This window comes from Carassius gibelio, chromosome B7 (genome assembly GCF_023724105.1).
Source record: "Carassius gibelio isolate Cgi1373 ecotype wild population from Czech Republic chromosome B7, carGib1.2-hapl.c, whole genome shotgun sequence".
NCBI lineage: Eukaryota > Metazoa > Chordata > Actinopteri > Cypriniformes > Cyprinidae > Carassius > Carassius gibelio.
In genome coordinates this window covers 37,222,900-37,294,988 of record NC_068402.1, presented here as the reverse complement: position 1 = coordinate 37,294,988, position 72,089 = coordinate 37,222,900, and the positions used below count along the sequence as shown (strand labels likewise).

Sequence of the window (72,089 nt, the reverse complement as noted above, 5' to 3'; positions counted from 1 at the left end):
GGTGTTTTTCTCAATTTTTTTATTTATTTTTTTGCTCCCTCAGATTCCAGATTTTCAAATAGTTGTATCTCCGTCAAATATTGTCTTATCATATCAACCCACACATCAATGGAGAGATGATTTATTCAGATTTCAGATGATGTATAAATCTCAACTTCAGGAAGTTGACTCTTAAGACTGGTTTTGTGGTCCAGGGTCACAGATGAGTAATGTTGCACTGTGCTTGATTTCTATGTTGTGACAGAATTTGAAGTTATTGTAATATTTTCTGGTAGGGACTGAAACCGATGGATTCGAACGGTCTGGCAGATCCTTACGTCAAGCTTCATCTGTTACCGGGTGCAAGCAAGGTGAGATCATGAGCTGTTTCCTTCACCAATAATAACTCTGAATAATGTCTGTAATGTTTACTGTAGCAATAGTTCAACACTTTTGTAACGGACCCTTTCGACAGACACTATGGTTATGTGAAAATAACCATATGAGCCATTTTCCCAGGACGCGTCCTTGCCAGGATTTCTATATTGCCTATAACATCCAAAATAGTTTGACCAATAACATGCAGGTATGGTACATAATCAGCCAATTGTGGCGTGCAATGCAAATACACGTACATGTTAGGTGCTCCGCTCTCTATAGCTCTTATGAAATTCATACAATGATCGATCTGCACAGCACTAACAGCCAAAATCTGGATATTTTAGGCAATATAAAAATCCTAGCAAGGACGCATATGGTCACCCTAAATATGGACAATCTAGTGATCAACATCCACAAACCTGTAATGCATTACCCATCAGTGATTATACTTGGACAATTAATTGTAAACTTTACAGTGGCATGGATTTTGCATTTTGTATTGAATTGCTGTATGATATACAATGCCTGATATAAACTCACTGCTGTGTGTTACAAAGTCAGAATGGGGAGCTATAAACTTATTATATAAGAAAACATCAGAATTATGAGATGACTTTCCCCCTAATTGTAATTAAATATCTCACAATTCGGAGAAAAGAAGTCACAGGATATAAACACAAATTGCAAATTGCAAAAAAAAAAAGTCAGAAGTGTGAGATAAGAGTATTTTTTTTATCCCATGTTGGGAAAAACGTCTGTAGTTTATTCTATTCTACTCAAGTAATGAAGGTTAAACAAAGCATGTTTGCTGTCAATGCAGTCAAATAAACTACGCACCAAGACGCTGCGCAACACTCGCAACCCTTGCTGGAACGAGACGCTGGTGTACCACGGGCTGACAGACGAGGACATGCAGCGCAAGACCCTCAGGTTTCACATGCTTCTTCTCTTACGCTACAAACTGATGCTTGCTCATTTTAATATGGGATTACAACATCTGTGATAATGAACTGAATCGAATGATTTGGTTCAGTGTGGGGGGGAAACATTTAGTTATATAGATATCTTCTCAAAAGGGGATAATGAAGAGAAACGTCTTGTAGACTCAGCTGTAAGTGGAAAGGAATAAAGGCATTATGGTCAAATTAATTTAATGCTCTGGGAGTGATAACTGTGTGTATGTTTACCCGTTTTATTACAGGAAATATTAGTAAAATCAGTCTGAAATTGAATTATTTCCAATACTGTATGCTTGAGATGGACCGAATTATATTGACTATCATCAGAGAATGCTTTCCACATCTGAAATAAAACAACTTAATATGGATGAAGCTGATAATATAACATTAGTGAAACATTATGCATATGTTTCTGAGTTAACATGCGCAGTTTAGTATTATTTAGATAACATCATTTGTAAATATTTCGATTTATCAGTTTGTTTGTTTTTCAAATATTCAGTGTTTTATTATTATTTTGGTTTTAGTTTTACATTTAGTGTTACATTTATTAACCTTTCGAGGGGTTTTATTTGTGCAGAATATCTGTCTGTGATGAAGACAAGTTTGGGCACAATGAGTTCATCGGAGAAACCAGAGTCGCGCTGAAAAAGCTCAAGATCAATCAGAAGAAGAACTTTAACGTGTGTCTCGAGAGGGTTGTGCCGGTCAGTGTTGTCTACACATAATATATACGTACAAAATATATACATCTTTCAAATATGTAAGGGAAAACATTGCCTCTCTCTTTCCCTTTAGACAAAAAGATCATCGACTGCAGGCGGTGCTCGAGGAATCACCCTCTACGAGGATGAGGTGAATGCTTAAGATCTTATTTATAAGGGTATACCAAAATATTAACATCACCTAACACTATATTTGCATTAAGATTAAGATTAAGGTCGCATTGGCTTTACAGATTAGGACCTGTCTGCCTTGGATGCATTGTGATTTACATTATTCTAGTTCTGTGTAACTATACAGAATAATTATATACCCTAGTGAAAAAGACGTACACTGAAGTACTTAAGTACTTTTTAAAAGAATGCCAACTACAGAAATAATATGCTTAAGTTTGAGCTGAATGTAATGTTTTTTGCAATTAATGTATGGTAGTTTCAATTTATATTAAATGCACCTCGCTTAACTTTAGTGTGTGTTTTCGAGCCACTTAAGTACATTTTATATGTAATTTCATAATTACTTCTATTGTCATTGAAATATGGTTGAAGTACTTCTGAATGTACTGACAAGTGTTTATGGTAAACTAAAATATACTTTCATGTTATTTATATTAAAACTGGTGATGCATTTATTTAAATATATTTGTATTTAAATGTATTTTATTTAGTACATTCAAATTTATTAACTTTAAGGGCCCTATTTTAACGATCTGAAACGCAAGTGTCAAAGCGCGAAGCGCAAGTAACTTTGTGGGCGGGTCTCGGCGCTGTTGCTATTTTCCCGGCGGGATAAATGGCTCTTGCGCCCGGCGCAAATCTAAAGTGGGTTGGTCTGAAGTAGCTTCATTATTCATAGGTGTGGTTTGGGCGTAACGTGAAATAAACCAATCAGAGCGTCATCCAACATTCCCTTTAAAAGCAGGTGCGCAAGTTCCATTATGGATTGCTATTATTATGGCGTATTTACCAGGCGCACGCCAGGAGCGGTTCACAGCCGAGGAGACTGATGTTCTTGTAAGAGCAGTGAAAGACAGAGAAGTTGTGTTGTATGGGGATGGGAGAAACCCACCCAAAATACACCACAATGATTTCCGTCATCTCATGTGTTAATATTTATGATTTGCAAAAATAACTGTTGCATCTGTGTAGATTACATGAGCAAAGTGTATGCGTGTTGTGCACGCTATACATTATGGTCAAGAATGCGCCCTTAAAATAGCATAATGAACAACGCGCAACGCGCCAATGACTTTAGACTAGTTTTTTTCTGGTCAGTGGCGCAATTGTTTAATGGAACAGCAAAATAGCACCAGGGATTGTTTGCGCCGGAACACGCCTCCTTTTTTTGTGCTGAACCGCCCAGGGAGCGCAAGTTCATTCACTAGTTTAGCGACGTGCTTCTGTGGAGGGAAAAGCGCGCTTTGCGCGGGTGCAAAATAGGAATGACATATGCGTCGGTGTACAAAATCAATTGCGCTGGGTGCAAGATAGGGCCCTAAATGTTATATCAAACAACGCACTTGTCACACACCTGGACTCATTTAGTGTTTTTGCCCCAGTGACCCAGTTTCTGTCTTCCGTGTTTAGTTTGATTAGTTCCCAGGTGTGTCTATTATCTTCCTCATGTGTTCCATGTCCCTGTTAATTTAGTTATTCCATCCACCTGTGTTTCCCCATTATCCTTTGTACTTAAACCTTGTCCTTTCAGTTCTGTTTTGTCGAGTCAACTTGTCATCAACTGGTTACTTGTTACCAACTTGATACTTGCTCACTACTTGATACTCACGAGCTGTGCCTTCCTCTGTGATCCATGTTTGGATAACTCCTATGTTGGAAAATAAAACCTTATTTCGTTTATCCTCGGCTCCGTGTTCCTTCCGGCAGCGAAAACCGTGACAGAAGACCCGACCAAAAAGAAAGTAGAAAACTGCGTGTTTTTCCCTCCGTTTTGTTTTTGTGTTTTCACAGTCTTTTTGTTTCGTAGTGTTTATGGATCCCCTCTCTAGCCCCGGATTCCTCCTCCTCATGCTGGAGCAGGAAGGACGCTCTCTCGAGGACCACACCAGACGGTTCCTTCTGTTAGCTAATGCCACCAGCTACCCGGACGACGCGCTCTGCGCTTTCTACAACGCCAGCCTGAACTCCAAGTGCAGAGCGTTGTCGTCCGAAGATGGTCCTCGGGAGGATTTCGCCGCATTCGTGGAGTGGACTCTGGCGAGAAATGGCTCATCTTTCACTGTCTGCCCCATAGAGGACCTCGCCAGCCCCACTCCCGACCCAGAGACCAGCCAGCCACCATCATGCCGCACGGAGCCCACCGCAGCCGCAGAGCCCGAGCCATCCACTGACGGGCAACAGGATCTCGAGAGCGCGACTGACCAGGTGTGTGAGCCGGCAACACCATGCATTGTGGGAGTCCTAGTGGAGATCGAGGGCGTGGAGGAAAGCCCTGCCCACACTCCTGCGACTGAGGGTGAGCTGTATACAGTCTCTTAAGATCATATGGAGCAAGTTCTGGATCTGATGGACTGGTCTATGGAGGTAATCCCTAATTTTCCTGTTTCCCCGCTGGTTCCGTCCAGCCCTGATTCCCCTGTATACCCTCTCAGTCTCCCACTCCTACCTCCTCCAGTCATTTCCTCTACTCCATTTCCGCGGGTTCCATCCAGACATGAATCTTCTGTCTCTCCGCTGGTTCCGCCCAGCCCTGAGTTTTCTGTTTCTCCGCTGGTTCCGCCCAGCCCTGAGTTTTCTGTATCTCCGCTGGTTCCGCCCAGCTCTGAATATTCTGTGTCTCCGCTGGTTCCGCCCAGCCCTGAACCTTCTGTGTCTCCGCTGGTTCCCCCAGCCCTGAACCTTCTGTGTCTCCTGTATTCCCTCCCAGCCTCCCTCTCCCACCTCCTCCCAAACCTGCTGGTCCCTCTACTCCACTTTCGCTGGTTCCGTCCAGCCCTGATCCTCCTGTCCTTCATCCCATCCTTCCTCTCTGTCCTCCTCCTAGACCAGCCAGTTCCTCGCCATCCCTGCTGGTGCCAGTCAGTCCCGCAGCTCACCCTCAGTCCGCGCCTTCGGGGTGCGATGGTTCGCCACTGGACTGCCAGTCTCCAGCTCTGCCTTGGCGCGTTAAGGCCCTGTCTCCGCCTCCGAGCCCTGGACTCCTCCTCGGTCCTTCAACCCAGCGGCTCCGCCTTGGCTCTTAGCTCCCTCGTCTCCACCGTGGCCTGTCATCCCACCTGCTCCACCGGGCTCCCTCGTCCCTCCGGCTCCACCTTGGTCAGTCGTCGACCATCCGCCACCTCAGGACTCCTCTCCTCTGGTTCCACCTCGTCACTCCATCCCTCCGGCTTTGTCAGGCTCCTCCTTCCCTCCGGTTCCACCTCCATCCTCGGTCGCTCCGGCTCCACAGCGGTCTGCCAGGACCCTGCCTCCGCCTTGGTCGCCTGAGCCTTCTGCTCCACCTAGACCCTCTGGATCCTCGACGTCCCCCTGGCTCTGCGGCTGTGCTGCTCCATCTTGGGCTCCTCACCCACCGGTGCAGTCTCCGCCTGTCGGCCCCCTGGTGTCGTCGACCCCCTCCTTCACCATGGCTCCTCCCGCCGTCGACTCCACCTTGGATCTCCGTCCTGGCTGGTCTCTGGTGGACCATCTGGCTCCTCCTGCTCGTGTCTCCTCCCTGGCTCCTCCCTCCGTCGTCTCCTCCCTGGCTCCTTCCTCCGTGGTCCCTGTCTACTGGCCCCCTCCTGGGAGTCCGTCCTCCACCGGAACCTCCTCCCTAGTTACCACACACGCCTTCCTTGGTTGTTTTCTACGGTGCGAGGACGCACCTACTGGGAGGGGGGAGTACTGTCACACACCTGGACTCATTTAGTGTTTTTGCCCCAGTGACCCAGTTTCTGTCTTCCGTGTTTAGTTTGATTAGTTCCCAGGTGTGTCTATTATCTTCCTCATGTGTTCCATGTCCCTGTTAATTTAGTTATTCCATCCACCTGTTTCCCCATTATCCTTTGTACTTAAACCTTGTCCTTTCAGTTCTGTTTTGTCGGGACAATTTGTCATCAACTGGTTACTTGTTACCAACTTGATACTTGCTCACTACTTGATACTCACGAGCTGTGCCTTCCTCTGTGATCCATGTTTGTATAACTCCAATGTTGGAAAATAAAACCTTATTTCGTTTATCCTCGGCTCCGTGTTCCTTCCGGCAGCGTAAGCCATGACCGCACTATAGTTAAAATTAAAAGTACTTTAGATGTGCTTAAGTATGTTAGTCAGCAAATCGAAATAAGTGTACTTTTTTTAAGCACGACAAAAGATCATTAAAACATTTAAAATGTACTTTAAAACCTTTAATTTGACATTATTATAAAGTGCACTTTTTAAAAGTGTAAAGTTGGGTATATTTGTAGCAATACCCAAAAATACATTGTATGTGTCAATTAGAAAATTTTCTTTTATGCCCAAAATCATTAGGATATTAAGTATATGTTCCATGGAGATATTTTGTAAATTTCCTACTGTAAATATATTAAAACTTCATTTTTTATCAGTAATATGCATTGCTAAGAATTCATTTGGACAACTTTAAAGGTGATTTTCTCAATATTTAGATTTTTTTGCACCCCTCAGATTCCAGATTTTTGTATCAATGGAAAGCTTATTTTTATTATTCATTTTTCAGATTATGAATAAATCTCAGTTTTGTGCTCCAGGGTCACAATTAAGTGCACTTCTTTTTCACAAGGGTATCATTAACAGAGATTTACAGATGAGACCTTTTCACACTAGAGCTTTTTAATGCACTGATTCCATTATTTTGTGCGTCCTGTGTATGTTGGACATCAGCTGCATATACTAATAGCAAAATAATTAATAACCATGTGCATTTATAGAATAAGGTGCTTCTATAATAAGTAAGTGTGCAACACTCATTATCACATTGTTTGTGTACATGTGTAGACTGGGAAGGACGGCTCTGAGCTGGAAGAGAGAGGACGGATCCTGATATCCCTCATGTACAACACTCAGCTGGGTCGCCTCATCGTAGGCGTTATACGCTGTGTTCACTTAGCAGCAATGGACGCCAATGGGTATTCTGATCCTTTTGTCAAAATGTGAGTTTCTCTCTGTCAAACTCAATATTTATATACATTACATTTTCTATAGGTTTAGGAAACACTCGTATAATTGAAAAAAAAAAACTAAATCTAAACTAAAATTTGCTGAAAAGTGCCTCACCCTCCGGTCATCCAAGATTATGATGAGTTTGATTCTTCATCAGATTTGGAGAAATCTAGCACTGCATCAGTGTGTCGTCAGTGGATACTCTGCAGTGAATGGGTGCCGTCAGAATGAGAGTCCAAACAGCTGATAGAAAAACCACAATAATCCACAAACAATCCACTCCAGTCCATCAGTTTTGGAGAAGCAATAATATTAATGATAAAATCCTAACTTCAAGAATGGCTAAAATACGGAAAAATGGAAACATACTTGCAAACATCTTGGATGGCCTGAGGGCGAACAAGTTTTCTGCAAATTGTGATTTTTTTTTTATAAACAAAAATCAACATCTCTGAGTTATTAGAAAAAAAAATTGTGCTATCCAATGATTAATCACGATTAATTGCATCCAAAAGAAAAGTTTTTGTCTACATAATACAGGTGCTGGTCAAATATCAGTTTATACTGTGTATATTTATTATCTATATATAAATACACACACATGCATGTTTATATTTAAGTTTTTATATTTGTATATAAAATGCATTTTTACAAAATATAAATTATATACAAATAAATAAATACATGCAAATATTTTCACAATATGTTATGTATGAGTGAGTATTTATATATACATAATATATACACAGTACACACACATATACTGTATTACATTATTATTTTTTTTGGATTAATCGTTTGACAGTGCAAATTTGTTTTTAAATATTATATAATTCTTAATGAATCTGTAATAGGATTGTTTATTTCTGTACTTTTGTAAAAGTGCTTGAAAACTATGGTATATTTCTGTGAACGGATATAGATGCCTGAAACCTGATATGGGGAAGAAAGCAAAGAACAAAACGCAGACCAAGAAGAAAACACTCAACCCTGAGTTTAATGAGGTATGCTGTCCACCTGAAAGGATGACACATACATGTAAAAACAGTGTCACCTGGTTATTCGTACACAACTACTAATTATTTCAGTTCAGGAGCAGGAGCCATTTTTATCTTAAGGTTACGACACGACTCACTTTAATAATTCATCTCTTTCCACATTTGATTCAAATCTGAGATGACGGTGTGTTCTTGTGTTCAGAGGAATCAATACTCAAAACCATGAACAGCAATGCGGCAAATAGCCAATAATATTAAAACTAGCAAACAGTCATCAAAAACGTGAATGCATTTTGACAAGAAAATACGTATAAACAGTGTCAAATTTCACCACTTTTAAAATATTTGAATCTACTGACAGCACTAGCAAATATATTAATGTCTAATAATGTGGTCCAACACTGCAGCAGTGTGAAGCTTTGTTTATTGTTTATTATGATGTGTCTCTGTCTTGTCATGCAGGAGTTCAGCTATGAAATTAAGCATGGAGAGCTGGCCAAAAAGACCCTTGACATCTCTGTATGGGACTATGACATTGGCAAAAGCAATGACTATATAGGTATTTACTTTTTTTGCAGCAACAATATTATTGATCAAACGTATTTAACAATGTAATTTAAACCCATTAAAATGCAGTTGTAAATCACTTTTTAAAACTCGTTCCATTATTACCCCAAAGCAGATTGAGCCTCATTTAGCAATGTCCACTTGTTATCCTTAGAAGATGTTGATATATGTGTCTAGATTTGTCATTATGCTTCAATCTGACCATATATTGCCATAATTTCATTACTGACTTTCATTTCATATTCAGAATGCAATTGAATGTCATATTTGTAAATGTTTTAGTAGCTTGTGACCCTGGACCACAAAACCAGATTTGTGCATTCAAATAAATACGCTTTCCACTGATGCATGGCTTGTTAGGATCAGACAATATTCATTTGAGACTCAAGACTGCTGTTGTGCTCCAGGATCACGATTATTAAACGTGTATTTTTATTACACACTGAACGTGTTAACACAGCTAATATTTCTCGATCAGGAGGCTGTCAGCTGGGTATCACTGCCAAAGGTGAGCGTCTGAAGCACTGGTACGAATGCCTCAAGAACAAAGACAAGAAGATCGAGCGCTGGCATACTCTGCTCAACGAGAATCACGTCTCCAGTGATTAGGCTCTTAAAGCGTTCTGCATGCCTTTAAGTTCTACTCGGCCCGTTTTACAACTCCATTGCCCTCCACTAACTGCATATCCTGAGCTATAGCGATCTCGCTCTTGTCTGGCTGACACGAGAAACAAACCGTGATGTCTGGAGCTCTTCTGTTCACTGTGACCCACACAGACGTCTGTAGGTTAGCACTGAAGTGTTAAAGAACTGCACAAAGACCTTCACTAATCCGGCCACAGTAGCATTGTGATTTTAACTCTAGTTGAAGAACAACTGTAGAAACTCCAAATAATTATCTTGTTGTGGGAATGCGTTAGTGTAATATCAAGTCTCTTAGCAATCTCTCTGAATATAAAGCACTTGGAAAGTATTTCTCCTTAAAAAAAAACTAAAAAACTAAAAGAGGCCGATACAGAATGTAAAAGCCCTATTTAAACCAGTCTCAGATTGTTTACAGGCCATGCAGAATGTCAGGTAAAATTATTAATTATATTATTAATTAAATACCTTCAACATCAGATTTACGCGAGGCAATGTTATTTTCGTTTCACTGATACGCTATAGTTGTTTTGTTTTTTGTTAGATTTTATTTTTATATTTTGAAAAACTATCATTTTTAGATTTCACTTTCATTTTAGTTCAAGTTTTAATAATTTGGCTTTTAGTTTTTGCCATTTTTTAAAAGTCTATATATATTTTTTTATACATTTTTGTGTATTAGTTAAAAAAAATTATAGTGTTTTACTACTAGAAGTTGAACAAACAAAATAAAAATGTCAAGTGACAGATTTAAGGTTTTAATTTTAGTTAGCTATCTGAGGTCAAAAGAAGCAGCTAGTTGTTTCAGACAAGCAACATGTAGAGATGTTTACACAGCACAGATACGACTAAACCTAAAGAATGTCCAAACTACAACATTATCTGTTTGCCAATGATACGTTTAGACTTCGCTTCGAGTCTAATGAATGTGATTTTGTAACACATTGCCTGTTACGTCTGGTTTACAACTACATTATTACTGTATGTAAGCACACTCTTCAAACATGCATCCTATTTATGGTCTATAATGTGCTGAAAATACAATTGCCTTGTGTGAAGAAAACCATGAATCCATGAATAAATGAAATAGGAAAGACTAAAAATAGTCCACTGCATCATGTGGCTGTGACACAAGCCAAGAAAAAATGTGAACACTGAAAGGAAAGCACAGTTACAATGGAGTGACCTCCACATTTCTATTCTTTGCTGTTATTATAACCAGCTCTTATGCATGAGAGTGTCTTAGATCATAGTGAGTACCGTTCATTTGCTTTGTATAATTTAATCCCAGTAGAAATGAAATTACCGTTTACCAATAAACACTTGGCGGCGACACTTCCGGGTTTCTCAGGAACCCCAAAACAGAGATGCTTTACATTATATTACTTACACCTGAGCTGGAAGAGACTGAAGAGTGACTTGTGTGCACTTGAGACGCCACATTTACAAAACAAAAATACGCAAATTATTATAATTCACCAAAATGATCTGCTCTAATGCAGAGTTTCAGGTCTTAACTCGCTCTTTTATTTATTTTTTAATCACAAATTAGGATTTGAAAAGGTATTAAAATGGAGCAAATGGATATTCTTCAAAGTGAATGCATAGAATTGTGGCATTAAATGCTGAATACAAAAAAATTCCATTTCCAATGCAGATATCTTCCATATATCGAGATGGATTTAATACAGATGCAAATTAAACAGATGAAGTCTTGTTTTCTGAGAAATTGAATGAAATAAAGTCAGTTAATGCTAAAAACCAGAACAAATATCTTCCAACGGAGGGATGTTTGGCACATACTTGTTCTCGTTTTAATCATAAACTTACTTCATGTTGATCAATTCCTCATAAAACAAATGTAGCTTGATTTAAAATTCTTCAGACATTTGCGTCAAAACCATTGATTAAAAATATTATTTTTATATTTATGCATTTGGAGACCACATTTATGTATCATGTTCCGTTTAATTTATTCCTTAAGTTTTCTTTACTTGGTCTTCAAAGTTATTAAAAAGCCTTTAATTGATTTTCATTAAACCTGCAGAAATGCTGTATTATGACCCAGTTTGCCCACAGCTGCTGGCTTCATGCAAAGTATAGCAAAATCTGATGATTGCGGTGTCAATATATTTTTATATTTCATATTCTACATGGCATCTGGTCCTAACACCAAATAACCATCAATGACTGTGAAAGGATATTTGAAGGAAAACGTTTCAAAGCTGAAAAAAAGAGTATTTTGAATGCTGCATGTAATTTTACAGTGTTATCAAGTCAATATCAAATATAATTATTTACAGTATATGGTCAAATGTATATTCAAGCAATAAAGATGCATTGCTTATCTGATTTGACCTTTTAACTAAGATATATATATATCTATCATATCTCAGGCTTTAGAGGTATGTGAGGATGTGCATTTACTGTCTTGTTGCACGTTCGACAAATAAATGACTAAAGCTATCTATAAATCTGAGAATAAAGAATACAGTGAAGGGAGAAACCGGAAGTGTGGTCACCCATTGTTTGACATTACAACAGATTTTAAAGGGTTCATGCCACGAGGAATCACATTTCCTCTGTATTTTCATATATAAGAGATCACTGTATTATAAAAACACTAAGTCCGAGAACATAACACATCTTCCAAAAATAGCTTTTATTGTTACTTCTATGAAAAAAACTAAACAGAACAACAACAAAAAACCCTGGAAATGATGAGTTATTCTGAATAATTTTGAAAGTCTCAAGACGGCAATCATTTTGGTTAAGACTGGTGCAAAATGCTCACATATTAATGCATTTAGACCATCTTTGAACAAACAACTTCGCAAGTAAATGAACCTTAAGGAATATCAGAATAAAAAAATAAAAAAATGCATGACACGACCCCTAGACTATTTTGTAGTCCAGATTAGTCATTTAGGTTTTTAAAAATAATGAATGTGATCTTGCTGTATTTTTTCACGAAACCTTGTTCACATGCAGATCTATCTATGATATCTGTCATCTGCAAAAAACTAAACATAGCACACCAGTCTGATACTTTAAGACCATATTTGCCAGTTTAGTTTGTGAATGTTTATTGGTATGAATTTGTTCTTGTTCATTAACGATGCAGTTGTATATATATATATATATAGTGCATGTACGTGCACAGCAGGGAAGTGTTTACTGTATGTCTGAAGTCTGCATGTAAAGATTTTACTTGGAGTTCAAAACACAGAGGCCAATAAAAGTCGATATAACTGCAGTTATTTGTCAACTTCATTTATATGCACATTACATAATACTTTAAAGATTTCTTTTTTTTTTTTCAAGTAAAGCTTTGCTTCATTTATCAAGAAAAGTTGATACACTGAATTACGAATAAATGAATGAAAATGTCAAATGATTGGAATTTTCTATCATCTGGAGTGGCATAAGTTTGTGAAAATACAATCATTTCAATTTTACTCATTTTAGATTTTTGGAAATTATAGACAAACACAATCTGATGAAACTAAGTTACTTTTCACATGCAATTTCTTGTAGAGCCTTAACAGAGAAATATCCACTAAACATTTTCTGTAGCTCTCATGACATTTTTGAACGATTTCTCTGTTTCAGTTTATCAGACCTAAGTCAGGTTGAGTTTCATTTTATTGAACATTTATTGAATTTAACATGTTTGAAAATATTGCTGAGGTATAGATCTACAGTCTTTACAATGACACACACTGTATAAAGGTCACAAGGTTCAAATATGTTTTAGTAATTTGCCTACTTCAAGTGTTTTTTCTTTGCTGTTTAGTTCATCTGAACAGTATGTTGTTAAACATTATTGAATGCTGTACTTCTGTCCCTGTTTTAATTCCTGTCGATGGTGAAATATGTCGTCTTGATAGCGCAGCTCTCTTTAAGTCATTTCACAACATCTGAATTGGCTTAAGGCCTCACAAAATCCTTCTGTCGTGTTTCTTGCGATTCATTTAGGAGTTTTCAAATATTTGCTAAAGAAAAGGCTGCATAAATATTGACATACTGACGTATAATTGCGTTGGCAAATATTTTAGGGCACATGCCAGACAATTAGTCCTAGACATGCTAGACATGAGTCCACCCATTCTCTAAAACACAAATACAGAAATAGACCTCAATTTGCAATCAAATTTTCATTTGGAAATTTAGAGAATTGAATTCATTTAAATTTCTATTATTAATAATTATTCTGCTAATCTTTGTGTTTATGTATTTAAACTATCATTAATTAGTTTTATTCAGTGCAAAGCACAATAACATTCAAAATACAGGCTAATATTACACAGCTAATAAAATCCACAACCTTATCTATTTATAGGCACAAAGTATTTTTTCTTGAGGTTTTATGAAGATGAACTTGAGATTTTAAGAGCAAGTAAAGAAAATTTAAGGATCAAATTGAGAGGAATACAATATATCAATATGTTCAATAAATCAGTCAATAAATGTCTACAGAGCACAAAATGAGTTGTAGCAAGACTTCAAGTTTAAGTTTCAAGTTGTTTAAAAATTCAACTTCCAACAGATCTACATTACTTTAAAAACATTTTGCAGAAAAGAAAGCAAAAAGTGCTGTTCCTCCTGTGTTTTTTGTCTTGTTTTCAAGCACAGATATCCAAAGATTCTTAAATTAAGATTCATGGAGAAGCAAAATGACTTGTTTCAGAGAAACTTATCTAAATTAACTCAGTTTCTGATAAAAACAAAACAAAATCAAATGTCTGACTAATGGTCTCAGAAACGCCCTGACAGATATTTGCTCTTGTTTTAAGCAAACCTTAATTTTGATCTATATTGTAGAAACCAATACTTTAACTATCTTCATTTTTCATCTCAAATAAATGTTTTTAAGGAAATGTAGATATTTGTATAGGAAAACATGACAAAAACACAGAGGCAGTCCATGCAACATTTAATGCCATGACTATGAATTTAAGACTTTGTTCTTCAAACTTTATAAGACCTTAATTTATGGAAGGGCACCTTAAAGACTTTTTAAGACCTGCAGAAACCTTAAAAACTGCACTGAACAAAAAGAATATGCATATTTGTGAGCTAATATAATAGGACCAAGTCTACTAAATTCAGTCAGGCAACTTTTATTGGATCAACCAGTGGCACCCTTCATCTTATGTGTTTCAGTTTTAATCCGTTTTTAATACATTTACATTACATCAAGATTTAGTAATTTACCAGATGCTTTTATCCAAAGTTACTTACAAATGAGGACAATGGAAGCAATAAAATAAATAAATAATAAAAAAATAGCAATGATATGTAAGTTCTATAACATCAATGCCTTTAATTTATGCGAGCAGCTAATGGTAACCAGAGTAAACTGATAAACAGAGGTGTGACGTGTATTCTTTTTGGCTCATTAAAAAATAATCTTGCTGCCACATTCTGGATTAATTGAAAAGGTTTGATAGAATAGGCTGGAAGACCTGCCAAGAAAGCATTGCAATAGTCCAGCTTGGACAGAACAAGAGCTTGAACAAGGAGTTGTGCAGCATGTTCTGAAAGAAAGGGCTTGATCTTCTTGATGTTGAATAAAGCACATCTGCAGGATCGGACAGTTTAAGCAATGTGGTCTGAGAAAGTCAGCTGATCATCAATCATAACTCCAAGGCTTCTAGCTGTTTTTGAAGGAGTTATGGTTGATGTGCCTAACTTGATGGTGAAATTGTGATGAAACGATGGGTTTGCTGGAATCACAAACAGTTCTGTCTTGGCAAGAATCAAAAATGAAAAAGGAACAATTACAAAATCTCTCAATTACAAAAGTAAATAAGCCTTTATTATTATGGCTTGGTCACATTAACCTTCTAAAAAACTCCAACGCGTTTCGGCTACATGCCTTCTTCTGGGAGTTAAACAGATCTCAAACAAACAATGTTTCTTATGAACTAACAGTCCATCAGTCAGAAGTCTCCATCTGTCAACTGTGGTGCTAAGGTTACAATTGTTAGTACACACAAGAGACAGCAGATGTCATCATTTCCACTTCTTAACAAATCAATTAAGTACATACAAAAACTAACTTCATGAAAGGACCATATCTGTACCCAACACGGTGACCCATAAAAGTAAAATACAAGCATAGTATATAAATTTCAAACCACCATAGGACAACAGAACATCAAAGATATACAATAAGGTCAAGTTCCTCATTCAAGCCTGGATATTTAGTAGCCTGTAGGCAAGGTTGAGTTGAAGGTGATGGTCCATCATCCAGGAAGAAATGTCTGTTAGACAAGTTGAGATGTGAATAGTTAACGTCGGATCATCAGGATGGAATGAGAGGTAGAGTTGAGTGTCATCAGCATAGCAGTGGTATGAAAAGCCATGTTTCTGAATGACAGAACCTAATGATGCCATGTAGACAGAGAAGAGAAGTGGTCCAAGAACTGAGCCCTGAGGCACCCCAGTAGTTAGATGTTGTGACTTGGACACCTCACCTCTCCAAGATACTTTGAAGGACCTATCTGATAGGTAAGACTCAAACCACTGAAGTGTGGTTCCTGAAATGCCCTTTGTCAGTAGGGTTGATAGGAGGATCTGGTGGTTAACCGTGTCAAAAGCAGCGGACAGATTGAGCAAGTATTTAAGATTTGGATTCTGCTCTTGCCAGTCTTAGAGCTTCAACAACTGAGAGAATGGCTGTCTCAGTTGAATGTCCACTTCTGAAGCCAGATTGGTTGCTGTCAAGGAGGTTGTTCTGTGTGAGAAGACAGAAACTTGGTTGAAAACAGCTCGTTCAAGTGTTTTTGTGATGAAAGGAAGAAGGGAAACTGCTCTGTAGTTCTCTAAAATAGATGGGTTGAGGTTGGGTTTCTTAAGTAGTGGAGTTATACGTGCCTGTCTAAATGATGAGCGAAAAACACCAGTGTGGAGGGATGTGTTGATGATGTGAGTGAGTGCAGGTACAACTTCAGAGAACTTCAGGAGAAATGGCTTGAAGGAGATGAGATGGAAGAGGATCAAGCGGGCAAGTAGTAGGATGATTAGAAAGGATGAGTTTTGAGACTTCTGCCTCAGAGAGAGAAGAGAAGGATGTAAATGAGTGTAAGTTTGCTGGTGATATGAGCTTGACTGATTGTGGTGTGGAAAATTGTGCACTAATGTGTTTAATTTTATTAATGAAAAAAGTGGCAAAGTCGTCAGCTATTAGAGGTGAAGCCGGAGGGAGAGGAGGAGGACAAAGGAGTGAGGAAAATGTTTTTAAAAGCATGCGAGAGTTAGAAAAATTGTTAATTTTGTTATTGTAGTATGTCATTTTAGCAGTGGAGACATTAGCAGAGAAGGAAGAGAGGAGTGACAACAAGATGTATGAGTGGAGCAGAAAGTATCAGTAGCAATATTAGAGTTGAATGTGTGTGTCATTTTTATTGTAATTTAACTTATTTATTGATGTAAACAGGTGATGTTTAATAAGGAAAAGAATAGACAATATAAGCAAAAGTGTAAAGTCAAAGACCATTATTGGCAATCAGTCTTTTTGGCTGGTAAACACATGCAGAGATTTGCAGGAATGTCCTGCCAGTTAAAATGAGGGAAATATGTCAAGTTAACAAATATCGTAAAAAAGCTTAATTATCAAGAATAATTTTTGTGCTTTCTTTTAAGTATGATCTTATATTTTTAACTTCCATAAATCAAAAAACAAACAAACAGATAAATGTCATTTTGCTTATATTAGTTAGTACCTCAAATTTTTTGACATTTGTAAAAAAAATTCACAAGAACAAGTATATAATATTCTACTCTCTTATCCAGCGGGGAAAAATGGTGCAGAAAAAAAAGTAAAAACTTAAGAGTAAATTTCACAAATAATTACATAAAAAGGGGACATCCTGTAATATACTGGATTAAATGTAGAATAAAAATCACTGAATCATTCCTTTACATAAAATAAAAAGCTATATACCAACCTTATAAATCTACTGTGCGATTAAAACTATTTTATTTCACTTTATTAAAATATGCACTTTAGCAGAATTTGGAATGTTTTCTTTAAAATGCTATATTGTTAATCATTTCACACATTCTTTTTGATCAGAGTGTTAGTGACATTTTGACGCACAGCCTCGCTCGGCTCCTCCTAGGTCTTGACACAAAAGCAGGTGGTATAAAATGAAAAACACGAGCGCTTTCCATCCTCAAACACCTGGAGGATCCACAAATCCACAGGACAAGCATGGGGAGATGCACCAGAATGGTCATATGGATGCTTGACTGGAGGTAAAACACTTTGGAATAAGCACCAAACAGACAGGTAGTTCTTTCTTTCATGAATGTAATTCTGTAATGTGATTCTGTAATGTGAACTTGATTGTTTGATCAGAACAGTTCAATTTTCCAGTTTTACACCTTCTATTGTGACCATGAGCCAGAGATTGAGTTCGTGGTTAAGCAATCCTTAAGAAAGGCATTAGGATTTCCATTAAATATAATAAGAAGGCATTGTGTTGATAATCTCAGTTTGACATTGATCATTGATGGTGGCCTGACATCGTTCACAATAAGTACAGTCTCAAGATAATCCATTATATTATTATTCCTTATTTAATTACAATTACATAAATGTTGTATTTCTTTATAGGTTATTTGTCCGGGGGATAAAAATAAACAAAATATGTATCATACAGTGTCACGTGTAGAAATTTTGATACACACAAAAAATTATACACTTTATACACAAATTTGGTGTAAACAATTTTCACTTAGAAATTGCTAGTAAATTTCGCAAATAGGTGCAACACATCAATTAATAGACTGAAAAGAATAGCATTTTCTTGAATAAAAAAAAATCAAATATTTTTATGCTGGAAAAATATCCATCAAAAAAATTAAATGACAGTAAAAGAGTGTAAAATGCTACAGTCAAAACCTGGCAAGTTCCCATTATATATAAAAACTGTAATATATCTAATGGGACATTTAATGTATTTTATAGTAAAATACTGTTAAATACAGTGGAAGTGACAAAGTAAAGAAGTAAAAAGTAAAGAACAAGTAAAAAATGACATTGCCAGAATGCTCTGTTGCACTTCACAATTGATGTTTGTAGCATTTGAGGAGAATGACTTACAGTCATAAAAACAACTGTAATTGTTCATCTAGGTGTCAGCTATAATGCACACATTTTACATTTTTAATATTTATTAATATACACTGTATATCATATGTAAATTATGCTACTTTTTCACATTGGCTCAAAAGCAAATTTGAAGCTCAATAGCATTTGAGGAGAAAGACTTACTGTCATAAATCAATTGTAATGTGTTCATTTAGGTGTCGGCTACAATGCACATTTTTAATATTTCTTAAAATAAATTGTAAATCGTTTAGTTTAGTTTTTTTTTTTCATATTTGAGAAAGGGTGGCACAAAAATACAATCCAGCTTAGGACACCCATTTGTCCAGCAGCGGTCCTGTCCACAACACTGATAACAAACACACTCACTACTGCTCCTGGATGGCACTGTCATTGGAGAGACTGGACAGGCTGTGAAATGCAATGTGAAGTATGGGCTGATTTGCTTAAACAAAAACCAAGGACATGAACAGCAGTGCTTTGACTATGACATTAGAGTATTATGTTGTGTTGGAAAAAAAATAGCATCAACACAACACACTGTCCAACCACCATTATAGTTTCAGCAGCTACCATGTCTGTATCACCAACTACAGAACGGCTGGACTTTGGGGGTCCAACAACAGGTCCTAAAGATTTCAGACAGAAATGAAATAAACTGTATTGTGCTGTGCTATCTCAAAATTATTTAAAGACTTTACCCTTCCTTTGATCTGTTTGTGTATAATAAATATAAAGAAACACTATATGGCCAAAAGTTGACACTCTTCTGTAATAAACATTCCACCGTAAAATCTTAATAGCACACAACATTCTAGAGGGTTTGTTAAGAAATCTATAAAATAATATAAATGAATATTATAATAAAATATTTGTAAAATCATAGGCTAATGTTATATCTCATGTCATTGCTTAATCAGTGTTTTCAACCATGGAAAGAAATCAATAAAACAGCTTGTAAACAATTTGTCAAGTGATGTTGCATTCACATCATCTTAGCTCTGACAAATCAGTGCATTTGTATGACGAAAGTAAGGTGTGTAGACATTTTATTTCATCTGTTTTGTCTTCACTATATGTTTCCAGAAACCCTCGGCTCTCAGAAACTTGGGACAGCGATGTGAAGTTTGCAGTTCCTCTGATTTCAGAAACACACCTGCACAAGAAAGAGCACTGTTTCAGATTAAAAAGATGACAGGGATTGCACTGAATGTTACTTTAAATATGAAATGTTTATTTCTTAAATGTTTAATTAATTGAAATGTATGTAATCAATAAAAATTATGCTATGTTAAATTAAACAAAATGCCAGGATAAAATGACCCACTTCTGTCACGAGTCCATCCGCTGGCCACCAGAGGTCAACCTCCTGTTATACTGACTCTCACGTTACACAGACTGGCTGTATCCGGAAACTGACAAGAGCTGCCTTTGGAGGACGCACTCCAAGGTAGGAAGGCATCAAGGCACATCCGAATTCAGTGTTAGCTTCAGATGTCTCCTGAGATGTCCTCCTCTGGCTGATTTCTGAAGGCAGCATAGATGTGTCCTTCGCTGCCTTTAATATCCCACAATCATGTTTTATTCTGTGACAGTTAAGCTGAAAACTAAAGATGGCATCTGAAAGTTGCGGTCGGTGGTCATTTTATGTGTACGTTTTTTATCAACCTTTTCCCCTTTTGATGTCATTCCTAGTGAGAAATTAATATTGCAGTAATAAGATATTCACTTTACTATCACCAAAAATCTCAATATTTTGCTGTAAATCATTTAACTGTTACTCTGCCTTAAGAAATCCAAAATCAGTTTTATGAGGTTCCTTCATGCAAAAACACTGCCTGCAAAGTCATTGCCTCATACGGTAGCGAGGCAGCTGCCTAAGTTTTCGGTTGCATGTCACTCTGGAGGAGTACATTTCCCATCTTCCATTGCACTGATTGCACACAGCTGTAACCAATCGCACACACACTATATTGCACCCTCTCAGCTCCATCTCAAACTGCCGAGGATTGTAAGCATAGATTCCTCTCCAAGCGTTAGTTACTCATTGGAGCCTTTTCTAGTTTTATATCTAGTCATAGTCCTGCCCTGCCTGTTTTTTTCTCATGCCTGTTTTTCGGATTACCCTCTTGTCTGTTTGGACTCTGTTTGCACCTCGCCTGGACTATTGCTCACGTTTCAGGATTACCCCCTTGTCAAGCTCTCTGGATACTCTTTGTCTTGCCTGTGTTGTTGTCCGACCCTTGTTTGTTTCATGACCACTTTTAAATAAAAGTCCTTCATATGGATCCACATGTCTCTCGTTTGTCAGTCCCGTTACAGCTTCTGGGTCTGTCCAAACCTGACCCTGCAAAACAACTCAAATTACTCTTCAGTCTTTATTTATCTATTTATTTATGCATTCTTTTTATTATTAATTAATAAACTAAATAGTTTGTGCTCAGTAAATTTAACACTGAAGGACCAGATTTAACAGTGTGTGCAAGAGCAAACCCTCTTTTCCACTGAGGTCGTATGAACAGTAAAACAGTAATAAAAAAATAAATAATAAAATCTTGAAAAAAGAGTCACTGACATCTTGGATGCCCTGAGGGTCAGTGAAATAACAGCAAATGTCTTAATTGTGTGAACTATCCCTTTAAAGTGCCCCAGTTGTCAAACATTAAATTTTTAATACAATGTTTTTAATCTGTAGTGTGCAAAAACATTTTTACATTTTTCTTTAATGAACTTTAAAAAGACTAAACAAGTTAAACAAATGTTTGCAAACAAACATTTACAAATTTTACTACTGTAGTCAGGAAAAAAAAGAACCAGGTGTTACAGTTCAGCTGAACTGAGTCAAGTAAACTCCAGTCACTGTATTTATACAGCGCTTTTTACTACACAGATTGTGTCAAAGAAGCTTTACAATATTAAACAGAAAAATCATGTGTTGAAGGAACCAAAACTCCATTGTTCTCCTCTGACCAGACGAAACCAGTAGTTCAATTCCAGGCTGCAGCAAAGTCAGATTGTGCAGAAGAATCATCTGTTTCCTGTGGTCTTGTCCTGGTGCTCCTCTGAGACAAGGTCTTTACAGGGGATCTGTATCTGGGGCTCTAGTTGTCCTGGTCTCCGCTGTCTTTCAGGGATGTAGAGGTCCTTTCTAGGAGCTGATCCACCATCTGATCTGGATACGTACTGGATCTGGTGGCTACGGAGCTCGGAATAAGAGAAAAACACACTAATATTAGCGTAGATGCCACTGAGAACAATAAAGCACATTTAAAAAAAAATTGTAGTAGTAAAAAACTCTAAACATTTACACATATTACCTTAAGTTTTAGTGTTGAAAGACACACACACTGTGTAGTTTCAGGGGAGCGGTCAGTGTTTGGAGATTTGGAAGGACTGAAAACTTGCAACAATGTCAAAGCACCAATAAAACCTTTGGTCACACCCCGAAGGAGAAAGAAACAACCTTAATCTGAAGTTAAACCTGCCCCCCAGTAGGTTTAATATAAGCATCCATTTAGTCCTGAAGTAGCTCTAGTCTTCCTCAAGAAAATCAGCCTAAGAAATTATGAACTAGACTGAGTCTAAGACTATTTAAAACCATGACAGAGAAAGCAGATTTGAGTGTAAAGGATAGAATTATCATACACACGTTTATATACATTACTGAGCAAGATATCAGTCAGGTCACTATAAAATTAGGTCATGGGTGAAGTTGATACCTTTATTCTTAAATTGATCAAAAACTACAGTAAATATTAGAGCTGTCTGTCCTTATTTAGACCCTCCTCTCTTCCCATCACAATGTTGCTTTGAAGTCGTAATGAGCATTTTTCCCAAGACAGCAACACAGATTTGAAACAGAATTGTTACCAGTCAAAGACAATGTAAAACTGCTGCTTCACAACATTGTTGTGTAACATTAAAAACCCAGATTGAGGAATTCTTGTGTCTGTGACTTTACGTTGAAAACAACATAGCACACACCAGTAAAAATGATATAATAAATATCTTTAATATATTTTTATTGAGGTTTTTTTTCATTGAGGAACACAACACAGTTTGCTTTCTTAAAGTTTCTCTCTCTCTCCTGTTAGATCCAGTTGACTTTCTTCCTTCAACAAATTAGTGCATGAAATAGTCTTTATTTCTCAAAAGAACAACAGAGTTTCTAGAGAAACATGATTCTGCCATTTCCTACTCTTCCAATCAGCACAACCACGGCCAAATGTGTACAAAGTAAATATTAAAACCATGATTTATTAAGTATTATGTAACATAAGGTTAGAGTAAAGAGTAATGGATCCTGAAAATAGGGTTTTGGCATCAAGTAAAACATTTTATTTACATTTGGAAATATTTTTCAACTACTCGTTTAACTCGTTTTTGTAAATTCTACATTCACATGAATAGAAACATCTGTGTCTAGTGTCTTAATGTTTTTTTAAGATTGAAACAGTAATGTGTGTTTTATTTTAATACACTTACAGAGGAAGATAAGATACTCTTATGGTTTGGTTCCAACAAGTTCTGTCAAGCGATTAATCGCATCCAAAATAAAAGCTTTGTTCACATTATATATGTGTCTGTACTGTGCATATATATTATGTATATATAATAAATACACACACATACATTATATATTTTGAAAATATTTACGTTTATACATTTACATATTCTATATTTTATATTATATAAACATATATTTAATATATAAACATATTTTTCTAATATATATATATATATATATATATATATATATATATATATAAATGCATGTGTTTATATATAGATAATACATATACACAGTTCATACACGTGTATTATGTAAACAAGACCTTTTATTTTGGATGTGATTAATCACGATTAAACGTTGACACTAGTTCAAACCTTAAATTCTGATTTAATTTTAATAAATAAAAAATACTTGTACGAACATTGATAAAAAATAAAAGATTATTTCTTATAAAGACCAATATATAATTTCTTTAGACATAGATCAAAAGTTAATCTATATAAGTATAGAAACCAATTTAACTATATATATAGACAGTTTAACCTTAAAATATATTTAATGTTTTTATGATGTATTTTAAAATAATCACTTGATCATATTTTGTTCTGCAAAAAAAAAGAGAGAAAAGAAACACATACAAACACACACACACACACATGTTTGTTTTTGTGAAAAGTGTGTTCATCCCATAGGTGTAATGGTTTTTATTCTGTACAAACTGTATATTCTATCGCCCTTCACCAACCCTAACCCTAACCCTCACAGAAAACTTTGTGCATTTTTACTTTCTCAAAAAAAACTCATTCTGTATGATTTATAAGTGTTTTGAAAAATGGGGACATGGGTTATGTCCTCATAAGTCACCCTCTCCTTGTAATACCTGTGTCATACCCATGTCATTATACAGAGTTGAGTCCTGATATGTCACAAAAACAAGAGCACACACACACACACACACACTGTACATTGTATAAAACTCATAATTTCTTCAGCCAGTAAAGCAACCTATATATTTATTTTTTGCACATCAAAAACTGTAAAATACTATTTGTACAAAAGTTCTTTCTTTTATTTTTTTTCTTTGAGGAGTGTGATTTGATGAAGACCATCACATCCAATTTTTCATGAGAACCAATCTGGATGTCTGTTTCATGGGCTTTAATAATTAATAATGGTTACCAAGCCATATCTAAATCATATAGCTTTCAGTGAAGGTGTAGGAATTATTTGCTTTACTCTACTAAAGAGTGTTCTTTGAACTCGCTGAATGCTTCTTTGGTATGCTTGAGTTATTCTGATATACTAAAAGAACATAACGTGTGTGTGTGTGTGTGTGTGTTTGCAACCAAGTGTGAGACTAGAACCCTAGCTTCCTTGAAGATGATTTGCATGAAATAGAGACTAAGAAACACATATAGGAGACATAGTTATATATATTTAAATGGACATGATTGGACGAGATAGAAGCATCCTGATTTAATTTGGGTATTTAATGCTGTATTTCCTCTTTGTTGCATGACTGTAGATGTTGTCTTGTTTAATATTATCTTGGAAAAGGAAAATTGCCACGACAGAAGGTAAATGTTTTTGTCTGTTTTTTTCTCCCTCAAGTATATTTATTCAATATTACGAAAGTAACCTTTACATAAAGGCTTTAACCCGCCTCTGTTTAATCTTCAGTTGCATATACCATGCCATAGCAGACATTAATCATGACAACGTGTGTTTGAATTACGCCGCTGAGACACCGAGCTAATTTCTGAATCCTGAATCCAGTTTATGCCAAAGACCATATTAAGCTCCATCTGTTTGCTTTGTGCTTGTGAGATAATGCAGCATACTGCAGAGTATGACGAAGAGCGTGAGAAAACAGTTTCGGCAAACAGCTCGGTGGCCATGGACACATCCTCTAACATGACATAAACCCCAGGTTAGGGTACTCTAGACCATTCTGGGGATTAGATCACCGTATTTGAAGAATAATAATAATAATAATTATCATAGTAAAATAATAATCAAATAAAACAACATTAAATGTTTCTGCTATGGATTCAACAGATAAATCGTGAATATGATGTCTTACAACAGTCTTAATTAATATGGTTTGGCAAACAAAACAAAAAAAAGTATAAATAATTTTTATGAACGAGATATATGAATTAGTTTTGTTTACATTCTGGTGTTCTTTTAATCAGGATGCAGATCCTGGAAAAATGTTATGACTCACCCTATGGGTCACAATCAATAATTGCTATTATGCAAAAACATTTCCTCGCACTAAAAGTAACACAGGGCCTAAAGTTTTGTTAAGGTGTTCACGGTGTTGCGTCACTTTTGAGGATTACATCCACTAAGGACTCAATATTTAGACATCATTAGTTCAAAAGAGCTCCCCACCCCGTGCATTGTTACAGTCCTTTCTCCTGCGTTACAGAAAAAGGCACACCACAAACCACAAACATTTACACATATAATCACATTTCCAGCTTTTGCTTGATTTCTAGTATTTCTGTTATTTTTCTAGCAGGTTTTCCGCATTTGGACTCACGGATGTCATGTCTAGTGAAGTTCAAGATAAACGAAACAGTGTTTCATAAAAAATGTCCCAGAAACACGTCAGTAACTAAACTAAAATGAGCTCAAACTTAATCGAGTTTACTTTTACATGCTGTTGTTTTATAGAGATGGTATAGCGCAAATGTAGTTTCTAATTATTGTCACAATAATAAGACAAAGTATAATAATAATAAAAATAATAACAGACTTTTAATTAAGTTTGTTTCCTAGAACCAAATTGTATGTACATTTTACTAAATAAATAAATAAAATAAAATTCAATCTGTTACTCTTCTTTTCTTTGTGAAATTAGATTCTGCACCCATTTTTTGAATTGTTTAATTATAAAGATTGATTAAAGATGTCATTAACAAAGGGTTGAAAGATCAGCATCAGTATCATTGATTGAATATTTATTGACGTGGCTTCAAATTCAAATTTCAGCTGACCTTTAGTATTATTACTATTACTATTACTATAATTATTAATATTACATTAAATCAATTTAGTTTCTAAAATGATCCTCATTTATGCATGGGATCTAAATACAGCTATGGAAATCTGTCATCGAAATGTTACATTATGCCGTCACACAAAATAAACATGTGGCCCCACCTTGAGCCCGATCTGACGTCCCTTCTGAGGGAGCAGAGCTATAAAACTCTGAGTTTAGGACTGTGTCTTTCTCATTGAACCGGTGGAGAGCTCGAAGCTCCTCACACATCATGGACAGGATAAAGATCATGTCTATAGGAGCGCTGATATGGACACTGTCTATTGGACTTGCTGCGACACAAACCAGTAAGACTCATTTAAAACAACTGTTTTTAAATACTGAATACAAGCATTTTAGTACCTTTTACACTGAATGCAAAATGAGTTACATTTTTGTCACACTTTACAAAAAGTGTCCATTTGTTAACAGTAATTAACTAACTACAGTACTTGTAATACATTTATTCATTTAAAAAAAAAAAAAAAAAATATATATATATATATATATATATATATATATATATATATATATATATATATATATATATATATAAGAATAATGTTTCTATAAATAGTGTAATGTAGTAAAACAGTTTCATGCAACTACATGTAATTATAGGATGTCAATAATATTTTCCAAGAATTTGTTTTTAATGTATTTTAATGCAGAAATTAAAATCGGTTGGTAACTTGCAAAAACCTTTGCGATCTAATATGTTTAATTTATATTTTGTTTAGTGGAACTGAAAAATGTACGTTTGATTCAGACAATCCTTTCTTATATTAATGCTGAATATTTCTCGAAATCCTTCAGTTTTCACAACAACGAACATGATTCCAACTGCCACGATAGACATGGTTTTAGGTAAAAAAAATCTATGCATCATTCAAAAATTCAAATGTTTCTTCATTAGCAACTTCAGAATAAACTAAAAGCGACTGATGTTTTCTGAGCAGGAGTGAGTTCACAACACAATGAGCAGGTTTGCAGTGTCTGGGGGAACTATCATTACAAGACCTTCGACGGGAACTACTTCCAGCTTCCAGCTTCATGCAACTACATCTTGACGTCGCACTGTTCGTCCAGCTATGAGGACTTTAACATCCAGCTGAGACATCAGGTGGAGAACGATGAACCCACCATCAGCAAAATCACCATGAGGCTTCAGGGGACGATCATAGAGCTGACCAAAGGCTCGCTCAGTGTCAACGGGCAAATGTGAGTGGTTCTGATGATCAGGATATCTTCAGGCTAACTGTGTTGACGTTTGATGTCATTGCTGTCAGTTTTCACTTTGCTTTTAGGGAGTTATTAATGCAACCATGATGTCTTTGACTGATCTGTATTGTATTAGGTGACTTGACTTGATTTATTCTCTCTCTGTAGAGTCACACTTCCATTTAGCAGCTCTGAAGTTTTCATCGAGAAGAGGACATCTTATATTTCAGTCAAGGCTATATTGGGGCTAATGGCAATGTGGAATGGAGATGATTCGTTCATGGTGAGGATATTTTCTTCATTCAACAAACATTTCTTACCAATACTGTCTCCAATAACTACAAACAAGGAGGGAACCATGCAATTTAATACATATTTGATTGGTTTTCAGGTCAAGTTGGATGAAAAATACAGAAATCAAACGTGTGGACTTTGTGGAGACTACAACGGAATCGAGGTTTACAATGAATTCATCAGTGACGGTACTTTTTATAGTTTATTTAAGTATATAGGAATATGTCTGAAACCTTGAACGTTTTACATTTATTATACACGGACAAAAAAGAGAGAATAATGTATCTCCTGTTCCAGGAAATACGCTGTCCGTGTCTGATTATGGGAACCTCTGGAAGCTGGACGGTCCAACAGAAGTCTGCAAGGAAGACACCGTACCTCTTGAAGAAAACTGTGGAGATGAGGTAAGAAATGACCCTAACCCTAACCCTAACCCTAACCCTAACCCATAATCTGCGTCTAATATTGACGCTAGAGGGTGCCATGTGCGTAGGATGTTGATGAAATGTCAAAAGTGTCAGTATATCAAGTATTTGAGCTAAAAATCACATGGCTTTGGGTAAAATGTCAATTATGGGTGACAAAAGAAATTGGGTCTGGGTGGTAAGATCAAGTTTTAGCACATTAATTGTGGTAGTTTTTAATAAAATTATGAGCATAAGCACAAAAGTAGTCATTTAGCGGATACTTGAATGTGTAAAATGGTGTTGGTTCATGTTTCTTGTCCACTGTCCCTTTTGTCCCAAACTATCCATTTTACCCATCATTTTTAAAATGTAATATAATAACAGCAAAAAAGTAATAAAAAAATATTTTAACATAATGTGGCAACATAATATAATGGTGTGGAAGGTAATAAATAATAATAATAATAATAATAATAATAATAATAATAATAATAATAATAATAAACCAATAAATAAATAGGAAGACTATTTAAAAAATATTTTAACATAATGTGGCAACATACTATAATGGTGTGAAAGGTACTTTACTGGCTTATAATAATAATAATAAACCAATAAATAAAGAAGAAGACTAAATATAATAAGGATACACATTTAAATTTAGCTGATGCATTTATTTAAAGTGACTTTAGAAATGAGAAACAAATTAATTTCCAAAACATTTTGTCATTTATTTTGGCATTTTCTTAGGCCAGTTAAAGATTGTATTATGAATCATATATTATATGTAGGAAATCCAGGGTTCAAGTCACAGCCAGATATACTGTTCTTTGTTTAGTAAATCAATTTACATATATATACAACACTTGAATGTGAACGGATCAGAAACAGTGAGCCTTTGGAAAGATCATTATTAGTGATTATGATTAATGATCATCTGTAGATGTAGCTGTAATTAATTCACTGGGTTGTTGGTAATTATTTAATGCGGCTTTTCATTTTACAGAATTTCTGCCATGATATCTTCTCCAGTTCAGTGTTCAATGATTGCAGAGGTCGGGTTTCCATTGATTCATTTGTCCAAGTATGCATGGAAGACCTGTGCCATTGCAACAGCACCTCTGGATCCTTCTGCCTATGCAAAACCATCGGCGAATATTCAAGGCAGTGTGTGCATGCAGGTGGAAAGCCTGAAGAATGGAGATCAGAATATTTTTGCCGTAAGCATATCATCGTCTCTAGTGGCTCATTTTTTTAGTCCTTTGTGAATTTGTGTCTTACCTATAGTATGTCCCCATCTTTTGTATGTTACAGCACGTCCGTGCCCAGCAAGCATGATCCACCAAGAGTGTGGAAATCCCTGCACTGACACCTGCACAAACCCTGAAATAGGACAAGTGTGTGAGCACCACTGCACCGATGGATGCTTCTGCCCTCCTGGTACACTGTTTTAACTACATTTTTTTTTTTTTTTTTAATCGATGCTATTTTCTAAAGCAACTGGCTACATTGATTTCCCTTTGAACATTTATTTTATCTTCAATCTGATACTTTAAACCAATTTCATTGAACCCCTCTAGTGGTATTCAGTCATTTTAGATTGAAAAGTTATTAGACGATGACATAATCAGAAAAGAAATGTCATAAACGGCATCGGAAATGATTGTGATTTACATAAAATATGAAAACACAGAGCATTTTTAGGAGTACAACCTACAACTCAACCACAGAAGTAATCTTTGACAATGTCTAAATATATCCAAAACCTAATAAAAGTAAGTAATTATGTCTGAAAATACTCAGCATTTAGTGGATTACATATAATTTTCTTATTTCTTCCACCAGATGTCCCTAATCTGCCTTAAATACATTGGATATGAATACCTTTGCTCTATTTTTAACTTAATCATTGTTTATATATATAAACAATGATTATATATATATATATATATATATATATATATATATATATATATATATATATATAAGGGAGAAGCACTGTAGATGTGTATTTTATATAATTTACAGTTTTGTCTATTGCCATTAATCTCAAAATACTAAATATTAAAGACTAAATATTGTGGAAACAAACTATAGCACATTAATTTCTGCCTGTTTTGACCATTAAGGATTACAGTTCTGAGAAATACCAGAGGATTAAACAACAAGATTTCTTACTGGTGTTCTCAACACATCCATTCTGTCCTGTGCAATAACACATTTTGCTCTTTCTCTCTCTTCCAGGCACTGTTTTTGACGATATACACAATACCGGCTGTATCCCACACAGTGAATGCTCCTGCGTCCTCGGAGGTCAAATATTCGCCTCAGGGGAGAATTACACAAGCAGCTGCAGAGACTGGTAAGCCTTGTTTGACATTCAGATTCTTACAGTCATGATAAAATGAATAATATATTCAGATTTGATGTTTTAATGTTAAATGAGTGTTTTGACATGTATATGTTCACACTGACATTATTATTTTCCATTTAGCACATGTGAACATGGACAGTGGAACTGTATCCAGAAAGATTGCCCACAGTCATGCTCAGTAGAGGGAGGATCTCATATCACCACTTATGATGGAAAAGCCTACACCTTTCATGGGGACTGCACTTATGTCCTGTCCAAAGTATGTACTTCCTTGTGCTTGAAGGCAGTTTATAGGAGTACTTTACAAGACAGTACATATAAGATGTTGCTGCACTAATTAGAAGTAGCTAGTAAATAAGTGTTTTTTTAGCATTGTGCTACTGCTAAACAATGACTGCTATCAAATAAAACATGCAGAAAAGTTAACCCTGTCCATGTTTTCTTCTTTTCTAAAGCAATGCTCAGGCACAGAATTCACAGTTCAAGGAGACCTGGTGAAATGTGGTGTGACTGAAACTGAAACCTGCTTGAAGTCAGTAACGCTGGCGTTGTTAGATGGAGCTAATGTAAGTACTAAAAAGGACTGAAAGAGAAAACTTTACATACCACTTATATATCAAAATCTTACACATTTCCAAACAGAAAATGTAGCAAATGATTTACTTTTTTTTTTTGTTGCTGTATTTGCTTGTGCACACAGGTGATCAAAGTGGATTCCAGTGGAAATATTGAGGTCAACAGAATAATTGCCCAGGTTCCACTTTTTACAGGTAGGCAAATCAAATCTGAGAATAGGAAAGATTGAAAGACGTGACATTTAGGGATGAATAACCCACTAGATCTGCCTCCTTGCAGCACTAAATATAAATCACTATTATTACATTTTTATGAAACTGTATTTGGGTAAAGTTAAGACATGGTTTTATTAAAAAAGTTATCATATCAGAGAAAGCTTATTTGTTGAGTGAAGGGAATGTGAATATGAAAGTGATTCAAATATTGTTGGTCCATTTGAATAACTGTTCAGAATGGAGATCGCTTATACAAAGAACCACTTGATTTCTGTTTCATTACTGTTTACCAATTATTTATTAATATGTCTATTATTATTTGATTTTCAGCTGATGTGAGCATTTTCAAGCCCTCCTCATTCTACATTGTCATTCAGGCCCATTTAATTGGGCTTCGTCTAGAGATCCAGCTTGTCCCGCTCATGCAACTTTACATCACAGCCAATTCCGCGTACCAAGGAGAAACATGCGGTATTTAATTTTTATAGATTTCTTAACTTACACTTTTGTGCAATAAAAGCAGCATCAAATCAATAAATTGGCATGTTTTTTAATCTTTATTGAAGGCTTTCTGACTTTTTTCTCCGTTTTTTTATTTTTATTTTATTGAATTCTGTTTCCTGTGTTAATCTTGTTAATAATAACACATCACTGTACAGGTCTTTGTGGCAATTTCAACAACATTGAGGCTGATGATTTCACAACCATTGGTGGACTCAGGGAAGGAACCGCTTTAGATTTTGCCAACACCTGGAAAACCAGAGCAAGTTGCCCTGATGTCAAAAGAAACTTTGAGAATCCTTGCAGTCTTAGCACTGAAAATGGTATGAATTCACTATGTAGCTGAGATTTGATTTATAACTCTGGAATGTCATTTTTCTAATAAACACTTTTTGCTTCACAGAGCAATATGCACAGCACTGGTGTTCCCTGCTCTCAGATCCCTCATCAGTGTTTGCCCCCTGCCACTCTGAAATCAGTCCTGAAGTCTACAAAGCAGTAAGTGACTTTACATTCCTTCTCTTTTATTTATTTTCTTTTTTTTTTTTTTAGTTATCTCTAACTTTTACATCTTTTCTAGAATTGCATATATGACAGCTGCAACTGTGAGAAAAGTGAGGACTGCATGTGTGCAGCTTTGTCTTCATACGTTCATGCATGTGCTGCCAGAGGGATTGCTCTTGACGGATGGAGAGATGCTGCCTGCTGTGAGTTGCTTTCTTCTCTGGAAGGCTTGAGAATATCTGATAGTTATCAAGCTCTTTTAGAGTTTCATTTTAAAAGTCAAACATTTTAAAAACAATATGTGAGAGCTCAAATAAGAATTTTTTGATTGCATATGTTCATTCAGTTAATTGTCTCTTTCTGCACAGTAACGTACACGCTAACCTGCCCCAGCACCACGGTCTACTCTTATCAAATGACCAGCTGTGACCGCACTTGCCGATCCCTCAGCCAATCAGACAACACCTGCGCTGTTGACTTCGTGCCAGTAGATGGCTGTGGCTGTGCAGAAGGAACATACATGAACGAGAATGGTGACTGTGTTGAACCTGCCAGCTGCTCTTGTTATGATTCAGGAAAAATCATTCCTGCTGGAGAAAGAATCTCTAAAGATGGTGGATCATGGTATGCATATGAAGTTGGTTGAATTTCTGTTGAAAAAATTGTTGTAGGCAGGGTTTTTCTAAGTTTTTGATGTCAATGACCCCCACAACCATGACTATTTTATATTTAAAAATATATTTATGTTAGGCTAACTGTGAGGAAAAAATAGCAATGCTAATATTGTCATTGCAATCATGCTAATCATTTGTTTTTCTTTTTTTGCGTATTAAGTGTAGCATTCATTCTAGATTTTCAATTCAAATTTCTTTCTCTCTCTCTTGAATATTATAATAATACTTTTTCAACCCAGGCGGTGAGGGTGTCCATTGACTTCAGTTTGAAAAACCCTGTCATAAACTTCCAAAATGTGTCCAAAATGTGTCATAAACCCTGTCATAAACTTCCAAAATGTGTCCAAAATGTGATTTAATAGTATTTAACCTAATGTTTACCTTTCAGTATTTGCGAGCAAGGCAGATTGAGCTGTACTGGGGTATCAAATGGGGAAGGTGCGTGAAGCTATATTTAAATTGTACATTTAAAACCACAGGTTTCTGGTTTACACTTCCACTGTATTTGAGATCAGCTACGAGCACACCCTTAATGTATTTTTGTCCATTCTTTTCTTTTAGAGTGCCAAGATCCAATGACGTTTTTCAACTGCTCCAGTGCTAGCCCTGGATCCACAGGATCAGAGTGTCAGAAGAGCTGCAACACATTAGACATGGCTTGCGTGAGTTGCTTTAAATCCTATTAAAGAGTAAGCCATGCCGATGTAATTCTGTGACACAAAAAGTCCTTAAGTGCAACAACAGCAAAAACTGCATTATGGGTAATAAAACACCATCAATGCACAATTAAATATTGCCAGTTGTAACAGCATATGGGTTTAGAATGGCATTGGGGCAAGTAAGTTTCAGCAGCTACAAGTAATAATTTGTTGACTTTAATATTGAATGACTACAGATCAGCACGGAGTGTGTGTCTGGCTGTGTGTGCCCCTCTGGACTGGTGTCTGATGGAAAAGGTGGCTGTATCGCTGAAAACCTGTGCCCTTGCTTCCATAACGGAGTTGCCTACCAACCTGGAGAAAGCATTAAGACTGACTGTAACACATGGTATGTTTAGCTGTTCAAGATTAGTACTTATTTTTAATATTCTATATGCAACTTTCATAATGAACTTGCATTCCTTTTTTATAGTACTTGCAAGGATAGACGATGGATCTGTACCACAAACCAGTGCAGTGGGACATGCAGCATCTATGGAGATGGGCATTATAAAACGTTTGATGAGAAAAGATACGTCTTCAGTGGAAACTGTGAATACAGCCTTGTTCAGGTATATAACCTTGCACTTCCTTGCGAAGCCTGAAGACCATTATACTGTATCTTTATAATCTGAATCTAATTTGTATGCAATGACCAGGACTTCTGCAACAACACAACTGGCACTTTTAGAGTCATAACTGAAAACATTCCCTGTGGATCCACCGGCACCACTTGTTCCAAGACTATCAAGCTGTTTCTTGGCGTAAGTTCCTAACTTCTCACATTCATAGCAACCTTAAATTAGTGAAGAATACGCATTGCAATTATGCCCTTATATTTCAGAGCAATGAGCTTAGACTGACAGATGGATCCTACCAAGTTGTTCATAGAGATTTAGGAGAGGAGATTCCCTACCAGATGCGCACCATGGGACTTTACTTGGTGATTGAGGCCAATAATGGTCTGACGCTTATATGGGACAGAAAAACAACTATTCACATCAAACTGAGTCCAGAGTTTAATGTGAGTAAAGCGGTTGGTTTATCAACTCGACCCTTGTTGACTCTATTTGTTAATTGTAAGTATCAGATTTATTTAATATATTAACAGTTTTCCATTTGTATCGATAGGGCCGCGTGTGTGGTCTGTGTGGAAACTACGATGGAAACGCGAACAATGACTTCACCACGCGCAGTCAAGCAATTGCTGTTGAAACCCTGGATTTTGTAAACAGCTGGAAGCTCTCTAATTGTCCAGATGCAACCCTCATCCAAGATCCTTGTGTCCATAATCCATATAGAGGGGCATGGGCACAGAGGCAGTGTAGCATCATTACTAGCAGTGTCTTCTCAACCTGTCATTCACAGGTACTTACAACAAACTGCTTTTTAGGGAACTTGAAAAGCCATCTATTTATTTTTTTCACTGAAACATTAAATGTATATTTGATAACATCCAAATATTGCTTTAAAGGTGGACCCCTCTCCTTTTTATGATGCCTGTGTGAGAGATGCATGTGCTTGTGATAGTGGTGGAGATTATGAGTGTTTTTGCACTGCTGTAACAGCCTATGCAGAAGCATGTAATGAGGCTGGAGCCTGCGTTGCTTGGAGAACACCTAAAATATGCCGTAAGTCACTAATAATTAAATGATTATCATCAGATGTGGTGTGGCGGAATGACTAAAAGCTGTAAACATAAAAGAAAACCAAGAAACGGGTTTAAGGCTGCCTTTTTATTGCAGCAATGTTTTGTGATTATTACAACCCCCCTGATGAATGTGAGTGGCATTACAAACCTTGTGGAGCACCTTGTATGCAGACGTGTAGAAACCCCTCTGGACACTGCTCTAGTCAGATACCAGCACTTGAAGGTGAGAACTCGTAATCCAGTTATACCACCTGCATGTTAGAGAGAAAACTATTATTTCTTCTGACAAAATTACTTTATTTTTGTATTTTTCCCTTTTAACCTTTTTTAGGTTGCTATCCTAAATGCCCTCCTGAGCAGCCTATTTTTGATGAGGATAACATGAAGTGTGTGACACAGGAAGATTGTGGCTGTTTTGTTGATATGTTACATTATGAGGTTGGCCAGCAGGTGCCAACCTCAGAGAACTGTCAGTCATGGTATGTGTAGATATTTTCTACTTATATTCATGTTAAAGAAAGGTCACTAACAGTTTTGAAATATATTTAATTATCCTATCTGTTATTTTTCCTCATGCAGTTATTGTACATCAACTGGTGTTGTCTGTGACTTTGATGTAAATGGTAAGGTTTTTAGCATTTCAGTTATACTTTAGTTTGAAGATTGTGTAAAAATAATCTATTATAATCATATATTTTCATAAAACTTACACCTTTTCTATATACATTTTCTCTTTTTACAGCATGTACATGCCAATACAACAATGTGGAGTACAATTTTGGAGATATCATTTATCACACAACGGATGGGCTGGGAGGTTGTATCACGGGCAGATGTTCAGTCAATGAAACTATTGAGAGGACTTTTAGACCTTGTGAAACGACTCCTGTCCCAACAACCACATCCATCCTGACCACAACGCAGACATTAACACCAACCCCGACAACAGTTTTTGTCTTCAGCACCCCAGGTACTTTTTTATTTCTTTGGTACACGTTTATTCCTAATCTTATATATTGCTACTATAGTTTGTTTAGGCCTCTTGCATTGTAAATCAAAGCTTATGCATGCCTTAGTTCAACTGGAAAGACTTTAGGTTGGCTTGTTTTTGTGAACTACTTATTTTCATTCAATAGAAAATAAATTACAACTTCTCTGCACATTGGATTTAAAATATATTTTTATAGTATTTATTTATTTGTTGTTTGATTTACACTTTATATTTGTAACTCCTTACATTTTACATTGTATTTCCCTTGACCACAGAATACACTTCACCTGAAACTAAAAAAGAAACAACAACAACTCATGAAGATTTATCCACATCAAGCAAGCCAGAACAATTTACAAGTGAACATTTAAGCCAACCAACAACTGAAGTTATTATAACTGCTTCTACAACAGAAATTAAACATTCAACTGAAAAACTGATATTAGTAACATCAATGTCTTCAACATCATCAGCTGGATCATCAACACTGTCCTTAACCACGACAGGACACAAAACAACAGAAGCTGAAAGCTCTACAGAGGCACCAAAAACAAGCAGGTTAACAACAACATCAGAAACTTCAATTGCACCCATTACAAAAACCTTTGCAACGATCACTGGTAAGGTGCTTACAACGCTTCAGACCACTGGTGAAGAAACCACTGAGTTTGAATTTACTACAGCTCAGACACCCTTGTTCACCACCACCAGAAAACCAAAAGAGGGGACAACTGGCCTAACAAGCCAACCAACGACCACAGCAACAACCACTTTAGAAGAGGTAACAGGCACATCATCTGAAACATCAACAAGCACAGCCCTGCCAGTGTCACAAACTTCATTGCCAGTAGTTACATCCACACAGCCAACAACCCAGACAAAGACAACTGCTGTACCAGTAACTACCCTTGTGTACACAACGAGTGTAGAATCATCCACTGGGTCTGAGGTTACCACTCAGGGTCTTTCTTCAACAACAAAACCATTTAGAGCTGAAACTACTCTTTCAACCACCACACCAGTCGTCCCATCCACTACTGTTATTCCCGAAGAAGGAAGCACCACTGCCCAACCATCTACAGAATCATCAACTCCAAGCGTAGTCTCCACAACTTCAAAATCATCTACAGCGACTCAAACCACTGGACAACTAACTACAACTGAGATTGTAACTGAGAATGAATTGAGCACAGCTCAGACACCTTTGTCCACCACCACCAGAAAACCAAAAGAGGGGACAACTGGCCTAACAAGCCAACCAACGACCACAGCAACAACCACTTTAGAAGAGGTAACAGGCACATCATCTGAAACATCAACAAGCACAGCCCTGCCAGTGTCACAAACTTCATTGCCAGTCGTTACATCCACACAGCCAACAACCCAGACAAAGACAACTGCTGTACCAGTAACTACCCTTGTGTACACAACGAGTGTAGAAGCATCCACTGGGTCTGAGGTTACCACTCAGGGTCTTTCTTCAACAACAAAACCATTTAGAGCTGAAACTACTCTTTCAACCACCACACCAGTCATCCCATCCACTACTGTTATTCCCGAAGAAGGAAGCACCACTGCCCAACCATCTACAGAATCATCAACTCCAAGCGTAGTCTCCACAACTTCAAAATCATCTACAGCGACTCAAACCACTGGACAACTAACTACAACTGAGATTGTAACTGAGAATGAATTGAGCACAGCTCAGACACCTTTGTCCACCACAACCAGAAAACCAAAAGAGGGGACAACTGGCCTAACAAGCCAACCAACGACCACAGCAACAACCACTTTAGAAGAGGTAACAGGCACATCATCTGAAACATCAACAAGCACAGCCCTGCCAGTGTCACAAACTTCATTGCCAGTCGTTACATCCACACAGCCAACAACCCATACAGAGACAACTGCTGTACCAGTAACTACCCTTGTGTACACAACGAGTGTAGAATCATCCACTGGGTCTGAGGTTACCACTCAGGGTCTTTCTTCAACAACAAAACCAATTAGAGCTGAAACTACTCTTTCAACCACCACACCAGTCGTCCCATCCACTACTGTTATTCCCGAAGAAGGAAGCACCACTGCCCAACCATCTACAGAATCATCAGCTCCAAGCGTAGTCTCCACAACTTCAAAATCATCTACAGCGACTCAAACCACTGGACAACTAACTACAACTGAGACTGTAACTGAGAATGAATTGACCACAGCTCAGACACCTTTGTTCACCACCACCAGAAAACCAAAAGAGGGGACAACTGGCCTAACAAGCCAACCAACGACCACAGCAACAACCACTTTAGAAGAGGTAACAGGCACATCATCTGAAACATCAACAAGCACAGCCCTGCCAGTGTCACAAACTTCATTGCCAGTCGTTACATCCACACAGCCAACAACCCAGACAGAGACAACTGCTGTACCAGTAACTACCCTTGTGTACACAACGAGTGTAGAATCATCCACTGGGTCTGAGGTTACCACTCAGGGTCTTTCTTCAACAACAAAACCAATTAGAGCTGAAACTACTCTTTCAACCACCACACCAGTCGTCCCATCCACTACTGTTATTCCCGAAGAAGGAAGCACCACTGCCCAACCATCTACAGAATCATCAGCTCCAAGCGTAGTCTCCACAACTTCAAAATCATCTACAGCGACTCAAACCACTGGACAACTAACTACAACTGAGACTGTAACTGAGAATGAATTGACCACAGCTCAGACACCTTTGTTCACCACCACCAGAAAACCAAAAGAGGGGACAACTGGCCTAACAAGCCAACCAACGACCACAGCAACAACCACTTTAGAAGAGGTAACAGGCACATCATCTGAAACATCAACAAGCACAGCCCTGCCAGTGTCACAAACTTCATTGCCAGTCGTTACATCCACACAGCCAACAACCCAGACAGAGACAACTGCTGTACCAGTAACTACCCTTGTGTACACAACGAGTGTAGAATCATCCACTGGGTCTGAGGTTACCACTCAGGGTCTTTCTTCAACAACAAAACCATTTAGAGCTGAAACTACTCTTTCAACCACCACACCAGTCGTCCCATCCACTACTGTTATTCCCGAAGAAGGAAGCACCACTGCCCAACCATCTACAGAATCATCAGCTCCAAGCGTAGTCTCCCCAACTTCAAAATCATCTACAGCGACTCAAACCACTGGACAACTAACTACAACTGAGACTGTAACTGAGAATGAATTGACCACAGCTCAGACACCTTTGTTCACCACCACCAGAAAACCAAAAGAGGGGACAACTGGCCTAACAAGCCAACCAACGACCACAGCAACAACCACTTTAGAAGAGGTAACAGGCACATCATCTGAAACATCAACAAGCACAGCCCTGCCAGTGTCACAAACTTCATTGCCAGTCGTTACATCCACACAGCCAACAACCCAGACAGAGACAACTGCTGTACCAGTAACTACCCTTGTGTACACAACGAGTGTAGAATCATCCACTGGGTCTGAGGTTACCACTCAGGGTATTTCTTCAACAACAAAACCATTTAGAGCTGAAACTACTCTTTCAACCACCACACCAGTCGTCCCATCCACTACTGTTATTCCCGAAGAAGGAAGCACCACTGCCCAACCATCTACAGAATCATCAGCTCCAAGCGTAGTCTCCACAACTTCAAAATCATCTACAGCGACTCAAACCACTGGACAACTAACTACAACTGAGATTGTAACTGAGAATGAATTGACCACAGCTCAGACACCTTTGTCCACCACCACCAGAAAACCAAAAGAGGGGACAACTGGCCTAACAAGCCAACCAACGACCACAGCAACAACCACTTTAGAAGAGGTAACAGGCACATCATCTGAAACATCAACAAGCACAGCCCTGCCAGTGTCACAAACTTCATTGCCAGTCGTTACATCCACACAGCCAACAACCCAGACAGAGACAACTGCTGTACCAGTAACTACCCTTGTGTACACAACGAGTGTAGAATCATCCACTGGGTCTGAGGTTACCACTCAGGGTCTTTCTTCAACAACAAAACCAATTAGAGCTGAAACTACTCTTTCAACCACCACACCAGTCGTCCCATCCACTACTGTTATTCCCGAAGAAGGAAGCACCACTGCCCAACCATCTACAGAATCATCAGCTCCAAGCGTAGTCTCCACAACTTCAAAATCATCTACAGCGACTCAAACCACTGGACAACTAACTACAACTGAGACTGTAACTGAGAATGAATTGACCACAGCTCAGACACCTTTGTTCACCACCACCAGAAAACCAAAAGAGGGGACAACTGGCCTAACAAGCCAACCAACGACCACAGCAACAACCACTTTAGAAGAGGTAACAGGCACATCATCTGAAACATCAACAAGCACAGCCCTGCCAGTGTCACAAACTTCATTGCCAGTCGTTACATCCACACAGCCAACAACCCAGACAGAGACAACTGCTGTACCAGTAACTACCCTTGTGTACACAACGAGTGTAGAATCATCCACTGGGTCTGAGGTTACCACTCAGGGTCTTTCTTCAACAACAAAACCATTTAGAGCTGAAACTACTCTTTCAACCACCACACCAGTCGTCCCATCCACTACTGTTATTCCCGAAGAAGGAAGCACCACTGCCCAACCATCTACAGAATCATCAGCTCCAAGCGTAGTCTCCACAACTTCAAAATCATCTACAGCGACTCAAACCATTGGACAACTAACTACAACTGAGACTGTAACTGAGAATGAATTGACCACAGCTCAGACACCTTTGTTCACCACCACCAGAAAACCAAAAGAGGGGACAACTGGCCTAACAAGCCAACCAACGACCACAGCAACAACCACTTTAGAAGAGGTAACAGGCACATCATCTGAAACATCAACAAGCACAGCCCTGCCAGTGTCACAAACTTCATTGCCAGTCGTTACATCCACACAGCCAACAACCCAGACAGAGACAACTGCTGTACCAGTAACTACCCTTGTGTACACAACGAGTGTAGAATCATCCACTGGGTCTGAGGTTACCACTCAGGGTCTTTCTTCAACAACAAAACCATTTAGAGCTGAAACTACTCTTTCAACCACCACACCAGTCGTCCCATCCACTACTGTTATTCCCGAAGAAGGAAGCACCACTGCCCAACCATCTACAGAATCATCAGCTCCAAGCATAGTCTCCACAACTTCAAAATCATCTACAGCGACTCAAACCACTGGACAACTAACTACAACTGAGATTGTAACTGAGAATGAATTGAGCACAGCTCAGACACCTTTGTCCACCACCACCAGAAAACCAAAAGAGGGGACAACTGGCCTAACAAGCCAACCAACGACCACAGCAACAACCACTTTAGAAGAGGTAACAGGCACATCATCTGAAACATCAACAAGCACAGCCCTGCCAGTGTCACAAACTTCATTGCCAGTCGTTACATCCACACAGCCAACAACCCAGACAGAGACAACTGCTGTACCAGTAACTACCCTTGTGTACACAACGAGTGTAGAATCATCCACTGGGTCTGAGGTTACCACTCAGGGTCTTTCTTCAACAACAAAACCAATTAGAGCTGAAACTACTCTTTCAACCACCACACCAGTCGTCCCATCCACTACTGTTATTCCCGAAGAAGGAAGCACCACTGCCCAACCATCTACAGAATCATCAGCTCCAAGCGTAGTCTCCACAACTTCAAAATCATCTACAGCGACTCAAACCACTGGACAACTAACTACAACTGAGACTGTAACTGAGAATGAATTGACCACAGCTCAGACACCTTTGTTCACCACCACCAGAAAACCAAAAGAGGGGACAACTGGCCTAACAAGCCAACCAACGACCACAGCAACAACCACTTTAGAAGAGGTAACAGGCACATCATCTGAAACATCAACAAGCACAGCCCTGCCAGTGTCACAAACTTCATTGCCAGTCGTTACATCCACACAGCCAACAACCCAGACAGAGACAACTGCTGTACCAGTAACTACCCTTGTGTACACAACGAGTGTAGAATCATCCACTGGGTCTGAGGTTACCACTCAGGGTCTTTCTTCAACAACAAAACCATTTAGAGCTGAAACTACTCTTTCAACCACCACACCAGTCGTCCCATCCACTACTGTTATTCCCGAAGAAGGAAGCACCACTGCCCAACCATCTACAGAATCATCAGCTCCAAGCGTAGTCTCCACAACTTCAAAATCATCTACAGCGACTCAAACCACTGGACAACTAACTACAACTGAGACTGTAACTGAGAATGAATTGACCACAGCTCAGACACCTTTGTTCACCACCACCAGAAAACCAAAAGAGGGGACAACTGGCCTAACAAGCCAACCAACGACCACAGCAACAACCACTTTAGAAGAGGTAACAGGCACATCATCTGAAACATCAACAAGCACAGCCCTGCCAGTGTCACAAACTTCATTGCCAGTCGTTACATCCACACAGCCAACAACCCAGACAGAGACAACTGCTGTACCAGTAACTACCCTTGTGTACACAACGAGTGTAGAATCATCCACTGGGTCTGAGGTTACCACTCAGGGTCTTTCTTCAACAACAAAACCATTTAGAGCTGAAACTACTCTTTCAACCACCACACCAGTCGTCCCATCCACTACTGTTATTCCCGAAGAAGGAAGCACCACTGCCCAACCATCTACAGAATCATCAGCTCCAAGCGTAGTCTCCACAACTTCAAAATCATCTACAGCGACTCAAACCACTGGACAACTAACTACAACTGAGACTGTAACTGAGAATGAATTGACCACAGCTCAGACACCTTTGTTCACCACCACCAGAAAACCAAAAGAGGGGACAACTGGCCTAACAAGCCAACCAACGACCACAGCAACAACCACTTTAGAAGAGGTAACAGGCACATCATCTGAAACATCAACAAGCACAGCCCTGCCAGTGTCACAAACTTCATTGCCAGTCGTTACATCCACACAGCCAACAACCCAGACAGAGACAACTGCTGTACCAGTAACTACCCTTGTGTACACAACGAGTGTAGAATCATCCACTGGGTCTGAGGTTACCACTCAGGGTCTTTCTTCAACAACAAAACCATTTAGAGCTGAAACTACTCTTTCAACCACCACACCAGTCGTCCCATCCACTACTGTTATTCCCGAAGAAGGAAGCACCACTGCCCAACCATCTACAGAATCATCAGCTCCAAGCGTAGTCTCCACAACTTCAAAATCATCTACAGCGACTCAAACCACTGGACAACTAACTACAACTGAGATTGTAACTGAGAATGAATTGAGCACAGCTCAGACACCTTTGTCCACCACCACCAGAAAACCAAAAGAGGGGACAACTGGCCTAACAAGCCAACCAACGACCACAGCAACAACCACTTTAGAAGAGGTAACAGGCACATCATCTGAAACATCAACAAGCACAGCCCTGCCAGTGTCACAAACTTCATTGCCAGTCGTTACATCCACACAGCCAACAACCCAGACAGAGACAACTGCTGTACCAGTAACTACCCTTGTGTACACAACGAGTGTAGAATCATCCACTGGGTCTGAGGTTACCACTCAGGGTCTTTCTTCAACAACAAAACCAATTAGAGCTGAAACTACTCTTTCAACCACCACACCAGTCGTCCCATCCACTACTGTTATTCCCGAAGAAGGAAGCACCACTGCCCAACCATCTACAGAATCATCAGCTCCAAGCGTAGTCTCCACAACTTCAAAATCATCTACAGCGACTCAAACCACTGGACAACTAACTACAACTGAGACTGTAACTGAGAATGAATTGACCACAGCTCAGACACCTTTGTTCACCACCACCAGAAAACCAAAAGAGGGGACAACTGGCCTAACAAGCCAACCAACAACCACAGCAACAACCACTTTAGAAGAGGTAACAGGCACATCATCTGAAACATCAACAAGCACAGCCCTGCCAGTGTCACAAACTTCATTGCCAGTCGTTACATCCACACAGCCAACAACCCAGACAGAGACAACTGCTGTACCAGTAACTACCCTTGTGTACACAACGAGTGTAGAATCATCCACTGGGTCTGAGGTTACCACTCAGGGTCTTTCTTCAACAACAAAACCATTTAGAGCTGAAACTACTCTTTCAACCACCACACCAGTCGTCCCATCCACTACTGTTATTCCCGAAGAAGGAAGCACCACTGCCCAACCATCTACAGAATCATCAACTCCAAGCGTAGTCTCCACAACTTCAAAATCATCTACAGCGACTCAAACCACTGGACAACTAACTACAACTGAGATTGTAACTGAGAATGAATTGAGCACAGCTCAGACACCTTTGTCCACCACCACCAGAAAACCAAAAGAGGGGACAACTGGCCTAACAAGCCAACCAACGACCACAGCAACAACCACTTTAGAAGAGGTAACAGGCACATCATCTGAAACATCAACAAGCACAGCCCTGCCAGTGTCACAAACTTCATTGCCAGTCGTTACATCCACACAGCCAACAACCCAGACAGAGACAACTGCTGTACCAGTAACTACCCTTGTGTACACAACGAGTGTAGAAGCATCCACTGGGTCTGAGGTTACCACTCAGGGTCTTTCTTCAACAACAAAACCATTTAGAGCTGAAACTACTCTTTCAACCACCACACCAGTCATCCCATCCACTACTGTTATTCCCGAAGAAGGAAGCACCACTGCCCAACCATCTACAGAATCATCAACTCCAAGCGTAGTCTCCACAACTTCAAAATCATCTACAGCGACTCAAACCACTGGACAACTAACTACAACTGAGATTGTAACTGAGAATGAATTGAGCACAGCTCAGACACCTTTGTCCACCACCACCAGAAAACCAAAAGAGGGGACAACTGGCCTAACAAGCCAACCAACGACCACAGCAACAACCACTTTAGAAGAGGTAACAGGCACATCATCTGAAACATCAACAAGCACAGCCCTGCCAGTGTCACAAACTTCATTGCCAGTCGTTACATCCACACAGCCAACAACCCAGACAGAGACAACTGCTGTACCAGTAACTACCCTTGTGTACACAACGAGTGTAGAATCATCCACTGGGTCTGAGGTGACCACTCAGGGTCTTTCTTCAACAACAAAACCATTTAGAGCTGAAACTACTCTTTCAACCACCACACCAGTCGTCCCATCCACTACTGTTATTCCCGAAGAAGGAAGCACCACTGCCCAACCATCTACAGAATCATCAGCTCCAAGCGTAGTCTCCACAACTTCAAAATCATCTACAGCGACTCAAACCACTGGACAACTAACTACAACTGAGATTGTAACTGAGAATGAATTGAGCACAGCTCAGACACCTTTGTCCACCACCACCAGAAAACCAAAAGAGGGGACAACTGGCCTAACAAGCCAACCAACGACCACAGCAACAACCACTTTAGAAGAGGTAACAGGCACATCATCTGAAACATCAACAAGCACAGCCCTGCCAGTGTCACAAACTTCATTGCCAGTCGTTACATCCACACAGCCAACAACCCAGACAGAGACAACTGCTGTACCAGTAACTACCCTTGTGTACACAACGAGTGTAGAAGCATCCACTGGGTCTGAGGTTACCACTCAGGGTCTTTCTTCAACAACAAAACCATTTAGAGCTGAAACTACTCTTTCAACCACCACACCAGTCGTCCCATCCACTACTGTTATTCCCGAAGAAGGAAGCACCACTGCCCAACCATCTACAGAATCATCAACTCCAAGCGTAGTCTCCACAACTTCAAAATCATCTACAGCGACTCAAACCACTGGACAACTAACTACAACTGAGATTGTAACTGAGAATGAATTGAGCACAGCTCAGACACCTTTGTCCACCACCACCAGAAAACCAAAAGAGGGGACAACTGGCCTAACAAGCCAACCAACGACCACAGCAACAACCACTTTAGAAGAGGTAACAGGCACATCATATGAAACATCAACAAGCACAGCCCTGCCAGTGTCACAAACTTCATTGCCAGTCGTTACATCCACACAGCCAACAACCCAGACAGAGACAACTGCTGTACCAGTAACTACCCTTGTGTACACAACGAGTGTAGAATCATCCACTGGGTCTGAGTTTACCACTCAGGGTCTTTCTTCAACAACAAAACCATTTAGAGCTGAAACTACTCTTTCAACCACCACACCAGTCGTCCCATCCACTACTGTTATTCCCGAAGAAGGAAGCACCACTGCCCAACCATCTACAGAATCATCAACTCCAAGCGTAGTCTCCACAACTTCAAAATCATCTACAGCGACTCAAACCACTGGACAACTAACTACAACTGAGATTGTAACTGAGAATGAATTGAGCACAGCTCAGACACCTTTGTCCACCACCACCAGAAAACCAAAAGAGGGGACAACTGGCCTAACAAGCCAACCAACGACCACAGCAACAACCACTTTAGAAGAGGTAACAGGCACATCATCTGAAACATCAACAAGCACAGCCCTGCCAGTGTCACAAACTTCATTGCCAGTCGTTACATCCACACAGCCAACAACCCAGACAGAGACAACTGCTGTACCAGTAACTACCCTTGTGTACACAACGAGTGTAGAATCATCCACTGGGTCTGAGGTTACCACTCAGGGACTTTCTTCAACAACAAAACCATTTAGAGCTGAAACTACTCTTTCAACCACCACACCAGTCGTCCCATCCACTACTGTTATTCCCGAAGAAGGAAGCACCACTGCCCAACCATCTACAGAATCATCAGCTCCAAGCGTAATCTCCACAACTTCAAAATCATCTACAGCGACTCAAACCACTGGACAACTAACTACAACTGAGACTGTAACTGAGAATGAATTGACCACAGCTCAGACACCTTTGTTCACCACCACCAGAAAACCAAAAGAGGGGACAACTGGCCTAACAAGCCAACCAACGACCACAGCAACAACCACTTTAGAAGAGGTAACAGGCACATCATCTGAAACATCAACAAGCACAGCCCTGCCAGTGTCACAAACTTCATTGCCAGTCGTTACATCCACACAGCCAACAACCCAGACAGAGACAACTGCTGTACCAGTAACTACCCTTGTGTACACAACGAGTGTAGAATCATCCACTGGGTCTGAGGTTACCACTCAGGGTCTTTCTTCAACAACAAAACCATTTAGAGCTGAAACTACTCTTTCAACCACCACACCAGTCGTCCCATCCACTACTGTTATTCCCGAAGAAGGAAGCACCACTGCCCAACCATCTACAGAATCATCAACTCCAAGCGTAGTCTCCACAACTTCAAAATCATCTACAGCGACTCAAACCACTGGACAACTAACTACAACTGAGATTGTAACTGAGAATGAATTGAGCACAGCTCAGACACCTTTGTCCACCACCACCAGAAAACCAAAAGAGGGGACAACTGGCCTAACAAGCCAACCAACGACCACAGCAACAACCACTTTAGAAGAGGTAACAGGCACATCATATGAAACATCAACAAGCACAGCCCTGCCAGTGTCACAAACTTCATTGCCAGTCGTTACATCCACACAGCCAACAACCCAGACAGAGACAACTGCTGTACCAGTAACTACCCTTGTGTACACAACGAGTGTAGAATCATCCACTGGGTCTGAGTTTACCACTCAGGGTCTTTCTTCAACAACAAAACCATTTAGAGCTGAAACTACTCTTTCAACCACCACACCAGTCGTCCCATCCACTACTGTTATTCCCGAAGAAGGAAGCACCACTGCCCAACCATCTACAGAATCATCAACTCCAAGCGTAGTCTCCACAACTTCAAAATCATCTACAGCGACTCAAACCACTGGACAACTAACTACAACTGAGATTGTAACTGAGAATGAATTGAGCACAGCTCAGACACCTTTGTCCACCACCACCAGAAAACCAAAAGAGGGGACAACTGGCCTAACAAGCCAACCAACGACCACAGCAACAACCACTTTAGAAGAGGTAACAGGCACATCATCTGAAACATCAACAAGCACAGCCCTGCCAGTGTCACAAACTTCATTGCCAGTCGTTACATCCACACAGCCAACAACCCAGACAGAGACAACTGCTGTACCAGTAACTACCCTTGTGTACACAACGAGTGTAGAATCATCCACTGGGTCTGAGGTTACCACTCAGGGACTTTCTTCAACAACAAAACCATTTAGAGCTGAAACTACTCTTTCAACCACCACACCAGTCGTCCCATCCACTACTGTTATTCCCGAAGAAGGAAGCACCACTGCCCAACCATCTACAGAATCATCAGCTCCAAGCGTAATCTCCACAACTTCAAAATCATCTACAGCGACTCAAACCACTGGACAACTAACTACAACTGAGACTGTAACTGAGAATGAATTGACCACAGCTCAGACACCTTTGTTCACCACCACCAGAAAACCAAAAGAGGGGACAACTGGCCTAACAAGCCAACCAACGACCACAGCAACAACCACTTTAGAAGAGGTAACAGGCACATCATCTGAAACATCAACAAGCACAGCCCTGCCAGTGTCACAAACTTCATTGCCAGTCGTTACATCCACACAGCCAACAACCCAGACAGAGACAACTGCTGTACCAGTAACTACCCTTGTGTACACAACGAGTGTAGAATCATCCACTGGGTCTGAGGTTACCACTCAGGGTCTTTCTTCAACAACAAAACCATTTAGAGCTGAAACTACTCTTTCAACCACCACACCAGTCGTCCCATCCACTACTGTTATTCCCGAAGAAGGAAGCACCACTGCCCAACCATCTACAGAATCATCAACTCCAAGCGTAGTCTCCACAACTTCAAAATCATCTACAGCGACTCAAACCACTGGACAACTAACTACAACTGAGATTGTAACTGAGAATGAATTGAGCACAGCTCAGACACCTTTGTCCACCACCACCAGAAAACCAAAAGAGGGGACAACTGGCCTAACAAGCCAACCAACGACCACAGCAACAACCACTTTAGAAGAGGTAACAGGCACATCATCTGAAACATCAACAAGCACAGCCCTGCCAGTGTCACAAACTTCATTGCCAGTCGTTACATCCACACAGCCAACAACCCAGACAGAGACAACTGCTGTACCAGTAACTACCCTTGTGTACACAACGAGTGTACAATCATCCACTGGGTCTGAGGTTACCACTCAGGGTCTTTCTTCAACAACAAAACCATTTAGAGCTGAAACTACTCTTTCAACCACCACACCAGTCGTCCCATCCACTACTGTTATTCCCGAAGAAGGAAGCACCACTGCCCAACCATCTACAGAATCATCAGCTCCAAGCGTAGTCTCCACAACTTCAAAATCATCTACAGCGACTCAAACCACTGGACAACTAACTACAACTGAGACTGTAACTGAGAATGAATTGACCACAGCTCAGACACCTTTGTTCACCACCACCAGAAAACCAAAAGAGGGGACAACTGGCCTAACAAGCCAACCAACGACCACAGCAACAACCACTTTAGAAGAGGTAACAGGCACATCATCTGAAATATCAACAAGCACAGCCCTGCCAGTGTCACAAACTTCATTGCCAGTCGTTACATCCACACAGCCAACAACCCAGACAGAGACAACTGCTGTACCAGTAACTACCCTTGTGTACACAACGAGTGTAGAATCATCCACTGGGTCTGAGGTGACCACTCAGGGTCTTTCTTCAACAACAAAACCATTTAGAGCTGAAACTACTCTTTCAACCACCACACCAGTCGTCCCATCCACTACTGTTATTCCCGAAGAAGGAAGCACCACTGCCCAACCATCTACAGAATCATCAGCTCCAAGCGTAGTCTCCACAACTTCAAAATCATCTACAGCGACTCAAACCACTGGACAACTAACTACAACTGAGATTGTAACTGAGAATGAATTGAGCACAGCTCAGACACCTTTGTCCACCACCACCAGAAAACCAAAAGAGGGGACAACTGGCCTAACAAGCCAACCAACGACCACAGCAACAACCACTTTAGAAGAGGTAACAGGCACATCATCTGAAACATCAACAAGCACAGCCCTGCCAGTGTCACAAACTTCATTGCCAGTCGTTACATCCACACAGCCAACAACCCAGACAGAGACAACTGCTGTACCAGTAACTACCCTTGTGTACACAACGAGTGTAGAATCATCCACTGGGTCTGAGGTTACCACTCAGGGTCTTTCTTCAACAACAAAACCAATTAGAGCTGAAACTACTCTTTCAACCACCACACCAGTCATCCCATCCACTACTGTTATTCCCGAAGAAGGAAGCACCACTGCCCAACCATCTACAGAATCATCAGCTCCAAGCGTAGTCTCCACAACTTCAAAATCATCTACAGCGACTCAAACCACTGGACAACTAACTACAACTGAGACTGTAACTGAGAATGAATTGACCACAGCTCAGACACCTTTGTTCACCACCACCAGAAAACCAAAAGAGGGGACAACTGGCCTAACAAGCCAACCAACGACCACAGCAACAACCACTTTAGAAGAGGTAACAGGCACATCATCTGAAACATTTACAAGCACAGCCCTGCCAGTGTCACAAACTTCATTGCCAGTCGTTACATCCACACAGCCAACAACCCAGACAGAGACAACTGCTGTACCAGTAACTACCCTTGTGTACACAACGAGTGTAGAATCATCCACTGGGTCTGAGGTTACCACTCAGGGTCTTTCTTCAACAACAAAACCATTTAGAGCTGAAACTACTCTTTCAACCACCACACCAGTCATCCCATCCACTACTGTTATTCCCGAAGAAGGAAGCACCACTGCCCAACCATCTACAGAATCATCAGCTCCAAGCGTAGTCTCCACAACTTCAAAATCATCTACAGCGACTCAAACCACTGGACAACTAACTACAACTGAGACTGTAACTGAGAATGAATTGACCACAGCTCAGACACCTTTGTCCACCACCACCAGAAAACCAAAAGAGGGGACAACTGGCCTAACAAGCCAACCAACGACCACAGCAACAACCACTTTAGAAGAGGTAACAGGCACATCATCTGAAACATCAACAAGCACAGCCCTGCCAGTGTCACAAACTTCATTGCCAGTCGTTACATCCACACAGCCAACAACCCAGACAAAGACAACTGCTTTACCAGTAACTACCCTTGTGTACACAACGAGTGTAGAATCATCCACTGGGTCTGAGGTTACCACTCAGGGTCTTTCTTCAACAACAAAACCATTTAGAGCTGAAACTACTCTTTCAACCACCACACCAGTCATCCCATCCACTACTGTTATTCCCGAAGAAGGAAGCACCACTGCCCAACCATCTACAGAATCATCAGCTCCAAGCGTAGTCTCCACAACTTCAAAATCATCTACAGCGACTCAAACCACTGGACAACTAACTACAACTGAGATTGTAACTGAGAATGAATTGAGTACAGCTCAGACACCTTTGTCCACCACCACCAGAAAACCAAAAGAGGGGACAACTGGCCTAACAAGCCAACCAACGACCACAGCAACAACCACTTTAGAAGAGGTAACAGGCACATCATCTGAAACATCAACAAGCATAGCCCAGCAGGTGTCACAAACTTCATTGCCAGTTGTTACATCCACACAGCCAACAACCCAGACAGAGACAACTGCTGTACCAGTAACTACCCTTGTGTACACAACGAGTGTAGAAGCATCCACTGGGTCTGAGGTTACAACTCAGGGTCTTTCTTCAACAACAAAACCATTTAGAGCTGAAACTACTCTTTCGACCACCACACCAGTCGTCCCATCCACTACTGTTATTCCCGAAGAAGGAAGCACCACTGCCCAACCATCTACAGAATCATCAACTCCAAGCGTAGTCTCCACAACTTCAAAATCATCTACAGCGACTCAAACCACTGGACAACTAACTACAACTGAGATTGTAACTGAGAATGAATTGAGCACAGCTCAGACACCTTTGTCCACCACCACCAGAAAACCAAAAGAGGGGACAACTGGCCTAACAAGCCAACCAACGACCACAGCAACAACCACTTTAGAAGAGGTAACAGGCACATCATCTGAAACATCAACAAGCACAGCCCTGCCAGTGTCACAAACTTCATTGCCAGTCGTTACATCCACACAGCCAACAACCCAGACAGAGACAACTGCTGTACCAGTAACTACCCTTGTGTACACAACGAGTGTAGAATCATCCACTGGGTCTGAGGTTACCACTCAGGGTCTTTCTTCAACAACAAAACCATTTAGAGCTGAAACTACTCTTTCAACCACCACACCAGTCGTCCCATCCACTACTGTTATTCCCGAAGAAGGAAGCACCACTGCCCAACCATCTACAGAATCATCCGCTCCAAGCGTAGTCTCCACAACTTCAAAATCATCTACAGCGACTCAAACCACTGGACAACTAACTACAACTGAGACTGTAACTGAGAATGAATTGACCACAGCTCAGACACCTTTGTCCACCACCACCAGACAACCAAAAGAGGGGACAACTGGCCTTACAAGCCAACCAACGACCACAGAAACAACCACTTTAAAAGTGGAAACACCTTTCGAAACATCTAAAACAGTGTATATTTCAACCATTTCACCAACGTCCACTCAAAATGTTTTCTTGTCATCCACAACCATGGAGACCTCAATTGCTCCTATTACACAAACATTAACATCATTTACGAATACGCTTCCAGTGACTACAACGTCCTCTTTATTCTCAACCACTTCTGTGGTTTGTTGTTTTGTCAATGGCACACATTTTCAATCAGGTACAAAATTTCCTTTTTTGTAATTTTTTATAATCATAAAAAAAGCTGAAAAATTGTAACTTGTAACTTGTAACTTTATTTTTAGGTGATATCATTTACAATGTTACCGATGGCATTGGTTGGTGCTTCACTGCATACTGTAATGCAACTTGTCATATTGTGAAGATTTCAACATCATGTGCAACCTCCCCATCACCATCCATTCCTCCTGAAACAACCACATATTCCAGTTCAACAACCATAAGTTCCCCTGAAACAACACAGCTTGCCACAACTAATACAGACACAGAAGTACCAACTACCACCTATGGGCCTAAGTGTGATGCACTTAATCCACCAAGACAGGTATATCTTCAAACAGTAAAGTCTTTTGTTTCTAAAGTCTTTTTGTTTAGGTTATGGAATCAATAGAGACATAGCCCTTCTTTTTTGCATTTGTTAAATGTCAGTGGGAACAAATTAATACCAAAACTAAATATTTGCTTCTGGCAGACATATTTATCCAAAGAAACTTACATTTCACTTATTTAAGAATGTAAATATTTGTTCTGACAATAATTGGATTCACCTTCTGATTATATTTTTTGGTGAAAATTGATAATGATTCATGATTTGATCAGGCTTTGGTTATTTCGGATTCATAATTATAACTTAATAAAGACTCATGTCACTACATGTCACAGTGCATTCAGGATATACATTTTTTACCTGAACCTGTTCCCTGGGAATTGAACCCACAACCTACAATGCTCTACCACTGAGCCCCATGAACATGTCACTAAAGTGGCAATTTGCATTCAGTAAAAAATAATCCAATAAACTAACAGAAACAGATGTCTAATTAAACATAGACAGACTCTTGATTATGTGAAATAGACTTGAATAATTAATAAAGATATGAATGGATGTGTTAATGTGTGAATTGCAGAATTTAGTGAATAGAATTCAATGAACTATTTCAGCTTCCCATCTATGAAAACGTGATATATCTGACAATTATCTGACTTTTTTTTGCAGCCCAATGAAACTTGGCAGAGTGGATGTCAAATGTGTGAGTGTGAGAGTGAAACACTGACCGTCCGTTGCCAGCCTGTAACTTGTCCTGTTTCACCACCTGTTGCTTGCGATCAGCCTGGACAAGTGCTTGTGAACACAACAGTTGACTGCTGCGAGATCCAAGAGTGCAGTAAGTGATCTGAAAACAAGAAATTGTCGCTGACACAGAAGGACTTTTTAAAACAAATGACAGAAATGCTATTCATTTTATATATTTACTAGTTTTTAGATATTCAGTCATACTTACTAGTGATTTTTAACTGGTGGCTGAAAATGAAATGAGGTCCCAACTTAAGGAAATTAAGGTTCGCGATTTTACCCTTGTACTGTTTAAACAGCAGAAAGTTAGACTACAAATTAAAAAAAATGTATTGTAGAAATGCCTGTACATTTACAATGAAATGCTGAACAAAAATGTTTTATATTATCCTACAGGTTGTGATGTGAACCTGTGCCCTATTCCCATGATACAGTGTCCACTGGGCTTTATACCATCCTTCACCGTGTCTCCAGATAACTGCTGTCCAGATTATATCTGCTGTATGTATATGGACCAGTGTTCTCAGAAAAGATACTTTGTGGTTTTGATGATGTGCAATGCACTCATTCATTTCTTATTCTTTACAGCCCCCATGGAAGTCTGTGTCCATAATACCACAGTGTATCAGGTAAAATGATATATTACTTTATATATATATATATATACATATATATATATATATATATATATATATATATATATATATATATATATATATAACCAATACCTTATAAAATATCAGAAGTATACTTATTCCCTCTCTCTGTCTTCGTCTCTAGCCTGGCTCAATTATACCAAGCGATGACCCTTGTACATTTTGTCAGTGTGGTTGGAACGTAGATCCTGAAACAAATCTTCTTGCTCCAGAGTGTATGATAGCTGACTGCAATGATTACTGTCCAGAGGTATAAACATCTATTTCCATTTTCAATAAAGACTAGTGCAGTCGGTTTACGAATGCCGCCGTTTTAGAAAAAGCACAACAAATGGTGTGAACAATAAGCAAAGACACCTTTAAATGAAGTCAGTGCACAGTTATGTATCAACTACCAGGCAATATGATGTATCTCTCTTTCTTTCTTTCCTTTAGGGTCACGAGTATCAACCCATTCCTGGTCAGTGCTGTGGAGAGTGTGTTAGCACTGATTGTGTGGTTATGCATGACAACATCACAGTTACCGTTCCAGTAAGTTCTGACATGACATTTATTTTAGCATTTTAACAGTTGGATTGGAAAGTGTATTTTACAACATAAATATTTTATTTTAAATGTTTGCATTAAGTATTCCTTGCTTGTGTTCTCCACTGACAGGTTGATCAGATATGGCAACCACCTAATGACAATTGTGTGAAATACCAATGTGAGAGAGTCAATGGTAACTCAGTGACAGTGGAGGTGAAGACCACTTGCCCTGCCTTCAATCCTGAGAACTGTATCCCTGTAAGTGGCTTGAAAGACTATTTTAGACAACTTAATATCTTAACTTTAAGTCTGTTCAATGGCTAATGCTTTTCCCATTTATACAGGGAACAGAGACAATAGATGCAGATGGCTGCTGTCCAACCTGTGAGTCCAGGAACATTTAAAAAGCATTACTCAATAATTGCAAAATATGTTAATGAGAGTAAAAATACATTTATGTTCTACTTGATTCATGATTTTTGAAAATGACGGATAACGACATTCAGATTTACATCTGATGCCACTATCTGAACACCGTTTCTAGGAGCAAAATAAATTTAAAAAGAAAATACTGTTAACAACATGATGTGCATTAAACATATTAGTTCAAAGTTTCCCAAACTTTCCATGTAAGGAGTGTCAGGTCATATAAAGTGTTGAATTACATTTTCTAACACTTAGTTAATGTGTTTCTCATTTCCCTTAGGCACACTGGACACCAAATGTAATGTCCAGAAGAACAGCACCTTCCTGGTCATTAATGACTGTATAAGCAACACACCTGTGGAAATAACCTCTTGCTCAGGCTTGTGTGAGACCTCATCAATGTAAGTATCCAAATCACAATTTAGAGACCTTCATTTATAAATACATGTAGTTTTTGTGCTACAAATTGTGTCGTTGTGTTGAAACAGATACTCTGCAGAAGCGAACGCTCTTGTGCACTCATGCTCTTGCTGTCAAGAAACAACAACCACCAAGAAGGAAGTGACCCTGACTTGCGCTGATGGGTCAAATATCAGTCACACTTACATTTACATTGAGTCTTGTGGCTGCAAGGCCTCCAATTGCTCCGGTCAATCGACTTCCTTAAAGAGACGCCGGAGGAGATTGTGAACCTGCGCTCTTAACTCCGTACAGTAGAGCACTTTCAAATTAATCTTATGGAATAAATCTGTAAATTTGAATAGCATGAAATGTTTATTCTATGGTGTCATGAGAATGACAGCTTTTTTGTTTCTTGTCTAGTAGCTCTTAATAAACTAATGCAAACTGAAGTTTGTTTACATGTTGTCATTCTTCTGGAAATGGATTCAATGCTCTGTGAATGGCATGGTGGAAAGGATTCTGTCACAGTTGTGGATTCACAATGTATATAACCTTTTGCAACTCATGACCATTGCTCATGCACTTATAAACTATATCTTTTTTTTGTCTAATTACATTCAAACTGGTGATAACTGGTGCATTAGTTGTGGCAACTATAGCCTTTTCATTTAGGTTTATATTTATGCATTAAGCTGACATTTTTATCCAAAGTGACATAATAGAGAAACGACAGAAATTCATCAAAGAGCCAACAACAATCACAGTGTGCAATGCCAGGTTTATTAGAAAGCTGGATCAGCAAACAAGCTCAAACAGAGGAAAAAAGCAAAGCTCCAAGTGCCATTTATGATCATTTTAACCACAAGGTCTTGCAACTCTACTGTGCAATACAGGCAATGTGTGTCATATATTTGCCAATATCATGGGCTGCTATTAGGCATTTTACACTTAACAGATATTCTGTTCTTGTAATGGTCATAGAGTAGCTTGTGCACAAAAGAGCCATTAAAATAATGACATTAATTCTGATATACTCTCATATCTCTTTAATAATCTTCAAAATAAATTATATTCATGTGCATTTAAGTAACTAAATTCATACAGATAAAAGCATAATAATACAGTATATCAAACATCTTTAAGACATGGGATCACTACAATACAGATATGGTATACTGTCCTCAGCGGACATATGACAAGTTACTCCTTTGCAAAAAATCATCCTACATTCTCTGTAACGTTCCAGAAACATTCATTCTGAATGCAGATTTAAAGACAATTAAAAGTTTGTTAGATTTCCTTGCTACTGTTAAGTGTTGATAGACTTCAGTGTGCATATTTACAGGTCTTTTTGGTATAAAGTTTTAGATTGTTGGTAGATTGAAGCGCTAGCTGATTGACAGATCTGCAGTTAAAGCTCCTCGGCCATCTGTAGCAGGGAGTTAATGGCAGCATCCTTGTTGCCCTGTTGGGCCTCCAAAACGGTGCGGATCACCTCCTTGTCCAGGTTGGGGAACATGTCCTGAAGGGCTTTAAGGTCTTCTTCACCGCAGGGGGCGCTCTGTGACGTTACAGCAGGCACGACTGGCATTCCCATGGGCACCACACCTTGGTTATACATCCCAGGGACACCTACATTCACATTTGGACAAATTGTGTTTTGTTTTTATCATAAAAAGCAGTATTTAACTGTGCACAGGCAACCATTTTAGAGTTACTCTTCCAAACAGAACAGGCTTGCTTAATCATTTTAACCCTGGAAATCTGACATGAAATAATGACATATGAAAATCTTTTCATTTTTATTTTATATATATTATTATTATTATTATTATTGAAAGTTCATTGAACCTTTAGACACAAAGGTTTGCGTTTGTGTTTTTGTTGTTTTGTTTTAATCAGAGACTGAAACTAAGCACAATTATGCAATTTGGTGCAGATGCTGATCTTTATACTGACAAAAATTAAGATGAAATTTAGATAATTTGTGATGTAAATCAATGAGGCCTTTATAACAGTATAGCAGACGACCAACATAAAATGATATATCAGTTGTCACTCTGCAGTATATCTCCAAGAAAGTCTTAGTAAGATGATATATATATAAAAAAATAAAAAATACAAATAACTATAGGACAGAAAAAACTAAATAAACAAACTCATCACTGTACCCATTAAATTACTGAAAGAGTTGCTGCCTGCAGCAGAAGAACCACTTCTCAATATTATTAACTTACTGTTATCTTTAGGTCACATCCCAAAACCATTCAAGCTGGCGGTTATTAAGTCTCTAGTTTAACCTGTTAACTGTCACTCACGTTTTTGAAGATAGAGATGTATGTGCATGATACAAACCTAAATTTTTATAATTCATGACTGAAAACATTACATGGTAATGCAATGTCTTATTTTAAAATGGGTTTTGAAGGATGAATTTTGAGATTTTATGTTTTCAAGTGATATATAACTTCTGATGATTTCTAAAATGTGATAGAGAAAAAGGCAACGAGGAAGTCTTTTTTTTAAACAAAGGTCAAAGATCCTTTTGTAATGTAGATTTCTGAGGGTGCAGTCTTGTCATAAATTGATCTATTACTTTTCCTACATAATTTTTAACAAAAAATATTGGTAAAATATATATTTGGGAGTCTTAGACCTTTCCAATGATATATAGTTTGTCAAGATTAGATTAGATTTGATTGTAATATAGTATAGTCAACGTAAGTGTCCCGTATACGGGACGGGGTGACAATTAACAGGTTAAAAAAAACACAACTAGATCCTAATGATCTTGCAAATTACAGACAAATGTCAAATCTTCCGTTTATGTAAAAAATTTGCTCCTTCATTCAAAAAAAAAAAAAAAAAAAAAAGAACAAAAACATATCTATGAAGATTTTCAGTTTGGTTTCAGGGCCCAACATAGCACAGAAACTTCACGTTAAAATAAAAAATTACTTGCTTCTTACATCGGACCAAGGCTGCATATCGTTGCTAGTTTTACTTGATCTTGGTGCTGTTTTTGACACCATATATCATGATATACTAATAAATCGATTACAAAACTATAAGGGTATTGAAGGGCAGGCCTTATTCTACCTGTCCAATCGTTATCACTTTGTCTATTTAAATGGGGAATCATTTCAATTAACGCCTGTAAAGTATGGAGTCCCACAAGGATCTGTCCTGTCTGTGTTTTCAATATATATGTTGCACCTTTACAGTATTAGTTTCCATTGTTATGCTGATAATACTCAATTATATATTTCAACAAGACCAGATAAAACTGGTAAATTATCTAAGCTAAAAGAGTGTGTTAAAAATGTCAAAGATTGGATGACCAATAATTGTATACTATTAAATTCAGCTAAGGCAGAGATATTACTTATTGGACCAAAAAATAGTACACAGAATCTCTTAATTACAATTTGTATCTAAACCGATGTAATGTTACTTCCTCTACAGTACAAAAGTGGGGGTAACATTAGACAGCAACTTGTGTTTTGAAAATTATATTTCCCATGTAACAAAAACAGCATTCTTCTATCTTAGAAACTTCGCCAAACTGTGGTGTTTTGTTACTTGATTGTTAATGTTATCTGTTACTGATGCAGAAAAGCTAGTTCATGCATTCATGACCTCTAGACTGGACTATTGTAATGCACTTCTAGGTGGTTGTCCTGCATCTACAGGTAATTCAAAATTGCAGCGGCTAGAGTCCTTTCCAGGTCAAGAAAATATGATCATGTTACCCCAATTTTACAGTCTCTGCACTGGCTACCTATTAAGATCCGTATAAGTTACAAAATATTACTACTTATAAGGCCCTAAATGGTTTAGCTCCTGCGAACCTAACTAGCCTCATACCATGTTACAACCCATCAGTCTCCCTAAGGCTAGGATAGCAAAGTCCACTAAAGGAGGTATAGCTTTTTCACATTTGGCTCCCAAACTCTGGAATATCCTTCCTGATAAGGTTCAGACACACTCTTTCGGTTTAAATCTAGATTAAAAACACATCTCTTTCACCAAGCAATCAAATAATGCATCTCGTAATCTTGGACTGCAGTTATATCTGATAAAACGCACATTATTATTATTTTGCTTGTGTTGAAAAAATCAAAGTAAGTCCAAATTACCAATTACCAAATTTTGCTATAAGTTTGAATGCAACATATAATCTTTGCTTTTAATAGTGTTCACTGCCTGTCTGATTACGTTATTAACTAACTGCATGATTTCACTGTACATTTCTGCCACATGGACAATACCTTGACATAGTCACCACAGAGAAAATATTACTAAATAAAATGCAGAAACTTTACAGCAATTTGTATTATGAAAAGAACTACGCAAATAAACTTCAACTGAAAATACTTCGTTTTATGACAAAAAATCATAATGCACTGCAATAGAATTACAACTGAGAAATAAACCAATAAACGCTTCTCTAAAGCCTTATGATCATGTTTGATACTCGCATTTTAATTACATTTTTCCAAAAAATTATGCCTTGATTATAAAGGAAACCTGAGCTGCTGCAGTCCAATAAGTGTTTATCTTTAAATTACAATATCAAAGATATTCTTATGTTTACTTCAGAAATATCAAGGTTTCACAGCATAAAATACAAGCTGATGGTCAATGTTTGTACAATTACACTTTTACTTGCTAAAAAGTCCATCAGATGACAGAAAGCATGTAGTAGATTGTGTGAAACAGATGTTTCAGCAAAATTTTGATCATTTAAGCCTTAGAAATTTTTGAAACAAATATGATACAGTAGGGTTCAACATGATGAAGTGCCCTAAATACTTTCTGAAAATAAAGCAGTGGATGGTTTATTAATTATATCACAGTATTAAACAAACCTGCTATGGGCACATATCCAACGCCGTGTTGATAAACTGTAGGCATCAAAACCACAGGCTGCGGCTGCATCATCATTCCCGCAGGTATCGACTTTGACCAAAGAAAAAAGAGAGAGGAAAAAATATACATTTGATTAAACAAAAGTTGCCATGCTCTTCTTAGTTTTTTAAAGAAAGCATTTCTCTTGTAACATCTGGTCAAGACACGCTGTAACACTCAGTTCATGCACAGGAGTATTTTGTGAGTGAGGACTTACAGCGAAGGACATGACAAGATTAATCATGCCTTCTTTGTCATCCCCCTGTCTCCCGCTCAAGCTGTACCACTCGTCCACGACGGTTCCCTCTCGCAGGTTCTCTGGGATCGTCACGTGTGTCCAAGCGATGCGGTCATCCATGGAAAACGCCCTCTGTCCAGCAACACAGAACAATCAGCAGTTAAGATCGCCTACTGCAAGAAGAGTCACCTTCACATGCAGGATTTCAGGATATAAAAATTCATGATTTAAGATGTTGTTATTTTAATTTATATTTTTATATTTTGTGTTTTCAGCATTTTTTATGATGGCTGGATGCACTTTTTTTGTGCTTCAAACTCTTGACCCCCATTCACTGCCATTATAAAGCTTGGAAGGGCCAGGACTTTTTTAAACATAGCTCCAATAATATTCTTCAGAAAGAAGAAAGTCACATACACCTAGGATGGCCCAAGGGTAAATCACAGGGTCATTTTTGGGTGAACTATCCCTTTAACTATAGTAACCATTGCATGCCGTAATGGACTTTTTTCTTCCATACTATGTAAGTCAACGGCTACCAGAAACTCTTTGGTAATCAAAATTCTTCAAAATATCTTCCTTTGTGTTGACAGAAGAAATAAATTCATACAGTTTTGGAGAAACTTGAGGAACAGTAAATGAAGACAGTATTTATTTTTAGATGAATTGTTGCTTTGAAAAATGCATCAGTGTTGTCTTATTATAATTTGGTAAATGATATAACTATAATAAGAAGTTATTTGAGTCTGACCTCATCGAATATTTCCAGGTAGAAGGAGTCGACCCCGGGCGGGACAGTGCACTGGATGACTTTGTTCCAGCGAGGGTTCTTTGCTCCGTTGTGTGCGGTAGGAGTCTCATAGACGGCGTAGCCAAGTCGAATCCTGCAGTAAGGGTCCATGCGTGTCATCCCATAGTTCTTTGCAAGCTTCGCCTGTGAAAATAACAATTTAATTGGCCTTGTGACTTACAGACCATTGCATCTTTTAAATATCCAGTATACTTATTAAAAACTTAAAGTCACAGATGCACAAATACAACAATTGCAAAGAGACATTTATGGTGAAACTCAATGTTAAATGCCAAAATTTTGTCTTGTGCAACTGACTGAAATGCATTGCTCAAGCAATTGCATAATCATTGTTTCAAACACAGAAAGATGCCAGTGATGGAAATAACTTGTTATCATTATCATGTTACATCTTTTCACTTCACGAGATGTTAACTGATGGACTGGAGTGCTGTGGATTACTTGTGGATTATTGTGATGTTTTTATCATCTGTTTGGACTCTGATTCTGATGGCACCCATTCCCTGCAGAGCATCCACTGATGAGACACTGATGCAAACCTACATTACTCCAAATCTGATGAAGAAACAAACGTATCTACATCTGGGATGACCTGAGGGTGAGTACGTTTTCAATAAATCTTTGGAAGAATGAATAAAATTGTACCGAACAATGCCATTTTTGGTTACGCGATCAAACAGCGTAGAGTGAGAGGCGAACAGCAAACATGTCGGCAGATTGGAAGTGGAAACATTTAAAAGTGTCAGAGAGAGACACAAAAAGAAATACAAAAATGGAAAATTTGCTGCTCAAAGTGTTTAGTTTTTGTTTAATTTGGCTGATTTTAATTTGTGCAATGGTGAAAAAACATGAAGAAAAAAAAAAAAAACAGAAAAAACGACAACCCTGTTCGGTATTCATCTTTCAGCCTTTGGCCCAGTGATTCATTTTGTTCACTTTCAGCCAATAATTTTCATTTCAACGCATACCTAGTAAATTATTGTTCTTTGAAATGTAACAAACTGGGTTTTACAAACTGAAAATATTCCCCTAAAGTACAAATACTTAAAAAATGTGAATTCAGAACAGCAGTGTAATTCTGACTGTCCACCATTAAAACAGCACTGCAGACGCACCTGGACCACGGTGATGCTGAGGCGGCCAGCTGTTGCTAGAGATCCTCCGTACTGCAGCTGTCGGGCCGCCTGGGCGTCTAACTGCACCTGCTGCTGCTGCTGCGTCGGGGTGATTCTCAGGAAATCCTGAGGCAGCTCACCAATGTAGACCTAAACACACAATAACAACAGCTTCTGATTCTGTGCACTGAGTTACAGGAGTTACCGTTTTAGTGCATGTGCCTTTAAATGCAAATGAGCTCTGCTGACTCCGCCCCACTCTTCAGAGCTGCTCTCTGAAATACTCTTAACTTCAGCTGCATTCATCGTGAAACTTGCTATTTAGCACATTATTAGGAGATTCGATTTGCAAAGATTTGTTTAAAGAACCTTAAACTCACTTCATCTGGAAGTGAAGCTGGATCATGAACGATTCGCATGAAGATAGACGCATTTATGTAGATTGGGGCGCGTTCCCTTCAAAACAAATGTCCACTGCGTCTTCAGCAGCTCAGATGTCAGGAGTAAATGATGACTGCTATGTTCACTATTACATCTGCTCCAGCGGTGAAACAGTGTTGGACTGATGACTCACTGAGGGCGGGTCTAAGGTAAGACACCAGTCCAGTCTGTGCTGAGACACTACTGTCAATCAAACTATTGTGGGAGGGGCCTGTCTGTGTGACTGCATCTGAGATCAGCTCAGTTTGAGAAAGGGGAAATGATTCATGAGAAAACACTGGGTGGATCTTTATACTTGAAGTATGGCTGTGTACACACACTGCCAACACTTCGAACACTTTCGCAACCAATGACCCCTTTAAGACATCTCTTGCTTCTTTTAACAAAGGAAAGAATGAGTCTTTTAATAATTCTCAAAAGGATTCAACTTAAGTTTTATTTCTACTGAACAAATCTTCATCATCCGGGTGATGCGTCTTTTTCTAACAGACATTTATAATGATGCAACTTTAACCTACAATATTTTCCTGTGGTATCAGCAAACCTATACTTCTCATAGCAAATGCTTCCAAAGAGAAAAAAGGCAAGGGAACAATTACAAAAGCAAATATATATATATATATATATATAAATTCCACATATATATATATATATATATATATATATATATATATATAATTACATTATGCAATTCAGAAAGAGATTTTTTGCAAGATTTTTCAACATCCAAATTAAATTGTTTAATAACTGCTTAACAGTATTTGAAAATTTAAAGAAAAGAACAAAGTATTTGTTGGTTATTGTCTGTTTTCTATTTCTTATTCTATCTAAAGATGACAAAAACACTGTTCAACATTGTACATTTTTATTCAATACACAATATGTTACTGTATTGATGTGGACTGGAAGTGTCCGTGATTACGTCATGCGCTACAACCCGCGTGCTAAATCACGAGCCCGATGCGCGTAACATGACAACACCATTCATTCACAACACATCACATCTAAATCACTAACGTACGGTCAAAAATAACGTTCGAATGATTGATGAAATAAACGACTGTTTGGTTACTACTTAGACACAAACAGGCTTTTAAAACATGACATTAAATCACATTTGTTAACGTTTCGTTGTCACATCGTGACGATCTACCTGCTGTAACGTTACATTTCTCGACGTTTCTGCAGCACTCAAGAACTGGCTAACGTAACGTTACATACTTATTTAGTCTGTCTCGTTGTGATGTTTAGACGCCAGTTGAGTTGTAACATCTATATATGCATATTGGTAATGTTAATTCTGTAGTGCGCAACTTCCGATGTGTGTTGTTTATATTGGGAAAATCCTTCTTTTACTGCTCGAGCAAGCTAGCATTTTGCGTACGGTAACGTAAATGTGTATTTAAAAGTCAAGTCTTACCTGTCCCCGTTGCGTGCTAACTGTTGTTGCCATTTCGAGGTTATTAGATAACGGACGACGCCTGTCTTATTTTCAAAATAAGAAAAATGTAATAATAGTTACGTCAGAATGTGGTGATAAACAACGAAATGCATCAGGAAGCCCACTAGCGGAAAATAACGACCACCCTATCAGGCCCCGCCCCTTTCCGAACTTCAGAATAAAAGTCCCCTCGGTCTAGCAGTACAGAATCCCTGTAGCCTAATAATTGTCAATCTGCACCTTTCCATAGCCAGAAAATAATATATTTTTAATGGTGATAATTAATATAAGCAAAGGATAACTAGGAAAATAAATATACAAATTAACAAAAAAATATATATATATTTTTTCATAACCCCAACTTCAGTAAATGTAGTTTGTGGTTGCACACAATCTAAACACTAAAGGAATGCTAAATAATATTTTAGGAGAAGCTACACAGTTTTCTTTTCTCGTAACAATAAAGTTATTAAAGTAAACACAATTGGCATTTCCATCGTCCTCATTTGTATGTCGCTTTGGATGAAAGTGTCTGTTAAATGACAAAATGTAAATGCAGAACATTTTTATTTCAATTTTATACATACATCTTTGAAAGACAACTGGTAGCATACTATTAATTTCTTGTGATTTTGTCTAATTTAAGAAGAAAAAGATCTAATTTGAGGTAAATAAATTAAAATAAGTAAATGTTTCATGCATGAATGCAAATAGAAACAACACCCCAGCTTATAATGATAATGCCTTTTAAAAGGGGTGATACTGACAGATATCTCAGGAATAATCTCCCTGTTTTGTTCTGTTGTAATAACAATGCAGTGCCTATGGTACTACGGTAGATCGTCTCGAGAGAAAGGAGGAGTTGAACATTAAAAACACTTCCTGCTTCAATGTGCGTTGCAAGCAAATGTCTGATGTCCAGGAAGGTGAGACTCAAACAAACAGATTTGTAAAGATTCTGTCATTTTTTAACGTTACAAACATAACATTTTAAATTATTTTATTACTACTGTTTAAGTACGAGACTTAATGTATGGTTAAGCATCCTAGACGCTCTCTTACTGTTTGTTGTTGTTTTTATTAACTTGGTTATTTATTCCAGCGTCTATAAACGGTAGTAAGATAATAATGTGATTGTTTCCGCTTGTAGTTTATCGTGAAGTTCGATTATATGCACTTTTATGATTGTGTACAAAGGTGAGGATGTCACTTTAAGAAATCCATGGCAGTAGTTGAACTCGCCGGCTATCGTTTTACTCAACATGGCTAGTGCAGAGCACCACAGATGTCATTGGTGCTGTTGTTGTAACATGACTAACGTGTATTTGCATTGTTCCTCTTCCTTTATTCTTGAACCATGAACAGGTCCCTACTCAAGCGCTCCAGAATATTAAGAATGGCTCTCTTGGACTCCACTCAGTCGGAAAAAGACGAGTCCTTTATCCTGAGAGCGACTAAGATCGCTGCGGTTGTGGCTCTTTACTGGTTCATCTCGATTTCTATGGTTTTCCTGAACAACTACCTGTTAGAAAACAAGGATCTGGACGCGCCTATCTTCATCACTTTTTTCCAGTGTATCGTTAGCGTTGGACTGTGTTGGATCTTGAACTTTCTCTCTAAATTATGTCCTGGATTCGTGGATTTCCCGTCTTTAAAATTTGATTTTAGAGTGTCCAGAGAGATTCTGCCGCTGACCATCGTGTTCATCGGCATGATCACATTCAACAACTTGTGCCTGAAATACGTGGGAGTTGCCTTCTACACCGTTGGTCGGTCGCTTTCCACGGTTTTTAACGTTGCTCTGTCATACGCGGTTCTGAAGCAAACCACGTCATTCTACGCGGTGCTGTGTTGCGGAGTCATTCTTGGTGAGTACCAGCCTCTTAAAGTGACAGTACACGACAAAATAATAATAATAATAATAATTCTGTTATCATTTACTGCCCCTCATGTTGTCCCAAACCCATACAAGTTTCTATTCTCTGCTGAACACACACACACAAATATATTTTGAAGAACCTTGGTAACCAAACAGTTGACGGTAGCCATTGACTTCCATAGTATAGAAAAAATACTATGGAAGTTAATGGCTACCATCAGCTCGTGTCCAACAAGTTTCAAAATATCTTCTTTTGCGTTTAGCACAAGCCAGGTTTCCATCCTAAGTTGCAAATTTAACTTGTATGCAAAATTGAATAATTGCATAAAACATTTGCAAATAAGCACCGTTTCCACCAACAAGTCAGATAGAACCAAATCAGCATTTCCTTATAAACTGACACTAAGTGTCAATAAGAAAATTTGCAAATGTAATAAATTACTTGCGCTTCAAGTGAGCAGACGAAACAAAATAAATGCGGTCTTTCGGTCCTAAAAATGTTTTTGCAGAGAAATTAAGGGATTCCTTTCGAAATGTGGTGTTTCCATCATTTGTTTCTGATGTGATATTTAAAATGTGCATAAAAAGAGGGTGATGGAAACAGCTACAGGGACACACGTCATTCTCCCCAACTTCCTTAAATAAGTAAATAAATAATTAAAAAATTTCAGAGTAGATGTCACAGTTTCGTCACTCGCAGTTGCGCAAGTTTAAAAAAACACTGGAGAAAGGTGGAGGGAAACAGGTAAAATCCATTAAAAATAGAAAAAAAATTGCCTTTTGATGTCAGGATCTGGATGCAGATAATTTTTGTAGAATCAAAGATGCCATTTGAAGCTGAACGTCAACATTTAAACAGACAGACTATGGATGAAAACTGCTATGATTAATTTTAATGCATAAATTTTATTTAAACAGTAGGTCTACATAATATTCCCATATGCTGTTCATAGGGCACATATTGCATTATCCCTGCAGTTACAGCATGGAATATTATTTAAACCTACTATTAACATTTTACATAACATGTATTTCTTTGATCTCACAATTCAGATTTTTTTTTTCTTGCATTTGCAAAATTATGAACCAAACAGTTGACGGTAGCCATGAACTTCCATTGTAAAGAAAAAATACTATGGAAGTTAATGGCTACCGTCAGCTTGTGTCCAACATTTTTTCAGAATTTTCTTCTTTTGTGTTTAGCAAAAGTAAGAAATTCATACAAGCCAGGTTTCCATCCTAAATTGCGAATTTAAGTTCGCAACTTAAGTTTATGAAGTTCGGACTTTATAACTTGATTTAACTCAATTGTGAGTTTGTCAATTCTGAGGGAAGAAAAGCCAGAAGTGTGGGAGTCAACCTCTTGATTCTGAGCCGAGGGGAAAAGAGAGAATGACGAGGTGTTTTTTTGCGAGATATAATCTCTGAATTACGGGAATAAAGTCAGAATTTAGAAAAACAAACTTTTTTTGAAATCTTTTATTTCATGGCTTCTTAGACTTGCTGCTTGAAAATGCAAATTTTCTGCCACTCAAATTCGAAAAATTGACCTTTTTGATTAATTTAGTGGTCACGTATAAGCTTACTAAATGGGTTGTATGTTTTAGGGGTAGGTTCAGGCAACTAGTACGTGTGCATGCGGAACTGGGCTGTAAAAATAATGTCTTATCTTTATAGTTATGGTGCTTGACGTGAATGGGCCGTAAAAGACAGAAACCAGCTTTTAAACCTAGTTAATAATAAGAATACATGAATTCATGAGCTATGAAGATCCCATTCATCAACACAATGGAGTCCGCTACAAAAGAGTTACACTGACTATCTATGCTTTGTTTCGTAATGCCTCCAGGTGGATTCTGGCTGGGTGTGGACCAAGAATCTGTGGCAGGTTCCCTTTCTTGGACGGGTGTTGTTTTCGGCGTCGTTGCCAGTCTTTGTGTATCTCTCAATGCCATCTACACCAAAAAAGTGATGCCGGTGGTGGATGGAAACATCTGGAAGCTCTCCTACTACAACAACCTCAATGCCATTGTACTTTTTATTCCACTTATTGCCTTTTCTGGCGAACTGAAAAGCGTGTTGGAGTTTAACCGACTGACACATTTACATTTTTGGGGCATGATGATTGTGGGTGGAATCTTTGGCTTTGCCATTGGTTACGTGACAGGACTTCAGATCAAGTTCACCAGTCCATTGACTCACAATGTGTCCGGCACAGCCAAATCCTGCGCACAGACCGTGTTGGCGGTGGTCCACTTGGGCTCCAGTAAGAGTAATCTCTGGTGGACAAGCAATATGATGGTGCTGGTGGGATCCTTCGCCTACACCTGGGTCAAAGGACTCGAGATGAAGAAAGTTCAAGTGCCTCCGGAAACAGAGAACACAAGCAGTCTGAAAAGTAAAGATGATTCTATGGTGTGAAAACTGTTTTTGGAGTAACTTTCTTGTAGAGACTGTCTGTTCAGCACATCTGTATATACATAGGTGTATTTATATGGGCATTTGAATGTCTGATGTTACTTTGTAAGATACAGGATAATTATTAAAACCTGCTTAACAAAACTTTACTTGTTTAATAACACCACATTTTGATATTTCATTACTTTGACCCAGAATTAATTGTCAAAGTTGTTGCAAAGACTCATCTCGTCTAAGGAGGATACATTCATGTGTCTCTATTCAGATGTGGTGCAACCAGATTGTGTTTCAGATTGAAAGACAAAGAGACAGAACGAGATTAACCAGTTTATGGTGGAACGGACCGGAGTTTAAGGTCATTTTTCCACCAATCATTTTGCCTCAGGGAAGTACATGTAGCTTGAGTTGTAATACATTGTTTGTGATCCTGTTATAGGATACTGGAACTCAAATTCCAGCTAATGTGTGCTGATATAGAGTATAAATGGTGTCACATGAGGAAATACTTTCATTGCCAAACCAAACTTATATAAAAGCCATGATTGCTAGTTTAATATTTATCTAATGTGTACTGCAGGAGTGTCTGAACCTGTTCCTCTAGGGCCATTTTTCAGCAGAGTTTAGCTCCAGCCTTTAATTAAACACACCTTAACCAGCTAATCAAGATCTTCAGGATCACTAGAAACCCAAAACCAAAGATCCTGCAAACTGGAAGTCTTTGATGCTGCTGTCAGACAGACCACGGTAAAATGTTGACTGCAATAAAAGATTTCCTGATTTTTGTCCATTTAACATCATCATTAGCATCATACCATTTGAAAAGAACATGCAAATAATAAAATGTGTAACATTATAAGGAATACATACCCAGAAAAACGTCACCTGTTGTTCATTACAGAAGGCTGAGCTGCTAACACCAGTGTTAATTCCTGTTCCAGGTCCAGTCTGCAGATTCACAATAGTGTTCATGCAAACATGCCAGTGCTAGTTTAGTATTTGAAGTAGAATAATAATAATAAGGTTTTTATTATTATATATTTATATAAAATTATTCAAATTTTGTTGTGCTTTTGTATTAGGATTTGTTTTTTAAAATATTAAAATGTATAGTTAATTTATTTCATGTCAGTTTTAGTTTTTATTACTAGTGTTGAAAATTATTATATATTATAAATTTTTTAGTAATTATATATTTTTTTAATTGAAACTTTTTTCTTTTTTTTTACATCAGCTCAATGCAACTGCTCATTAAAACTCTAAATCATTATTTCAGGTCATTAACATTTTGATCGAACAGAAAACTGATATCTGTGTGTAATACATGCGTGTGTCGTTTAGTTTGTTTATAATTTACATCAGTCTCGAGGCTGTCACGTGACTCGCAGGTGTCGCTGTTGTTGAGTATCACATCAGAAAAAAAGGAAGGAACTACACACTGTTTAATCGCATATGTTATTATCATGTTCATTTAAACTGTTTGTAGCTTACTGTGGATTATTTTCTGTATTGTTTTCCTACAGTACTAGAGAGAACAGAGAAACAGACAGTGATGGCCTAGATACTTTCATATATAATATTTTCGCGTAGCTGTCTGCAGTCCGGCAGCGGTAACCACAAATCAACCATGGTTTTGCTGCACTATGGTATTTGTAGTAAAACTGTGGTTAAACAAACGGTAAAAAAAAAAAAAAACCTTGGTTACTACTTTTACTACAGTAAAACCATGGTTAATTTTAGTAAGGGTGGCTATTTATAGGCTAGGTAGCTAGGCTATTTCTTCTATTTCATTAACTTAAACCCTTATTAAAGTAAGCATAACCATGTTTTTATTCAATAGTAAAATAGTAATAACCATGTTTATTATTTTTTTTATTTTTTTTCGTAATGACTACTATTTGTATAATCATACTTTTACTACAAATACCATAGTTAAACTATGGTTAGTGTTGCAAACCCATAGTTAATTTGTGGTCACCATGGTTTAACTATAGTAACCAAGTTTTTTTTTTTTTTTTTTTTTTTTTGTAGTAAATCATGTTTTTTTTTTTTTTTTTTTTTTTTTATAAGGGGTTTAGAATTTTTCCTTTTAGTTGTTCACCCACCGTTGTTTTGGGCTTGTGATTTAATCTGTTGGATTTGTGTCCTTCTGTACCTCAGGTAGCTCAGATGCTCTGAATGTGCTGCTGGGGAAAGACTTAAACCTCCAAGTATTGGCAACAGTGTCATCTGGTGGCTATAAACATTACTAGATGGATTGACCTGTTTTAAGGGGAAATATAGTGTATGAACCAAATGCACTTTAGTGTAGATTAGCCTGTGAATCAGCATTAGTGCAGTGGTGTAAAACACTTAAGTAAATTTACTTGATTACTGTACTTAACCCTTTGATGCACAAGCTATGGGTCTAAAATGACCCATATTCATTATAAATTGTCACAGTCAGAAACTTTGCATGTCCAAATGCATTACTTTTCAGGAACACTGACAGATATAAAGGTTGACCAATAGTATTGATTTATGACAAGAAATAAAAATGATGAAATGTGGAGATACAATCTTTCTTCCTGACAGCAATGGATTATACTTAAATATAATAACATTATTTTGACTTTTATTTGTTGACCTAGCTAACATTAGCTAGCTAAAATAGAATATGTCAACAACAAGCTATAGTTAATGGACATGTTTCTGTCTCACTGGTAATAGATTTCACGGTCTATGTAACCTTAGCCTAACATTTAAATATTATGTGCAGT

The 72,089-nt window shown here is 38.4% G+C and overlaps 5 protein-coding genes across 8 annotated transcripts in view; 4 read left to right on the top strand and 1 right to left on the bottom strand.

The window, feature by feature from the left end:
• LOC127961247 (rabphilin-3A-like) overlaps positions 1-12,625 on the top strand; it is a 22,346-nt gene extending 9,721 nt beyond the window's left edge. For both annotated transcript variants that reach the window (XM_052560288.1, XM_052560287.1), the window contains exons 9-16: positions 276-350; positions 1,181-1,290; positions 1,900-2,026; positions 2,118-2,174; positions 6,998-7,152; positions 8,085-8,166; positions 8,623-8,719; positions 9,206-12,625. In XM_052560288.1, the coding sequence (XP_052416248.1) occupies positions 276-350; positions 1,181-1,290; positions 1,900-2,026; positions 2,118-2,174; positions 6,998-7,152; positions 8,085-8,166; positions 8,623-8,719; positions 9,206-9,336 (834 nt within the window). In that variant the 3' untranslated portion in view covers positions 9,337-12,625. The remainder of the gene's footprint in view (positions 1-275; positions 351-1,180; positions 1,291-1,899; positions 2,027-2,117; positions 2,175-6,997; positions 7,153-8,084; positions 8,167-8,622; positions 8,720-9,205) is intronic.
• A 14,260-nt stretch (positions 12,626-26,885) lies between these two features.
• Positions 26,886-35,656, top strand: LOC127961929 (mucin-5AC). The gene is made up of 26 exons (XM_052561245.1): positions 26,886-26,919; positions 27,012-27,273; positions 27,442-27,556; positions 27,665-27,755; positions 27,865-27,971; positions 28,981-29,194; positions 29,289-29,414; positions 30,219-30,336; positions 30,469-30,607; positions 30,804-30,914; positions 31,049-31,118; positions 31,470-31,610; positions 31,799-31,963; positions 32,044-32,138; positions 32,221-32,347; positions 32,513-32,768; positions 33,207-33,256; positions 33,380-33,480; positions 33,714-33,865; positions 33,950-34,088; positions 34,176-34,280; positions 34,361-34,540; positions 34,648-34,884; positions 34,991-35,147; positions 35,262-35,390; positions 35,499-35,656. The coding sequence occupies exons 1-26, from the start codon at positions 26,886-26,888 to the stop codon at positions 35,654-35,656; spliced, it is 3,579 nt and encodes a 1,192-aa protein (XP_052417205.1).
• A 1,403-nt stretch (positions 35,657-37,059) lies between these two features.
• LOC127961031 (mucin-2-like) lies at positions 37,060-56,422 on the top strand. Its single transcript, XM_052559958.1, has 14 exons — positions 37,060-37,449; positions 42,040-43,737; positions 45,778-46,119; positions 51,730-52,972; positions 53,058-53,317; positions 53,990-54,158; positions 54,464-54,568; positions 54,656-54,696; positions 54,848-54,973; positions 55,159-55,254; positions 55,381-55,509; positions 55,596-55,635; positions 55,958-56,078; positions 56,166-56,422. Exons 4-14 carry the CDS (start codon positions 52,837-52,839, stop codon positions 56,365-56,367), a joined length of 1,425 nt encoding a protein of 474 aa, XP_052415918.1. The 5' UTR covers positions 37,060-37,449; positions 42,040-43,737; positions 45,778-46,119; positions 51,730-52,836; the 3' UTR covers positions 56,368-56,422.
• Positions 56,423-56,840: 418 nt separating this feature from the next.
• tollip (toll interacting protein) lies at positions 56,841-65,204 on the bottom strand. Of its 2 annotated transcripts, none has more exons than XM_052560676.1 (6): positions 65,016-65,204; positions 63,155-63,304; positions 61,980-62,162; positions 61,208-61,360; positions 60,951-61,041; positions 56,841-57,711 (listed from the first exon to the last, which is right to left on the bottom strand). In XM_052560676.1, exons 1-6 carry the CDS (start codon positions 65,046-65,048, stop codon positions 57,491-57,493), a joined length of 831 nt encoding a protein of 276 aa, XP_052416636.1. In that variant the 5' UTR covers positions 65,049-65,204; the 3' UTR covers positions 56,841-57,490. The 2 variants fall into 2 exon arrangements, with proteins under 2 accessions (XP_052416636.1, XP_052416635.1); XM_052560675.1 differs by lacking the exon at positions 65,016-65,204 and adding an exon at positions 63,535-63,827.
• Positions 65,205-65,855: 651 nt separating this feature from the next.
• slc35c1 (solute carrier family 35 member C1) lies at positions 65,856-69,477 on the top strand. 2 transcript variants are annotated; one of them, XM_052560674.1, is made up of 3 exons: positions 65,856-65,962; positions 66,402-66,904; positions 68,765-69,477. In XM_052560674.1, exons 2-3 carry the CDS (start codon positions 66,433-66,435, stop codon positions 69,334-69,336), a joined length of 1,044 nt encoding a protein of 347 aa, XP_052416634.1. In that variant the 5' UTR covers positions 65,856-65,962; positions 66,402-66,432; the 3' UTR covers positions 69,337-69,477. The 2 variants fall into 2 exon arrangements, with proteins under 2 accessions (XP_052416634.1, XP_052416633.1); XM_052560673.1 differs by lacking the exon at positions 65,856-65,962 and having other exon boundaries at positions 66,394-66,904.
• The last annotated feature ends 2,612 nt before the right edge of the window (positions 69,478-72,089 follow it).

Coding starts and splice junctions, on each gene's coding strand:
- slc35c1 (XM_052560673.1), top strand. CDS start 66,394: ATGAACAGGTCCCTACTCAAGCGCTCCAGAATATTAAGAATGGCTCTC. Junction 66,905..68,764: donor GTGTTGCGGAGTCATTCTTG/GTGAGTACCAGC, acceptor TAATGCCTCCAG/GTGGATTCTGGCTGGGTGTG.
- LOC127961929 (XM_052561245.1), top strand. CDS start 26,886: ATGATTCCAACTGCCACGATAGACATGGTTTTAG. Junction 33,257..33,379: donor TGGGGTATCAAATGGGGAAG/GTGCGTGAAGCT, acceptor CTTTTCTTTTAG/AGTGCCAAGATCCAATGACG. Junction 34,281..34,360: donor CTATCAAGCTGTTTCTTGGC/GTAAGTTCCTAA, acceptor CTTATATTTCAG/AGCAATGAGCTTAGACTGAC.
- tollip (XM_052560675.1), bottom strand. CDS start 63,573: ATGCGAATCGTTCATGATCCAGCTTCACTTCCAGATGAA. Junction 63,305..63,534: donor CAGCTTCACTTCCAGATGAA/GTGAGTTTAAGG, acceptor TTGTGTGTTTAG/GTCTACATTGGTGAGCTGCC. Junction 61,042..61,207: donor ATCTTGTCATGTCCTTCGCT/GTAAGTCCTCAC, acceptor CTTTGGTCAAAG/TCGATACCTGCGGGAATGAT.
- LOC127961031 (XM_052559958.1), top strand. CDS start 52,837: ATGGAGACCTCAATTGCTCCTATTACACAAACATTAACATCATTTACG. Junction 54,974..55,158: donor GCAATGATTACTGTCCAGAG/GTATAAACATCT, acceptor TCTTTCCTTTAG/GGTCACGAGTATCAACCCAT. Junction 55,636..55,957: donor AGATGGCTGCTGTCCAACCT/GTGAGTCCAGGA, acceptor CATTTCCCTTAG/GCACACTGGACACCAAATGT.